This window comes from Camellia sinensis, chromosome 8 (assembly GCF_055761805.1).
Source record: "Camellia sinensis isolate YWXY chromosome 8, ASM5576180v1, whole genome shotgun sequence".
In the NCBI taxonomy this organism is placed as follows: domain Eukaryota; kingdom Viridiplantae; phylum Streptophyta; class Magnoliopsida; order Ericales; family Theaceae; genus Camellia; species Camellia sinensis.
Window position 1 is genome coordinate 25,875,115 of NC_138968.1, and position 58,486 is coordinate 25,933,600.

The window sequence follows — 58,486 nt, forward strand, 5'->3', positions numbered from 1 at the left end:
GGATATCTCCAATCAGTTTGCCATTCAACAATTCAAAAAGTCATGTGGACCCTATTCCTGTTTCCCAGCACATTCCAAGCGCTAAAATATTACCTTCATCTTTTTCCCAGCACCTTCCAAACCCTATTCTTCTTATTTTTATTTTTAAATATTACCTTCATCTTTTCCCTCTCTCTTCGAACTTTTTCTCACAGCCTCCATTTTTTTTTGATAACTCAGATATCCCCAACCCGTTGATTTTAAGGGAAGCCAAGACTAATCCTGAGGGCCCTGAAGTTAACGACCGGGCAAACCTCCAGTGGCCCCAAGGGGTGACTCGAACTCGAGACCTGTGGATTTTATCCTCCAGACTTTACCATTCGGCTACTTGCCTTGGGGTTCTCACAGCCTCCATTATCCAAGCCATTAGGGGTAATACGGACCGATCAATTTGTCAAAATTGACCAACCTGATCTAATCCATTCGTTTTTAAGCAATTTCAATAATATGTATGGATGGATACAGAGTGAAAATTTTCAAATCTATCTATATTCAGACAGATAGAGGATGAGAGGCTACACGACCCAACCCCCTTCAAAAAATGATGTCATATTTTTATGCTTTATATGTTTAAAAAGACATTTTAATTAGTAATAATATTAGCTAATTATGAAATAATTTTTTTTTACCTTTATTTATTTATAAAAAATGAAGAATAAAAAAATTTGGACCCAAATAAGGCTCAAAATAGTGAAAATTACTCTAAAATAGTTCCAAAAAAAAAAAAGAGCATAAAATAATAAAGCTCAAATTGTTAAATCAATCAGCATCCACCCACCAATTCGCTCAATTCTTATTCGCTAACTAAGTAGACGGCTGCGGATTGATTTTTTTCAATATTCTTAAGTTCAGACATATGGTGGATGAGAGGCTACTCGATCCACAAGCACTCCTACTGGCCACCACTCTGCAATCTTTCTCCACCATTTTCAACCCTCTTACCTTTTTATTGTTATGACCACCACAACCACCTTCTAGCGCCTTCACCACTACTATACACCAATAACCACCACAATCACCCTCATTGTTGTTCCTCCCAAACCTTTTCCCATAGCCACCATTACAATAAACCTCCAAAATATTGCTACACAAATCAATACACAGACAGTACTCACTCAACTTAAAATTTTGTTAACCAAACAATTTTTTTTCTTTTTTAATCCAAATCATATTTTAAAAACTAAACCAAACTTAGGCTAAAATTCTCTAAATGCCTTTCCAATTGAAGATTCTTTAGGAAGATAGGGAATAGAGGTGTAGAGAAGTGGAGTGACGGCGAGGGAATAATGGTTAATGAAAAAGAAAGAAGAGAGTGGCAAGTATTGATGAATGATGGATTGAAGAAATCATCAAAGAAAGAAAAGAATAGATAAGTATAGAGTTATCTGGATTTGAGTAAATGGGGTGTAAAATGAACGTTTTATAAAATTATATTGCTAATATCATGATAACAATGGACTAATTACAAAATATAAAACTTAAGGGATATGATGTAATTTTTAAAATTTTAGAGTTAAAAATGTTAGACAAACTTCAAGGATTATAATAGGTAAATTATGCTTTATTCTCATTATATTTGATTATTTTCTCACTTTGACTTTTGAATTTTTTTTTTTTGCTTTAGCCTTTTATATTTAATTTTTTTTTCCCAATTCACTCTTAAGTTTGTGTTTAAAATTAGATAAAAAAATGTCACATTAACTGTCACTAGAGCTGTACAAAATACCGTCCAATCCATCAAAACTGCACCGATTCGCATCAATTCGTACCGTTCCATCCGTTAACCGCAAATTAAACTTTAAAATTTATTTGAGTTGTGAATTTGGTTACAAATTACTAGTCATATATATATATATATATATTATATAAAATTAATTTATGTTATATATATGAAAAATATTATGTAAGTTAGTATTATATATTATGCAAATACTTGATAATTGGTTAAAAATATTCTTTAATCTGCTAATTTGTACAAAACTGTTCAAATCGTAATTTGTCAATCTATAATTTAATTTTTTTCCTCATAAACTGAGTGAACCACACTACGTACACCCTATCTGCCACATACAAACAAATATTATTATATTAGAGTTTCAGTTTGTGTTAGACGTGTAAGATATATACAATAAAATCTTTTTATACCACGTGACTACCAATGTGTTATTTTTAATTTAGGTTTGTTTGGAATGATCTAAATAAATATATTTTATGATTTTTTACAAAAAAAAATATATAAACATATAAAGAAATAAAATAATCCAAAAAAAAAAGATAAAAAAAAATATCATTATTATACCCAAAGTTAGCTTTTGAAGGAAATTAAAAAAAATTTGAGACATAATAAAAGACCAAAATAAGAAAATGACTAAACATAAAACAAACCCGGTTTTCTCTGCAACCTTTTTCTTCACTACCTTCCAATAATATGGTTCTCAGTTGAGAGTGAAGACTAAAGTGAGAGAGAGGGGTGTAGAGAATCAGAGAGTGCATTTGTGAAGAAACCCATCTCATTATCTTCACCCAAAAGGTACTTCTCATCCCCTTTATCTCTCTATCTCAAACATTTTACACCATTTTGCTCTTTTTTTTTTTTTTTTTTTTTTTGGTGGCTTATTTTTCCTGCCTAAATATCTGAAGATCTCTCTCATGCTTTCACTTTGATTGAGTTTTTTATTTTACTTTAATGTCTGCATCAGATTGTGAAACGGGTCAATACCAAGTCTTCTGTTCATATGACCTGACAATTCAATACTAAAAGACCTTAATTTTTAAATATTTATTAAGTTAAATTGTGACTTGGTGGGTTTGTTATTCTGGGTTGCTTCTTGATTTGTGAATTTAGTGATGATAATCCCACTTCATAGTAATTTACATTAAGGTAATTGAAACCAATTGAAAGCCCTTTTTAATTTTTATTTATTTTCTCAAAATATAGAAAGTCTTATGCTTCAGGTAATCAAACGAGAACTTGGTGATGAGAAAATATTTTTTATTTCTATTTTTATAATTTTTTTTGGGTTACCTCTACTGCGTAATATATGTAGAGATATTTTCATAATTTTTTGGGGGGCCTTTTGGCATTTTAAAAAAAATTCAGTTTACTTTAGTGTCAACATCGGTGGAAAATGTGCTGAAATTTCTTCGGTTTACTTATGTGCAATAATAAACAAAGACCCCCAAATTGTCAAGGAAAAGTGCATTTTTTATTGCTCGGGCGGTGATATCTTTCAATAATGCTTAATATCCTTGTTTTTATTGTCTCCAGACTCATGGATGTGCCTGTTTTTTGTGTAGAAGGGAAAAACAATTGATCTTTCTGGATATGTGAAGCGATTACTTTTAATGCTCAAGGTTAGTGCTTGCATTTCATAATTAATCCTTTCTTTTTTAGACAAAAAATTATCACTCATAAATTGTAAGAATAAATCCCTTGAAAGGAAAGAAGATTTGCTAGTGAATTCAGAATGTTCTCTATTTAAGACACTAATTATGTTTACAATGATGAATAATGCTTTTTCCGATATCCTTATGGATCAGATATTATGATCTTTTCACGAGTGTATCGAATTCTTATTCACTTTAGTGTCTGCACAAGTCATTGAGAAAGATAACGGTGACATAAAACTGTTTCTATTTGCTTGGAAGCTAATTCTTGGAAGATTCATTAGGTATTGACATTTTCTAGGCTAATACTTGATTCATGAATTTTAAGTTCCTTCAAATCTTTGTTTGCTTTATTTTAACGCATGATCTTGTGATTGAGTGGTCTGATATTCTAGGGAAGAAATTTTCCTAATCTGGAGAAAGAGAATTTATTTTCCCAATCATGGTGAGGAATGACGACCATTTTCCGGATGGTGCAATCCCAGCTGAAATTGCAGTGAATTTGAATGAGTTTTTGCCTGAATTTGATGATCTTAATTTTGAGGAGCTCCTTAACTACCAGGTACCCATAAATTAAGATTTTCGTTTGGTACCTTCCTCAATCAGCAAAGAGGGATAGACGTGTTAATTTTTTTGTTCAACAATTTTATAATTTTGTTGCAGGAATGTGTTTATCAATCACTTCAAGGATACGGTAGGAGCAACGATAGGAGGCCTTATACTGGCCAAAGCAGTAATTCGAGTCAACTCTCAGGGCATGAAGGTCAATCTTCAACCCATGGAAGTTTAGATTTACAACTGGCTTTGGATGAAGCTTTGGCTAGATCTTTGCAATTGGAGGACAATTTTGATGATTTTAACATATCTCAATCCACTAGTACTGCCACAGGTAAAATTAATGAATCCCTCCTTTCACAAGAATTTTATGCGGTTACTTCTTTTTCCAAGTAGTACTATTTATTGTTCATCACTGCAGTTATTTTTCTTGATGAATATAAACTATTTTCTTGATTGAATTTCATTTTTCAACATTCTATAATAGTTGGTTGAATTACAGATTACTTTATTTCCGTTTACATAATCAATTTTTTTTTTTTTTTGCTCTCACTTTCGGAATACTTGCAATTTCTGAAACCTAGGCTCAATAGGGCACATATTTTCATTGTATTCAACACCCTTTGAAAGCCAAAAGCAATGGAACCCCAAGGGGTTGGCCTATTGGGTGCAGCTTGGGGCTGGGAGTTGTGCTCCCTCTAGGTCTCTGGTTCAACTCTTACTAGGTGCTATCAACTCTTTGGGGTCATGCCTGTGGGCTCTGCCTGATCCATGCAGAGGGGGTGCTTTGCGTGGGTCCCAGGATTAGTTGAGGTGCGCGTAAAACTAGGCCAGACACCTGGTCATCAAAAAAAAAAAAAAAGAGGCCAAAAGCAATGGATCTGCTGATCCCCTAGCCACTGACATGATTATCCAATGTGACATTTATAAAATAAATAAATAAACGATTATCCAATGTGACAACTCAGTTAGTAATTATACATTTCTAAGCCGATGAGAGTAGTGGAAGTTAATAAACTCATAATACAAGATATTTCGTACCAAGTACAAATAGGAGGAAAAAATTTTTGAATGGGAAAAACAGAGAATTTGAAATTAGGTGCGAAAGGAAGAAGCATATTTGTTCAAAACACTTTCGCTAAAACATCACACTTCAGAGTTCACTGTGCTTGTCCTAACACCAAATGGTGTTCGTCATGAATGCACATCATTTTTAGGAAGAAAATAGTAGGGAATCATCAGAATCAACATAAAGCAATCGAATTTGTTATCTTTTGGGCAATGTTGGGGATATATCATTGTGTCTCATGACCCCATAGACTCTAAAACCTATCTTTTTACACATATTTACTTTTTGGATGTATTGGTTTGGTGCCCTTCATTCTACGACATATGTTTTGTCTAACGATGTAGTCTGGCCTTTTACTGCTGGATGATATTGCAGAATATCCTTCTGGCTTTAAATCTGTGTGATGTGCATTTAACTTTATTTTGTGATATTATTAACTCCTACTATGTTTATGATCAATCCTAAATAAGTGGTGCAATGCCATAAACTCATGATGAGCCTAATTGTATAAAAAAAGCTCTATATAATGACCATTAATGTAGTAGCATACTGAAGTTTGTACTCCATTTCAAGACACTCTAATACTAAAAACCATAGAAGATTTTGATTTTGGTTACGTGATTACCCCTTCTATATGAGAAGTGTGGAAGCTAATCTTGATGGTTCCATCCTATGAAGCATGGACACGCCAAAATGGAAGTTGTGGCGGTGTCGGATACGGGGACACGCCGGGGACACAGCATCTGGCGTGTCCCCTTAATTTAATTTATTTTTTTGCAGGGGACACGCGTGTCCAAATCTGGACACGCCATAGACACGGCAAGAAGAGTAAATGAAAGGGAAAACGAGTACAAACCTAGTCGGCGACGATCCAGAGCCCTTCGACTTTGACTTTGACTTCGACGATCCAGAGCCCCATTCGACTTCGACGATCCAGAGCCCCCTTCGACTTCGACGATCCAGAGCCCCCTTCGACTTCGACGAGCTCTCTCTCACCTTTGCCTTCTCAGAGCTCTCTCTCTCTCTCTCTCTCTCTCTCTCTCTCTCCCTCGCGATCGCGATCGCGATCGTCTCCCTCTCTCTTGCTTCTGATCGCGATTGTCTCCCTCTGTCTTGCTTCTGTCTCCCTCTCTCTCGGTTCTCTCCCGTCTTTGCCTTCTTGTCTTGATTCATATATAATATATATTATATAATAACTATTATTATTATATAATAGTTATTATATAACATGAATATACTTATAAGATAATGTATAATACATATTATAAGATAATATATACTTATACATGTTAATAAATAAACACATGTATGTAAAACAAAATAAAAAAATTAATTGGAACATCTTATTTAAAAAATATATTAAATAAATAAATAATTAATATGTATTAAAATAAAATATTTATAAAAAAATTTAAAAAATTTCCGTGTCCCCTGCTGTGTCCGTGTCCGTGTCCGTGCTTCATAGGTTCCATCAAAGGACACATGTAACGATATGAATGACTTTAAACTAGTCAGAGCTTCCTATTTAGCTTATATAGCATTAAGTAATAGCCTTGCATTACATATATTCAATAGCATCAAAAGAGCCATAGGAGATGGATCTAAGTTAATTATGGGCAATATCCAATCCAATGAAGGACAAATCTTCCTGGGTGGTAATGGTTATTGGTTACTATTAAAGTAAGTATTGGCTACAATCTAAGTAGCATAGACACACATACACGACACAAACACATTGACGCGACAATTTAAAAAAAAAAATGAAGGACATGAAGATGCGTTTGTAAAGTGTCTGATATTATGAATCTAAAATTTTGATTAAGACACGTTGAAGATGCTGGACAAGCTTTTAGGAGTGTTTGCAGAGTATTGTGTCTAACATGACATGCAGCCTCCATAGAAGTGTCTGTGCTTTTTAGGCTACAACAATTTAATTCAAGGCATATGTCTCGTACTTTTGCAAGCTAATAGAGCAGCAGATGGCATTGTTTGGGGAGGATGTGTTAAACTTACTTATTAAATACAAATATAAACATGGCAAAGAATATGATCAAATTTAATTCCTGCCTTGTCTCACCAATGGACTCTTGAAGTCTCGAATGCTGTTTATTTTATATGTTGAATTATACATGTGACCATATAGCTATTTGTCTGCATCAATTGTAAAAATAACCCCATTTTTGCACATTTTGCAGGGAACAGAGAAGTTAGTTCTAGAGAAACTCCTGCCACGGTATCTCTACAATTTGTCAACACTTCAATCGACTTTTGTTGCATCACAAGGTTATAGTCCTGATATGATATTTGGTTTATGTGCTGAAATGTAGCCTGTGAATCGAAATGTGACGCAAGATGATATAGATCCAGATAATATGACTTATGAGGCAAGTTTATAGATATACACTACAATCTTTTTCATTTTGTTGTGTGAATTTCGTACTAAATTCAAATTTATCTCTGTTTATTGTAGGTGGCTCATTATGTTGTTTTCACACAATTAGGTCATATGCATTTTAATCTATATTAGTATGACTCTCTGAATGTTTTATTGTTTTAGCAATTGCGATCCTTGGAGGAATCTGTTGGTTCTGAGAGTACTGGACTGTCAAAAGAGCTCATCTCCAGATTACCAAATTTCAAGTACAAAGTGGGGATGTTTTCCAAGAAAAAGGAAAAACAAGAGTAAGATCCATTTAACCTAAGTTTTTTACCCTCTAAATAGTATCATACATACATTTATATGGATGAATGTGTGGACAGTGAGTATAATAAGTCTGATTTTGAAAGTGTGAATAAAACGCACCTCCTGATTGGTTTAGAACAGTGGAGCCTACAACTTTGAGTAGGGTCAATACACTTTTTGGAGGGTCCACTGTTTTGGACCAATCAAATGTTGTGTTTTGTTCACACACTTTGAAAGTGAATGAAACAAATTCATTTTTGAGTAAAATATATATGGAGACTCACACCCATGCGAGTCACAAGCTTGTTCCTCATAGTATTATTCATATATTTAGATGGGTCAATGTGTGGAACGAGAGTAAAATACATGCGGACACACCCACACACATGTGAGTCACAACTCATTCCTCAAGATGAAGTTATATGTTCACTTCTGGATTTTAGCTTAAACACCATTGCCATGGTCATGGATACCTATTCTTACTGTCAAATGATTTGATATTTCAAGAGAAACATTAAGGCCTAAGAAGCATGTACACTAATACAGATGCGGACACGGGACATGGCGATTTCAAAAAAATGAGGACACGGAAAACATATTTTTATTTGCTATCTAGATTAATATTACATTTACAAACAATCAATATTAACAAAAACTAACTATAATTCTATTTTTTTTAAAGTACTTTTAAATTAACACTTACAGTTTATATATATATATATATTTATTTATTTTTTATGAATATTCTATTAAGTATTTAAATCTAAGAAAAAAATAATAAACATTCAACATTCATCAAAAGCACTAAATAAAATGGGGGAAAGACAACTTGGCATGCCCCTAGTGCTATGAAGCACAAACACGGATACAGATATGTGATACGACACGGACACGCGGATACGCAAATTTTCAAAAAATGTAGGACACGACGTGTTGGGGACACGTTTAATATATATAATTAAATTTATTTATTATATATCATAAAATTATAAAAAAAAAAAATCATTGAAAGGTAATAAAAAATACAAAATAACACTACTAAAATTATTTTAAAATTTTTTTTTTCATTAATTTAACATTATATATATCATTCACAAATAACATAAAAATTGCATTCCATCAATACATGACTTGTCATTCCAAGCTATTCATGAAAACCAAGCCACAAAATATAAAATTATCCAATATACTAGCAACCATCATCTATTACAAAATCCTTAAACATCAGAAAATGTAAACATAAGTAGAGGAAACAAGTACAACATCTTCACCATCGCCTCCATCTTCTCCTTCATCTGTAAATAGGACTGCCTCCATAGTCGGTTCATCAAGTGAGAGGTTAGCTATCCCAAGCATTCCAATATCATCAAGTGAGTCAAAGTTATCTCCTGCAATGTCTCTCATTTTTGTCTCTCCTTGCAAGTATTGGGAGCTCCTCCTTGATAAAAGACGAAGATTGCTATGAATGAATACCAAGTCTTCCGCTCGTTGAGGGACCATTTTGTTCCTTCTCACTGAGTGAATAAAGGAGTAAGTACTCCAATTTCTCTCACATCAAGATGAAGAGGCGGGTTGCACAAGTAGTCTCAAAACTAGTTTTTGAAGAGTTGGTGTATATGCACCATATGCACACCACCAAGTATAAGGATCCATATGCCACCTATTATGAATGGAATCACATTTGGAGAATGCTTCAACATAATCCGAAAATTTTCCAAACTCTATTATCACCTTGGTTCGCTCCGTTATATGTTCAAAATACCTCTTAAAACACTTGTTCCTCTCACGTGTCACCTCTTCATCCCCATGTGGAGGAACTCTATTTTGATCCTCATGGAGCCACTCATCACTATAGTACCTACAATACAAAATAGGAAAAATAATTATTTCAAAAAAAACTAGATAAGTCCATTAAAATAAAATATCTAAAACAAATTTAGATGCGGTACTTTGGATTCAATGAATGTGCCATACAATGGAGAGGAATATTGTTCTTATTCCAACGATCCACGAGAATTTGATGCACCATATTGTAAAATGTAGATTCCTCATCTAGTCTTTTCCCTTTATACCAACATAATGTCATCTTCACTTTCTCTATCATTGTGTCCCACATATCATATACTAAGTGAAGACAAGGCTTGTCCGTATCACAAGCCGGAAGCATGTCATATATAGGACCTGTGAAGGGAAGAATATAATCAATGTAGTCCCACCATACATCATTCAAACTCTTTTCTTTTACAAATTTTGCCTTCCCAACATCATCCTTTTTGTAACAATTCCACTTGTCACTAATCACCATTGCTTGAAGACCACATTTTATAAGCTTCAACCTCTTGAGCACAACAATTGTAGAGGCAAATCGTGTTTCGGCAACTGAAAACAACTTCAACAGTACAAATTCATTGTTTATAGCCAATTGCATTGAGTGATTAGAGATAAAATTCTTAATCATCAAACTATCTCTGGCAATATCACTAATACAACTATACGCTTCATATGTGACTTCATTCCTCTCAGTATTCTTTGCAACAAAAATATTTTTCAAAGCTAGATTTAATATGTGCACCACACAAGGAGTCCATAGAATATGAGGGAATTGAGCTTCAATGAGTTGTTTGGCTGCCTTACAATTAGGAGCATTATTCGTGATGATTTGAACCACATTACTTGCCCTAATCTCACTAATCACTTCTTTCATCAAATTTGCAATGAAATACTTGTCTTTAGTTTCTCCACAACAATCAACTGCCTTAATGAACATAGGCCCGTTTTCACTCGTTGCCATAAAATTAATCAAAGGCCTCCTTTGAGAATCATTCCAACCATCACTAACAATGCTCACCCCTTTTTCCTTCCATGTGCCCCTAATTGGTTGCAACAATCTATCAATATTTGCCCTCGCCTTTTGAAGTAATGTGGTTCTTAACAAATTATAACTGGGAGGCAAATATCTAGAAATATTGTGATTTGCAGCAAATGAGTAAGAGCTAACATAGTTAAGGTTCCTTGCAAGATTAAATGGTACCCCCCTCCCCCCTCCCGCCTGAGTAGAACATCCTAGCAATTTCAAAATACAATTGTTCTCTATCCTTCATGTTGAATGCTTTCTCAACAACAATCCCACTTCTAGTTCTAGGCCCACTCCGACTCCCACTCCCACATGTTCTCCTCTTATTTGATTCATAAGCATAACTACTTCCCACTAACACACTAGGAGGAAATGGTACATTTTTTGGATGAACATTTTTAATTCTTAGTTCAGCAGCATCATTCTCATTTTGCATTTGTGAAAGTTTTTGACTTGTAACTTTCTTACGAGCACCAATTCCCTTTTCTGAGAGTTTTAACAGGTGTGCCCTTACTCTTGTATATGAACCTTTAAAAGTATTATTACAAAAATTACATTGTAAATGGTAATTTCCTCCTCTTTTCCCAAGTTTTGCTAATTTAGTTATATACCTCCACAATGGTCTGTTCTCTTCAAAATCATCATTAGGTATGTCATTAGAACTACCACCCCGTAGTTGCCATTGTTTCAGACAGTGTTTTGAAAAGCGCGTGCCTAAGCTCAAGGCGAGGTGAGGCACAGGTTTGTGTTTCATGCATAGCAAGACGAGGCGACATGGGTAAGGCGCAATTAAGGCACTGAGGCGAGCGCCTTATTATGAGGCAAGAGGCGAGCGCCTTGTGCGCTTCACTTCTATTCCACTCCAACGGCTCATATGGTTTTCTGTGTGGATACCCATATGGAATAAAGTCTCTCTTACATTATAAAATGACGAAAACGTGGTCCAAAAGAACAAAAAGGATTAAAAAAATCCCTAGTGGGTGGAGAAGAAGATGACAACACGACTGGAAAAGAAGACGACACAGTTCTTTGGCTTTCGACACACAGGTTCTCTTCTCTTCTTCTGTGGTTCTCCTGTTCTTCTCTCTCTTCTCCTCTTCTTCTTTGCCTTTGTTTCTTTTTTGCTTTATTTTTATGGTCTTCTTCTCTGCTTCTCTTCTCTCTCTTCTTTGGTCTTCTTCTCTAGCTCTCTATTTTTTTCTTCATACAATGCAACCATAGGATTTTTTTTTTTTAATTTCTTTTTTGAATCACAAGCTAGAAGCTTAGTTGTTTTGAACTTTATGTGGATGATCTTAATACTTAAGGTTTTTGGTGGATGTGAATGTGATACTTTATACCTTTTGTTAGATATTATATTTTTAATATACGTCATATATTTATTTTGTTAAAAAGTTTGCCTATTTTATAATTTTGCTTTTCTTCTACTACGTTCGCCTCGCGCTCAGGCTGTAGGAGCCCTTAACGCCTCGGTGCGCCTGAAGTCTTTTAAAACACTGGTTTCAGAATTAAAAATTGGTTCCTATAATAGAATTAATAAACACATATCATTAAAATTAACAAGACTAATTAGCAAAAAAAATAAATAGAAAAAGAATGTAATTAAATAACAGAGGCAGAGAGAAAGAAAAGAAAAAATAAATCGAAGAAAAAAAATAGAAGAGAGAGAGAGAGAGGGAGGTGTTATAATCAGCATATAAAAGAAAAAAAAGAAAGGAAAGTAAAGTCGAAGAGCAGAATAGAAGAGAGAGCGATTGAGAGAGAAGATCGAAGAAGAAGAAGAAGAAGAAGAAGAAGAAGAAGATCGAAGTTGTACCTTGGATAACAGCAAATGCAGCGAGCAGCAAACAGCGATGAGCAATGACTGACCAGCAACGACCGACCCGGTGTGCCTGATGAGCCTTTCTCTCAGTCTCTTCCCTTCTCTCTATTCAATATCTAGGTTAGAACTTGATCTGTTTGCTTTAATTACAAATTGACCCCCACTTGACGTTTCATAAATTATGATTTTCACCCTGCGGTGTCCCAAACGTGTCCATTACGTGTTCGGCTGCCAAAAAAAAAAAGAAAAAAGAAAAAAAAGACACCTTCTACAGCATGTCGGACACATGTCCACCGGGTGCCTGACACGTGTCTGACATTGATACGCAGCCCTTGGAGAGGTGTCTATGCTTCAGCCCTAGTGTGTCCCCAAAGTGTCCTCGGCGTGTCCCCTGAAAATAAATTAATTAAATAAGGGGACATGTCATGTGGTGTGTCTCATACGTGTCCCCGAAGTGTTCGTGTGTTCAACACGGATATGACACTTGTTTTGAAGTGTCGGTGCTTCATAGTTGCACCGATGTACTATATTAGGTTAAAAGGATTGCTACTTTGGTTGCTACCAATGCTATATCTTTGTCTTCTAAAATAAAATAAAATTATATGTTGAGTATATGAATAATTTATACCCTCTCTAATAATTGATGCTGACATCGTAGTTGAGAATTGAGGCTTTGTTAGCTTGGTTCGCCCAAGATCATAAATAAAGACATAGATAGATGGGTGTCCGGATTTTAGTATTGAGAAAAGGAGGTCCCTTCCTTGATTTCGACGTTGCGAGATGGTACCCACACTTTTGCTTTTGTGTGCTTGCTCGCCATTTCCTCTATGGATAGATTTCTTGCTGTCTTTGGATCCCAAAGTAAGGGGTTGTGTCACCATTCATGTTGTCTGGTAATAGGTGATTCCACCTTACTATTCTATGGATTTCTTTGATGTTCAAAATCCTCTACCTCTATCCCTTGAATCAGACAAATTTTAGATGAAGAGGTAGATGATCTAGTGACAAAATTCATAACTTAACCTTCCACCGAGTCAAATTTTTTATTGACTTAACCATGTGAATTCATAATGTTAGAATTTACCTTCACCTACACCACTACCACCTCACCTACTCCACTAAACCTAACCCACTACACCACTACCACCTCCACTTCACCTACACCACTACCACCTCCACTTCACCTACTACACCTATATCTCCTATATAAGGAGCCTCTCACATTTGTACTAAACACAACAATCAGATATCAATCAATAAGAATACATCAATTTTAACATGGCTTCTCTAATATTGGGCAATGTGGGCTTTACTAACTCACAGTTTTAGTGAATTCAATGAACTGCATTAACCCACCAAGTAGTAGATCAGTGATTCAACATTCATAACTTGATTCCATAGCATATAAGAAAAATAAGAAATACTACCGAGTCAAAGTTTGATTTGATTTGATTTGATCCCATAGCATATAATTCAATTAATACAGCTAATTTAGATGTTTCCTTTGACTAATAGAGGGGACAATATACTATTTTCCAACACACACACAAAAAAAAAAAAAAAAAGAATAGAGAGGGAATTTTAATAAAAGGTTAATGTGAATTTATTGTTGTATTATTTGCAAAATTCGTGTTCTTTTCTTGATTATTGCTCGATATGTCTATATCTAGATGTGTGATATGCTGCATGATGTACAAAAATGGCGAAAAATTGATTGCTTTGCCTTGTGCACACCAGTATCATTCAAAATGTATTACTAGCTGGTTGAAGCTCCGCAAAGTAAGTTTTATTTTCCTTTGTAATAATTGTTGTTCTAATCACAGTACAAAGTTCTCTACCCCGCAAATTATTTGGTTTACATTTTGTGATTCAGTAAGAACATTTGGAATTTGTTTTCATTATCAGCCAAAATAAAGATTAATGCCACTGTTGCTGTCTAAAATCTTAAATTACACGTGTGTCCTTATGCTAAGCATATACATGTTGGCCTTGCAAGGATTAAAGATTATGTTGACCTGTAACGAAGGTCAAATAGCCTTGAGCCTTAAAACATGCTATGATTTAGGTCCTACCAATTGGGCTACATCTAATATTCAGTGCAGCCAGCCACTTGAGGCACGCACTTAAGGCGCAAGGTGCACAAGGCGCACGCTTCATTTAAGATTCTTCTTTTATTTTTCCTTTAATACTAGCTGTTTGAGGGTAAATTACACTGACCTCAAGCCGTTTGTACTATGATGGACTTATATACTGCCACATGGGCAAGGATGGATCTAGGGGGGTGAGGTAGGGGCGGTCTCACTCCCAAAATTTTTAAAAACTATGTATATTATACTAGTAATTAGTAAGATAATTTTAAACTGGAGTATTTCGCGCCTCCAAAATTTCAGTAGTTTGCACCCTCCAAATTATTTACATTCCAAAATTTTAAAAATACTTTTAAAATTGAGTTTCATCAAATATTGATTTATTCTATATGTTATCTGTATTATTTGTTATATTTCTATATTGTTTAAAGTTACTTGTATTATTTTATTTGCTTCTATTTATTACTGTTCTTGTTTTCTGTTCATATGTCATTTATATTTATATTTTATATTTTATTTTTTATTTTTTTATTAATCACACTTTAATTTGCTTATGTATCTTATTTTGCATTCATTCTTGTTTGTTCATTCTCAAGAAATAGGAATATTGTCTACTTCGACATAACATTCTTAAAATAAATTAATAAAATTTAATGCCGCTTATTGAAATGAATTATTATTATACTCATAAAAACATACATTTTCAATTATAAATTTCTTTCAAAACTAAAACTGCATAATAAGATGGAAGATGATTTTGTAGCAAGTTATTTGATCATATTTATTGAGAAAGATATTAATTAAGGTTATGATGTTGAGTTTATCATAGATGTTTTTATATATATTATAAAAGTGGCAATTATAATATTTTCAAATAGTTAACTTTACTAGATAGAGACATAGTAATAGTTCATATTTTGTTAAGTTGATGCAGACAAGAAATATGTCTAATTATATTTTTGTTCTCAATTATGTTGACAAAGAATATTCGATTAATAGTAATATTATTCATTTTTTTTTGTTGTATAAATCAATTTTTTTGATGAAAAATTACGTATATTTTTGCCCTCCCAAAATTCTAATCCTAGATCTGTCCGTCCCTGCACATGGGATTAAAATGCCCAAATTAAAAAAAAAAAAATTCTGATTGAGCTTCAATTTCTTCGATCAAATCATTAAACAAGTCTTCAATGAAGAAAGGATAACAAAACTCTAGTCCTCCTCGGCCCTTCGGTATCCAAATTCCACCCATCCAGTTGTTAGGATCGTACGATCAAGTTTAACAAGAGCCCACAAGAGCCCAAGACAAGCTTTTCATATGCCTACTCCTCATATGCTTATGTGCCGAAGGCATACAAGGTGCACTTGAGGTGCACGCCATAGATTATGATGTGCGAGCCTTTGGGGAGTGTTCCCTAAAAATCAAATGCCTTGAAGCTTTTGTCCTAGCCTCACCTCGAAATGAGCATTGAGGCGAGCCTCTGTAAAGCTTTTTAAAACTTTGATTAGAATTGTTTATCCTCCATAAAGTATACATGACTCTCTCTCTCTCTGTGTCTCTCTGTCTCTCTCTCAGCTCTGCCCTGTTTGCCAAGAGGAGGTGTGTGAAGACTAATCCAAGGAAGCTGGCATTGGAATGATCACAGCCACTGGTTCTTAATAAGCTTTATACATATTGGTTTTTTATATTTTTGTAAGTAGTCTGAAGTTATCACTCCTTGTGGGAGTACTGAACTTTTGTTGAAGTTATTTACATGCAAAGAAGTTTCTTATATTCGTTTTTGGAATAGAAAAAGTATAATTTGACTGTCCCCTTCCTCATGAATTATCTTCTTTGGCTGTGTTGTTGTCGCTTTTTTATTTTATTCTATTATTATTGTTTTTATAGCTCCTCATGGTTGTTTAAGAACTATGGACTTTCATATTAGAGGTAATAGAAATATTCTCCCTTATCTATTTAAAGCTACTCATTCTTTGCTTGCTTGTTTGGAATTCATCATAGACGCTTTGGTCTCAATTAGTGCGGTTGATTCTTTCCTTCATAGAGACTTGCCCCCGGCCTTGTCAGCTCATCCATGAGGGGTCTTTCTTTTTGTTTGATGGTAATGTGAATCTCTTGCAATTGGTCTGTGGCAAAAGGTCGTCTGTTTAATAATAAGTCGGAATCAATCCATGAATAACTTCTTTTCTTAAAATTTAAATTTAAATTTAAATGGATGGCTTTCTTGCTTTTCTTTCTTTTGTCAGTTAGTTCTGAACCACACTTATGACAGTTACCATCACCAAGAAGCATGGACCTGAAACAATACACTTGAATTGATTACTCTCTCTTTCTTGAAGGTCTTCTATTTTCTGTTTTCAAATCTCTGGTTGTTTGTCTCAATACATTTTGACTATTAGATCATGTAAAAAATTTGAGGTGCATAGATCTCAGAAAATTTGAGGACAAAGAATTTGTGCTCACTTTGATCCAACTTATTGTTGCTTGTACGATGATGATTGGATGAAGAAAGTGTTGGATATTCTTCCGATTATATGAGGCATATGTGTGTGTGTGTGTGTATATATGTATATTCTTAATAATGTTACAGTAATCATATTTTTATACCACATTTGATGTGTCATTGTCACTATTACATTGATCTAGTGGGTTTTTATCACTTATATTTGTTTCTAATGCAATTGTAACATCTCACTTGATAAATTACATGCTATATTTAATTTCGATCATTATAGCATTATTATTATTATTATTTTACGGACGGTGTCACCCTTCATCTATGAGTTACATAAGGTGATAATTTTTAATTTGGTTTCATTACAATCTATTGACTAGAGATTCTTTGAAAAGTGTCCCAAATATCATGTATGTTTTGAGCTTCTAAACCTTCAACTACAAACTATCAATTAGGGGTGCCATTTTGTAAAAACACATTTGTTTTTGATAAAAATAAATAATATTTTTGATATGCACATGTTCTAAATTTATTTCAAAAGCAATAATCAGAGGTTGTTGGAGAGGTGGTTGCTTGTCGTCATAGGTAAGGGACTTGCTAGAGGTGGGGGAACTTGTCCGCCATGATGGGAGGTTGTTGCCAACTAGAAATAAAAATTGACGACAAATGAAATTTTTGTTTTTAAATTTTCATAAAAATTTAAAAATGTATATAAAAAAATTATGAATATAAACTCTAGGACAGGATGCCAAGAATCTTTTATCATTCTTAAAACAATTGCTTTGGGTTTTTTTAAATTTTTATAATAATAATACAACCAAACAAGTTATTGATTTTTTTTATTTAATATATATATATATATATATTAATTAATCAGCATTGCACAAAATCTAATTGTCCCAAGAAAGATATGAGAAGCCCAATAGAATCATATTGCCAGAATTCAATCACAGAATCAATTCTAACGATTTGAAATCTTAATTCAATCACAGAATCAATTCTAACAATTTGAAATCTTCGAACAATTTGTCGATAGCTACCATCAATGTTTTGGGCTCCGATTTTTTGCCAAAAATGATTAGATTCTTGGATTCGAGTCTCTCGCTACATGGGGCCACGTAGACCTTGCCCCGAGATTCTATGCCCTTGTGTCGGGCTCAAGTGTGAAAACGCTCACACAATATTACTGGAAACGCCACCTTTCTTCAGCATTTTTAATGTACCCAACAGAAGTAAGAAAAAAAAAACCATTCTTTTGCTTAAACATTGTAAAATGCCTGTTGTTGAATGAATTCTTATAGTTTCAATCTATTGTAGACAAACAAATCAGAAGGGATATTTCAAAAGGCAAATTTCATAAGGAATCACGATTGGATCGTTGTGCTCGGGGGGACTTCAAATGAAGTGCTTTAAGCAATGTATCCAAAATAGAGTATCGAATACCATCCACCAGCATAAAGATCATAAGGCAAAATAATAATAGTAATTAAGCAACAAACTCGTCAACATCAGAATCATTGTCATCTATTACCACTCCACTCCCGAGTAATGTGTTCAGAATCATTTACGCTGCCCCTGGGTAGTACTTCAACGTGCATCTTCCCATGGGATCATGAATGTCGACATCAAATCCCAAGGAGAGTGGTCGTCCGACAGCTTGAACATGCGAGATGCTGCAAAATGGCAATAAACAAAGATCAACATAACCAAGAAATTACCAAATTCAGGCAAAGCAGGTGTACACGGGATCAGAAATTACTGAAATTTAACCTTTGTTTTGATTTAAATGCTTAGACTAAATACTTCGAGAATCTAATAACAATTTGTAAACTCATAGGAACTTCCCATTTTCATGTTCAATCCACACCAGTCGTGGCTATTTCATAAAATGCTGCAGAAGAGATGGGGTTTTAGTCATTCAAAGATCATTTAGGGCTCGCTTGTTCAACTGACTACTTGTACATTACCATACTATTATACCTTTAACATATACTTGAATTCAGAAAATTTATAGCAAAAGAGTCATTTTAGAGGGGTCACAATGTCTGTCTTGCATAAACATGATGTGAATATCCCCACACACACACACACACAAAAAAAAAAAAAAAAAAAAATTTCTCCTCGGCAAACATCATATCTTCTCTAATCTTTCGGACACATGAATAACAAAATGAAATCACAAAACGCGTATACTGAGACTTGATCCTTGTTATTTATGAGAGTCCACAACATTGACACAGAAGACAAGAGTGTGTCTAATGAAATATGTAGATTCCTAGATTCGAAAGGCAAAAAATGCAGGTGTGAAGCCGAAGGCAAATAGTCTTTCCTTTTCCTAGTGTAGATTACAATTAACTAGCAAAAGGGAGACATGTTAGATAATAGTACAAAAATTGCACCCAAAAAAAAGCGAGGGGGGGGGGGGGGGGAAGCTATGTACAATATGAATAAGTGAAAAAGAAAATATAAATCTATAATAAATTTATGAATTTCATAGGTCAACCTCATGGTGCTTCTCACAAGCTCGCCTTTTAATTGGTCCACCACGTAAGCCAATACACATATTATCATTTTTTCAGAAACTAAGATTGTTTCTACCAGCAGAAAATCAAAAGAAAATACCCAGAGATAGGGTCACACAAGCTGATTGAACGTCCCATATCAAAAAAGAACCAATTGGGTCAAATGAAAGAGAATGATGATCTTTAACCATGCTAGTTGATCTGATCTGATCTGATTGAATTTTGAGGTGACAATTCGACCATAGGATGATTATGTAGTGCCTAATTTGACGGTAGGTCATTTATTGTTTTTTGTGGCTCATAGATACATGAAGTCAACCTCAAATAGCTTTTTCCTTCATATGAAGAAACTAATTTGCCATCAATTGCTTTAACAATCTTAAATTCTACTTTTTTTTAAAATTTTTTTGATTGGCAAAGAAATTTATTAATGTGAAGAACAGAGTACAAGAGGAAGAAACACCCAAAAGTCGAGGGCCAACCACCGGATCATTGCTGAGAAGACAATGTCCCAACTAGGTTGGCACAAAAGCCTCCAGCCAATCAAGTGGGAGGACCTGGCATGAACTAAGGAAAGGGAAAAAAATCCCCCAACAAAAACTGCCTACAGCAATCCACCTACAGTAATCCACAGCCAGGAAGGAAAGCACAAGCCACACAAAGGGTGCTACCCTACTAAATCTGAAGCAAGAATCTGTTTTACAGTAATCCACGGCCAACAAGAAGTTGGAAGGAAATCACAAGCCACACAAAGGGTGCTACCCTACTAAATCTGAAGCAAGAATCTGTTTGACAAAAAAATGAAGTCACTGACAGAGAGTCAACTTTTTACTTTTTCTTACTCTTACAGCAACCATAAAGTGACAAAGATCCTAAAACTGCCAAATACAAGAGACAGAAAAAAGACTCAACAAGAAGAAAAAAGTCCAGCAAATAATGATGTCAAAACGCAAGAAGTTTAGGCCAAACTTTTAGTAGCCAAGTGTCATGGACCCGGACCTCTCAAAAGGGTCATGCTACTTGCGTATGAGATCCCTGGGTTGGGTAGTCTCTTGTGGGTTGACTCTTTTGACAGGTCTGGATTTGTGGTAGTAGTACCAAAGCAGGCTCAAGTGCATCACAAGACTCACATTGCAATCTTATCAACTGTGTGGAAACCACCATGTTGGTAGGGGCTCACCCCAGGGTTTGTGACAGCATGACATGGCGTCCCATGTGTTCTCACTGTGTCTCTGTCCCATATGTGTCCGACACTGCTATGGCCGTATTTTGAATTATCGGCGCTTCATAGATTTCTTCTTAAGATGAGCCTAAAGGTTGTTGCGTCACAAAAAGAATAAATAAAGCATAGACAATTTGACCAAAACCATTACCTTAGGTAAGTCATCCTGCACCAGATATGCTATTCATACAGACCATAAATTTTACAGTTTCCTTGACTTTATTCTTTAGACGAACCCGAAGATAAAGCTCCACAGCATCACATGAACACATTCAAACTTAGAAATTATGACTCACAACATCACATGGACACTTTCAAATGCTAAAATTATCTAACATGACTCACAATTCAGTCCATAAAGAAATAACTCAGAGTAACAGTAATAGGAGATAGGACTGCAATGCAAGGAACTAACCATATATAATATTGTAAAAAATAAATGTATTATTGATTGATGTATTTGATATATTGATTGATATTCTGTCTATTACAAATGGTTCCTTATATAGATGTAGGTGTAGTGGATGGTGGTAGTGGTGTAGTGTGTTAGGTTTAGTGGAGTAGGTGAGGTGGTAGTGGTGTAGTGGGTTAGGTTTAGTGGAGTAGGTGAGGTGGTAGTGGTGGTAGGTGATGGTAAATTCTAACAGCCCCCCGCAAACTCAAGGAGGATAGAAACTAACCAACTTGAGTTTGAAGAGAGGAACAAAACAAGAAAATACATAAAAATAAAAAAGGATAGGAGACACTGTATGGTCGTGTCAGACCATTGGTGAAGACACTGAATGGTGGTGTCATAACGTTGTAGAGGACACTGTATTGTGGTGTCATAACGTTGGAGAAGACACTGTATGGTGGTGTCATAACGGTGTAGAGGACACTGGATGGCGGTGTCAGACCGATGTAGAAGACAGTTTATGGGGTCATGGCGGTGTCAGAGTCTTGCTGGACCCTTGTAGAAACTAACCGGAATCAATGTCGGGACAGTTTACAGAGTCTTGTCGGACCCATAAAGGAGCTAACCGGGATCAATGTCGGGACAGTTTACAGAGTCTTGTCGGACCCTTGTAAAAGTCGCACCCTCAAAAGGTGTGCCCATTTTTTCAAAAGGCGTGCCATCAAAAGGCGTGCCATCAAAAGGCGCGCCCACTTCATCAAAAGACGTGCCCGACAGAAAGCGTCGAGCCATCAAAAGGGGCGCCTGACACGCGGCGATGCACGTGATTGACAGAGCGCGTGTCGGCCTCGTCGTCTCTGTCTTTATAAACCAAAGCGAAGTCTGAGGCTTGGAAGCATAACAAACCAGTTGAAACCTCTTCGTTCTCTGTAACATTCTGTAACCAACCCTGCTCTGAAACACTCAGCAACCCAAAAAACATGGCTTCTTCTTCCCGTTCAGCTACCCAGAACATAGCCTCTTCTTCTCGTGGTCTGCTCACTCTCTTTCCCGACCTCAACGAGTCAACAAGAGAGACAACTGGTGCGGTGGCACTGGAACCTCAACCAAGCGCCCTGGAGTTTACTCCGTTAAACTTTCCGATGCGGTCTGTGGAGCAAAGAATGGCAGTGCAGTCAGATGTGGAGGCCAATCAGTATACTTTGAAGGCATGTGTGGAAAGCATGACGGCGGTCACAAACTTGTCGCACCGGCTGCAGAGCAGGACAAATGAGGTGCAACAGTTAAACTCCCAGCTGGCTCTGCTCCAACGCATGTATAAGGATGCGCGAGCAGAGATAAGTGTGCTAAAGGCAGAAAACAAGGAGCTGAAGCGGAAGGCCACCGTGATGTTCCGATTTGGAGGGCCGCCATATGCTGCAGTGGAGGAGCAGAGAGTAGTGATCGTGCCCAGTGGAGTGGGAAACACGGAGGTAACACCGGCAAGGGCCGTCCAGGACGGAGGCAAGAAGAAGAGACTGGCGGAATAGGCGAAGAAGTGAGGTCGGTGGGTGGCCGCCTGCAGAAAAGAAAACAAATCTTTGGTTGTTGTATTTTTGGTTTTTTTTTTTTTTGTAAAATTGTGATCGGGGTTGAGCCCTGAGATGAATAAAATTTAGTTTGGTGTGCAAAGCTATATGGTATGAAAGGAATTTGAAAAAAGATTAAAAATAATATGAAAGAAAAAGAAAGAAAGAAATAATAAGAATATAATTGAAAGCCGCAACGGTGTGCGGTATATAAAAATAGATATATATATATTTTTTATTTTTTATTTTTATTTATTTTTTATTTTTTTTGGTTTTATAATAATAATAATAATATATTAAGGAGGAAAGCATGTGCGCGGGTGAGAGTTGTAGAGAAAAGAGATAAAGATAGGTGAATGGTGGTGGATATGATTAAAGTGGCTCTGATATGAGAGAGGGTTTTATGTTTAAAGAAAAGAAGAGTGGGTGTCCTTGAGTGGAGAGAGAGAGAGAGCCTGAGGCTAGGGGGTGTCCTTGAGTGGAGAGAGAGAGAGAGTGCCTGAGGCTATCCACAGAACAAGGAGAGAGAGAACAATAATCATCGCATTCTATCAAAGAAAAGTGAGACGGAAAAAAGAAGAGAAACAAGAAGATCCAGCTGAGGTGAGCTTAAACACAGGACTAAAGAGGAGCAGTAGATCGCTTCTTTGAACCGTTTTGTTTCTTATCAGCAGCTGCATCTGCAGCCTTTCTCTTGTCCTTCCTCTCCCTCTTCTTCAACTTAACCTCTCTGTCTTCATATACTTTTCTTTCATTTTGGGCAAGTTTTGAAGGCCACCAAACAGCAGGCTCAAATGTTAAAGGAAACTTTTCAAGCATGACTCCAAGTAAGGGAAGTGGGTATGCTTGGTCAAGTGCCAAAACCTTCTCCATTGCCTCATTCACTTTGCTTAAACAACCGGGCAGCGCTGCGCTGTTCTTCAGCAAGTTGTGATGGTTGGAGCTTGTTCATCACCATCAACATCCCTGTGGCTGCACAAAACAAGAGTGTTGATGACAATTTAAAAGCAAAAAGTGGCACTCCAATGGCAGCAATAGTATTGCTTGCTGCAAGTCCTGCCATGGTCGCGGCAGAGAGAGTGATTGTGTTGATAGAGCTCAGAAGAAGGGCGTTCCAGTTGACATTGAAGAGGGAGAGATTGACGAGACTGGGGTGGAGCCACGTGACATTGATTTGGTGATGACACAGGCAGGTGTATCAAGGGGTAAAGCTGTCAAGGCTCTCAAGACTCACAATGGAGACATAGTCTGAAAGTATTTGGACAATGATGGGAAGGTATGTGAAGAAAATAAATGGAATAGGTTGAGGTCCGGAATGAAGATATGTGTAGAGGTCCGGCGGGCGGCCAAGGCGAGGCTGCCGCCCGCCGGTGAAGCAGAATTACTAGCTTCTCAACCTTGCTCTGATACCATGTAAAAAATAAATGTATTATTGATTGATGTATTTGATATATTGATTGATATTCTGTCTATTACAAATGGTTCCTTATATAGATGTAGGTGTAGTGGATGGTGGTAGTGGTGTAGTGTGTTAGGTTTAGTGGAGTAGGTGAGGTGGTAGTGGTGTAGTGGGTTAGGTTTAGTGGAGTAGGTGAGGTGGTAGTGGTGGTAGGTGATGGTAAATTCTAACAAATATAAACCATCAATTTCTTCTCTCTGTGCTCTACCCAAAAGCTCTATTTGCAGGATTCCACCAATGCAAAGAACAGGTTCTGGTAGCTTGAATTTCTGCAAGCGATTCTCCTAATATCCATGAAGAAATCATCTAAACATTTTAGATTTTGAGATAATGCACTAAAAATGGTTAAAATATAGAAAAAGAGGGCTAAATAGGACTTCAAATTGCATCTTGATGATTTGCTTGAGGTTACCATATCTTAAGAATTCCATGCAATCATTTATACTCGTTTCCCCATAATTTAATATACTTGCAAAATGGTAGACATGTTTTGTTATTTTTCCTTCTTGAAACATATCCTATAAGGAGACAACGCCATAAAAATTGATATCTGTTCAAAGCTTCATAGTTTTTACTTAGCTTTTGCCAAGAATCTAAGAATAAGGGTCCTCAATACAAAAAACAACACGACGAATCTTCTTTGCCACACTGAATAGAAAAACTCATGCTTTGTTTGGTAGGAGGGGACAGAAAACTAAGATGAAGGACAAGATAAAAGGGATGGCTAATAGACTTTTCCTCTGCTACCTTCGTTGAGCAGAGAGGAGTTATTTTAGTTTACCATTATCCTTCAAAATATTTACATGCGGTCTCCTTCGAAGGGCAAAGATTTGAAAGTAAAAATTGCACTTGATATTTTCCCCTGATTTTCACCCATTTTTGGAGTGATTGGTTTTGGTGGACCCAAAGAGATTACACATGACTTTTCCTTCCTCCTATCATTCGCTTCCTACAAAGAAAGAAAAATGTCTCCACCTCTCCCTCTTCTCCCCTTTCACTTCTTCCCAGTCATTGGTCCTACCAAAAAAAAAAAGAGTAAATCACACACATTAATTGTAAACTTACCTGAGCCATTGGAAATTCGGGTGACGTATATGTCCATTCAAATAAGTTGTCAGCGGATTCATGGACAGCATCAGACTCATCTGAGGAGTCACTTCCTATTTCCGTCAGGGATCTGGGACATCCCATTCGAAAACGCACGGCCTTTGCTGAATATATAGGAAATCCTAACTCAAAATACACTGATAAGAAAACATAGTTTTTGTCAATAAAAAAAAAAAAATCAGAGTCTGAAACAAGTATACAACACGAGTGTAAAAGCCACCCGAGGGTGATGGCCTGCTGGTCAGGGACACCCTCTCAAGTGGTTTGGTGGATAGCAGGCCATGGGTTTGAGTCCCATCAACGGTCACTAGGGGGCATGAGACTCATGCCCACTATAGCTTGGCCCATCTCGAGGGAGCACCTGTGAATCCGAATTGAAAGAATTTCTGTATTATTGATTAATTTGTATTGATTGGTGTGTGTATTGTGTATATTACAAGGAGTTATATAGGAGAGGATTTTAGAGTAGGTGAAGGTGGTAGTGGAGGTGGTAGGTGGAGTGGGTGGTAGTGGAGGTGGTAGGTGGAGTGGGTGGTGTGGTAATTTACACAATTTACATTTTACATTAACAGCCCCCCTCAAACTCAAGGAGGATAGGAACTAACCAACTTGAGTTTGAAGAGAGTAATAAAACAGAAAAATAAACTGATAAATAAAATAAAACAGGATAGGAGACACGGTATGGTCGTGTCAGACCGTTGTAGAAGACACGGTATGGTCGTGTCGGACCATTGTAGCAGACAGTTTACGGGGTCATGTCGGACCGTTGTAGCAGGACAGTTTATGGGGTCATGTCGGACCGTTGTAGAAGACAGTTTACGGGGTCATGTCGGACCGTTGTAGAAGCTGACCGGAATCAAATGTCGGGACAGTTTACGGGGTCATGTCGGACCGATGTAGAAGCTTGTGGTGGTGCACCAAGGGGGCGACTTAGGGAGTGCGCCATGAGCGACTTATACATGATACTGTGTATAACCCCCCCTCAAACTCAAATAGGTGTAAAGATAGAAACCTATTTGAGGTTGAAACAAAGGGATTGATAAAGCTGACCGGTGTAGAAGACACTGTATGAGTGTGTAGATAGGCTGCCCAAAAAATATACATGTAGATATATATCGAGCCCTCAAAAGTCGTGCCCTCAAAAGGTGTGCCATCAAAAGGCGTGCCCGAGCCATGAAAAGGCGTGCCATGAAAAGGCGTGCCAGGTTGTCGGTGTCAAGAGGCGCGCGATGCGCGTGGCTGTCTGGGTTATTTAATCAAGACGAAGGCTGAGGCTGAGGCAGAAGACAAACAACTTGCGAAGAAAAACTTCTGAAAAACGCTTCGTTGTGCTGAGAGAGATAGTCTGTAACACTCTGTTGCGAGAGATGGCTTCGTCGTCCCGTGGTCTGCTGACTCTCTTTCCCGACCTCAACGAGTCAACAAGAGAGATAACGGGTGCGGTGTCCCGTGAACCTCAACCAAACACCACTGGGTTTGCTCCGTTGAACTTTCCGATGCAGTCGGTGGAGCAAAAAATGGCAGTGCAAACGGATGTGGAGGCGAATCAGTATACTTTGAAGGCATGTGTGGAGTCCATGACGGCGGTCACAAACTTGTCGCACCGGCTGCAGAGTAGGACAAATGAGGTGCAGCAATTAAACTCCCAGCTGGCTCTGCTCCAACGCATGTATAAGGATGCGCGAGCAGAGATAAGCGTGCTAAGGGCAGAAAACAAGGAGCTGAAGCGGAAGGCCACCGTGATGTTCCGATTTGGAGGGCCGCCATATGCTGCAGTGGAGGAGCAAGGAGTAGTGATCATGCCCAGTGGAGTGGGAAACACGGAGGCAACACCGGCAAGGGACACCCAAGAGAAAAGCAAGAAGAAGAGACCTGCAGCAGAGTAGAGAAGAAAAAAAAAGCCCGCTGTGGGTGTGGTTGTTTTGTTTTGTTTTTGTTTTTGTTTTTTTTTTTTGTTTTTTTTTTTTGTTTTTTTTTTTTTTTGTTTTTTTTTTTTTTTGGTGTAAAATGATGAGCGGGGCGAGCCCCGACATGAATAAAATGAGTTTGGTGTGCAATTCTTCTTCTTCTGCTCTTTTTTTTTTTTTTTTTTTTTTGTTTTGTTTTTACTCATATCCATGTGCTGCGCAGAGAAGGCTATGTAGCGCACTGACATAAACAGAGAGGAAGGGGGAAGAAAATAAAGTATAAAAGAAAATAAAAAAGAAGAGAAGTGTGTGAAGGGTAAAGTAATAAAAAATAAAAAAGAAATGAGAGAGTCAAATGTAGTGGGGCGGGTCCGACCACTAATGGAAAAGGAAGATGATGGGTTTGCTTGGTGTGTCGTGGGCTTGTCAAAAGATGGAGTAAAGTAAATATAAAAAAAAAAAGAAAAGAAATAGGAAAGTAGATGAAAAATAAAAAAGAAATGAGAGAGTCAAATGTAGTGGGGCGGGTCCGACCACTAATGGAAAAGGAAGATGATGGGTTTGCTTGGTGTGTCGTGGGCTTGTCAAAAGATGGAGTAAAGTAAATATAAAAAAAAAAAGAAAAGAAATAGGAAAGTAGATGGTGGTTGGAAAGTAGAAATAGGAGAGAGAGAGAGAGAGTGGGTATGCAATTTTCAATTCTGCCAAAAGGAAGAGAAAAGTAGAAATAGGAGAGAGAGAGAGAGTGGGTATTCAATTTTCAATTCTGCCAAAAGGAAGAGGGAGACAGAGAGAATTTATCCTCCTCCATGCCGAGCTTGTTAATCATATATTCTATGATGTTCTTGGTGCATTCTGTCTCATCTTGTCGCCCAAAACTATTAGATAAAAAATTAGCAGAATGAGTGGAAGGCGAGCTTGAATCAGAAGCAACTTCGTCTTCAACTTCCCCTGATTCCCTTCCCGAATCGGCTCCCACTCCACCGACGAGTCGAGCCGGCCAGCCGGTGAGCTCTGAACGACCTTGTGACCGGTCATGGCGAGGAGGAATGGCTGGTTCGAGGCGGTGAGGTACTTTCCGAAGCAGGATTTGAGGCGGAGGAAGTTGGCTCTGCCGCTGTCGTCGTCGACGAATTCGACGGTCCAGCGGGCGTTCTTGGCGGAGCCGTTGCGGTCTTGAGTGACGAAGTCTTCGTCGTCGTCGGCGAGGAGGTACTTGTCGTGGTGGCTGCGGAGGCGCACCGCCTTGGCGTTGCGGAAGAGATCCATGCTGGTCTGAAAGGAAAGCCAAAAATAATGGGGAATTAGGTGTGGATTTTTTTTTTTTTTTTTTTTTTTTTTTTGGAGGTTTTTACAGAGGGAGTTGGGAAGTTCGAATTAGTTGAGCTCCGGCGGGCGGGAGTAGGGCGTGGGCTGCGACGGCGACGGCGATGGCGGAGCCAGTGATGGGAGGGTGGGGTGGATCGTTGCTGATCTCTGTGATGCGACTAGGGCCATTCGATGTGAGTTTCGAGCTAGAAGAGCCATGGAGGTTGGTAATGGAGTTGATGGAGGTTTCAATAAGCATGGTTGGGGTCCGGCGGGCGGTGAAGGCAAGGTTGCCGCCCGCCGGAAGGTGAAGATCACCAAGAGCTAACCTATAGCTCTGATACCATGAAAGAATTTCTGTATTATTGATTAATTTGTATTGATTGGTGTGTGTATTGTGTATATTACAAGGAGTTATATAGGAGAGGATTTTAGAGTAGGTGAAGGTGGTAGTGGAGGTGGTAGGTGGAGTGGGTGGTGTGGTAATTTACACAATTTACATTTTACATTAACACGAATGTTTGCTGGACCTGCCTATGTCTCCTATTTGGCTCCCCAAGAGACGGGCTCCTATAGCTATGTTCAACAAGGGTTGCCATGCTTTGGTCACCCCTTCGTATCCTTTTGATAGTAAAAGACAAAAAACACATGACAGTTAAAGGAGTTTTGAAATTAACCTTGGAATGGCTGTATATGGATTTCAGAGATAATACACAACTTTGAAATCAACTCATAAAGCAACATCTCAGGAACCGCGGGATCACTTTCACCTACACTTGACCAGTACGAAGCTCTATCTTCAACCATATCACTTGGTTCCAAAGTATTATGAATGCTTTCTTCAGGGTAATGATCAGTGCTAGATGCACCAAAGGCCTCTGAAATGCAATCTTTTCTCAAGGAAGTGGTAAGACCTCGAGCTAAAAATGAATAGACCCTATGATCCCTCTCCAGGCATTCCCATTCCATAGAATTGTCAGGCTTGACTTTTACAGGTTCTATCATGTTTTCCACTTCAATAATCCGGGCAACACTTGATATTTCAGGAAACATTCTTAAACAAAGCTGCTTCGAGAGGTGATTTTTAATCACTGCATAACATTTAAACCCATGCCAGAAACAATCAATAAAACCGATAAACAACTTCTGTTGTATTTTCATTTTTTATTAATCAATGAAAATTAGTTATCCCGGTAAAAGAGGGAAGAACTTGTTCTGTAACTAAAAAGTGAGGTAGTGTTTGGATTAGAAGAATGAAGGTCGGAATGGAATGGTCATTTCATCCAAATACAGATTCCCATGTTCGGTTTGTTAAAAAGAGAGAAATTGTGCATCCCAAAGAAAACCACCATTCATCAACTTAAGAGAATGGCCATTCCATTGGAAAGCCAAAGAATAGTCATTCCATTCCTACCCAAAATCATTCTAGTGAACCAAACACTACATCTAAGTGATATTTTGGGAAACATTCTTAAACAAAGCTGCTTCGTGAAGCTTTCTGCAATCATTGCATCAGATTTAAACCCAAATTAAAACAATAAATAAAACAGATAAACAACTTTTGTTGTATTCTCTCTTTTTATCAACCACCGAAAAACAGTTGTCCAGGTAAAATAGGAAAGAACTTGTTACGTGAACTGAGGTAGTGTTTGGTTCATTAGAATAAATGTAGTGGCTTGGGTAAAAAACCCGACCCTTTAGCCTTTCTGGTGGGAGCACGTGTTGTTTTAGTTAACTTTTGTCTTACCTTGTTGAGTTGTGGTCTTAGAATTGTGAGAATATTATGTTACTTATGGAAATCTTAGATTGATTGTGTAGATTAATTGTATTTCCTATTTCAGATTAGGGTTAGGATTAAGTTTAGTATTGCTATATATATTGGCTGTAGTCTTTGTATTTGTCATTTTTGAATATACAAACTTTATTCAGAAATCTTACATGGTATCAAAGTCGTGTGTGAAATCCTAGCGCCATCGTTGTCGCCTTCGGTTCTAACCTCTTCGGTTGAAGTTCTCTTCCGATTCTTGTATCGAAATCACAGTTCGTGACTCACCCATCTGGACCCATCTGCTTTGTAATAAGCACCTCTGTGTTCGACTCGCCTCGCGTGATTGAAACTTTGGAATCTTGTGTCTCGCAAGTCTCAGCCCTTCTTCCTCTGTGCATCGACGACCTGGTCTTCTGAGTAGTTGCTGAAGTTGTTGATTTGAACTGCCTCTTTCTGGACTCGCGATCCTCGTCTCCGTCTGCACACGTGATCATGAGTCTCGACAACACATCTGGGTTCGACTTCTGGAGCACACACAACATCTCTCTCGCTTTGGTTCACGAAGACTGTCTCTCGTGAAGGTCCCCTAATGAGTCGAAAGTCTAGTTCTCTCTCTTGCTGGTATTGAGTTCGTAAAACCTTCCTCTCAGTGGATCGAGTTTCGAGAAATACATCTCCTTCCCTGACTTGTTTACTGGTGCTGTATCTCTCTCTCTCTCGGGGTTAGGTTGGACCCACAGGGTAATTGACCCATCTAGTATTGTTTTTTGGATTTATTACGTTTAGATCCTTGCTTGTCTATTTTACTCTATTTTGGGTTTATTACACTTGAACCCCTTAGTTTTCTAGTTATTATAATGTCTCTGGTTTCAGATGAGTATGTCTTCTACCATCAGAGGAGCTATTGGAAATATCACTGTCCCAAGAAGGGATGTCTGTCTTGCTTGTCTTCTCCCCAGTTTCCGATCAAGTTCTGCGCTCCTCTTTTGAGTACCGTTCGGCCTCTCACCGGTTCTACTGCATCTGTTCCGGCTCCTGATCGTGACTTGGCTTTCTTGACTGCTCAGATTAGTCAACGTTAACATACACTGATTAGTCAACTTCAGCATATATTGTCTCCCTCCCCTTCTACTTCGGTTGTTTCCTCACTTCATTCAAGTTTGCTTGGGTCTTCTTTAGGTATCTCTTCGTCTGTCTGGATTTTTGACTCTGGTGCTTCTCATTGTATGACTCTTCATTTCTCCTTACTTCAAAATTATATTTCCCCCCCTCTTACCTATTACTCTTAATGCTGCTAATGGGTCTAGTATATCTATTATATTTGTTGGGGTCTGTCCTACCGTCTGCTGTCTTTATTCCATCTGTCATTTATGTTCTTCAATTATCTGTCAGTTTATTATCTATCAGTCAGCTTGATACCTTTGGTTTTGATGTTATCTTTTCTTCTTTTATCAGTTCTGTGCAGGATCAGATATCTAAGCAGCAGATTGGGACCAACTGTAGAGTTGGAGACTTCTATGTGGTGGAGAGCTTGCATCTGCCTATAGCAACCTTTCCGATTACCTTTTCTTCTTTTCAGTTAGATTCTCTGTCTAATCCTTTTTGCTTGTGGCATTCTAGATTAAAGCATTTGTCTGCTAATTGCTTATAGTCTTTAGCTAAGTATGGTATTTTAGGTAAAGTTTCTCCTAGTGAACTTACTAAATGTCGAGGGTGCAAACTTGCCAAAATGGCAGCCTTACCTTTTCATGAAAGTACTTCCATATCTGATACACCATTTTCTTTAGTTCATACTGATGTTTGGGGCCTTTCTCCTGTTCTCACCAAAGGAGGTTCTGCATACTATTTGTCATTTGTTGATGACTACACCCGTTACACTTGGGTTTATCTTATAACTCATAAGTCCGATTTCTATCAGATATACCGTACCTTTTAGTCTATGATTATTATTCAATTTGGGTCTACAATTAAAGTGTTACGGTCTGACTTGGGTAGGGAATATTTTAAAAATGAGTTCTGTGAGTATTTGGCTAATTTGGGACCATTCACCAAACTTCCTGTACAGGTACACCTGTCCAAAATGGTCGAGCCGAGCGTGAACACTATCATCTCCTTGAGACAGCTAGGTCTCTTCTTCTCTCTGCCTCAGTTCCGGCTCTATTCTGGGGGAGGTAGTTCTTACTGCTGCTTTACCTCTCAACCGCATGCTTACTCCCTTTTTTCTGGTCGGTCTCCTTATCAAGCTTTGTTCTCCCAAATTCCTAACTACTCCCTCCTTTGTGTGTTTGGTTCTGCCTGTTTTGTCCTTCTTCCCCGCAAAGATAAGACCAAACTTAGTGTTTGATCTGTCCTCTGTGTCTTTTTGGGTTATAGTCTTACTCAGAAAGACTATCGGTGTTACGACCCTGTTTTCCGTCGTCTTTATGTATCCCGTCATGTTTCTTTTCTCGAACGTCTACCTTAATTTTAACTTCCTCCTCTCACCACTCTAGTTTCCGAAGATGATTTAGTTCATATTGATCTGTTTTCTTCTGAGGTCCCGTCTGATGAGTACATCTCCACAATTCTTCCTGAGCTTGTTTCATCTTCTCCTCCTACTTCACCTCTAGATGCTTCTCCTCCTTTGGTTTCTTCTCCTCCTCTGTTGTTAGTTTATTCTTGTCGCAAGGCTCCTCCTCCACCGGTTGTCTCCGCCCCTGCTGCTAATCCCCCTGCCTCTGACGACTCTGATCCTATTGAACATCGATATCCTATTCGAGCGCGTCATCCTCCAAATAGGTTGGGTTGGTCTAATATATGTTTTTCTGCTTCCTATCGTACTTTTTTATATACTATTCATTCTTTTTTAGAACCTTAGTCTTACAAGGAGACCTGTCAGGATCCTCATTGGGTTCAAGCTATGGAGAATGAGTTGTCTGCTTTACAAAAAACTAGTACTTGTGAGTTGGTTCCTTTGCCTGCTGGTAAGAATCCGGTTAGTTGCAAATGGGTCTACAAAGTCAATACTCATTCTGATGGTTCTCTTGAGCGCTATAAAGCTCGTCTGGTTGCCAAAGGTTTCTCACAAGAGTATGGTATTGATTATGAGGAGACCTTTGCTCCTGTTGCCAAGATGACTATTATCCGTACTTTGATCTCTGTCGCTACTGTTCGTTCTTGGCCTCTTTATTAGATGGATGTTAAGAATGCTTTTCTTAATGGCCATCTCACTGAAGAGGTTTACATACTTTCCCTCCCTGGCCTTTACCATTCCTCTGAACAAGTTTGTCGCCTTCAGCATGCTCTATATGGTCTAAAGCAGTCTCCTCATGCATGGTATGATCACTTTCAAACTACTGTTACTGAGCTTGGGTTTCATCCTTGTGCCTAGGACTCTGCTTTATTTCTTCTCCACACCTCTGCTGGATTTGTTGCGTTATTACTGTATGTGGATGATATGGTCATCACTGGTTTTAACTCTCCTCCTATATCTGCGGTCAAGCAGCATTTTTTTCACACCTTTGAAATGAAAGATCTGGGTCCATTGCGGTATTTTCTTGGTATTGAAGTCGCTTCTTCTCCCAAGGGCTACTTTCTCTCAGGCCAAGTATGCCAATGAGGTTATTCATCGTACCGGTCTTACTGACACTAAGATTTCTGATACCCCCATTGAGGTTAATGTAAAGCTCAACACTACTGATGGTATTCTTCTGGATGATTCTACTTTATACCGAGAGCTCGTGGGTTGCTTAGTCTATCTGATGGTAAATCGTCCTGATCTTGCCTATGTTGTTCATGTGGTTAGCCAGTTTGTCTCTACTCCTCACTCTATCGATTAGGCTGCTTTGGTTTGGATTCTTCGCTATCTTCAGGGCACTATATTTCAGGATTTACTATTGTCTTCTACTTCCTCTTTGAACTTGGTGGCTTATGCTGATTCTGATTGGAATGGTGATGTCACTGATGGCAAGTCCATTTCTGGCTTCTATATGTTTCTTGATGATTTTTTGATTTCTTGGAAGGGCAAGAAACATATTGTTGTTGCACGTTCCACTGCTGAGGCTGAGTACCGTGCTATGGCTCATGCCATTGCTGAGATTGTTTGGCTTCGTTGTCTCTTGACTAATTTGGGTATTCCTCAGTCTTCTCCGACCTCCCTTTACTGTGACAATCGTAGTGCTATTCAGATTGCACATAACACTGTTTTTCATGAGCGGACAAAACACATTGAGATTGATTGTCATTTTGTCCGTCAACATCTGCAGTCTGGCTCCATCTCACTTCCTTTCGTCTCTTCGGCCTTACAACTTGCTGATTTCTTTATGAAGACTCACACCACTGCTTGCTTTCAGTTTCTTCTTGGCAAACTCTCAGTGTTTTCTGCTAAAACACCTTGAGTTTGAGCAGGGGTACGAGAATATTATGTTGCTTATGGAAATCTTAGATTGATTGTGTAGATTAATTGTATTTCCTATTTCAGATTCAATTGATTGTGTAGATTAATTGTATTTCCTATTTTAGGTTTGGGTTAGGATTAGGGTTAGTATTGCAATATATATTGATTGTAATCTTTGTATTCGTCATTTTTGAATATATATACAAACTTTATTCAGAAATCTTACAGGAACACCTTGGTTTTGTCCCTGAAACACTTGGATCAATCAGCATTGTTGGTTATTGAGGGTCGCACCCACAATAGGCCGCAACCAAAAACCACCTTCTGATATTTTGGTCCAAGGAATTGCATGGCCCGCAATGGGCCACGATGATAGCCTGCGACCAGCTTGGTCGTGTCCGCGGTCATTAGGTCGCGCTTGCGACTATGACAGTCGCTCCCATGGTGGTCAATCTATATAAGTCAGCAATGAGCATGAAAGTGACTTTTTCAGCTTTTTTTCTTCTCTTCTCTCTTTTGTTCGCCATTTCCAAAGCTCTAAGCTTCTTAACCCTTGGTTTCATCTATTTCTAGCCTAGATCTCACCCTAGTTCCTTATACCACAACATAGAGCACAGCGAGGGCTTTCTTTTAATCTGGGCAAATCGTATTTTCGTCGTTGTTGGATTTTCGGGATTTCTCCTCTTCGCTTCGAGAGATAGTGATTTCTTTGATTCTTTTCAATATCTCGCTATAGATAAATAAGTGGTAGTTTTTATTGCATTCAAAACATGATGTTATTATGAGTTTTCTAAAAGTATATGATGAGAGTTAGGGTTTCGATATTTGGAGTTAAATTTCGTGTTTCGTTGTGGATTTATGAGAGTGTATGCTAGTGGGACATGTTTAGGGAGATTAGAGCAAAACGCCCTAAATGTTTATTTAATGTTCATGAGAAAGTGAAGATTTGATGATTTGAAATTTATTGAACCATGTTGAACATTGTATATTAAAAATGTGAAAATGGTTTATGTTGGGTCATGTTTGAATATCAACAAATTGGGATTTTGGATAATAAAAAGGATATTGGCGAATGTTGTGTGCATAGGAGATTTTGGAATGACTGGATGGCTTTTGAAGTCAAAGTGGTGTTTGTAAAACTCTTTTGTAAAATTGAGAAATGAAAATAGGACGTGAGAAGAGTTGATGGTTTTAAAATTAATGAGTAATTGTATGCTTTGTGAGTTGGAAATGTACCATAGAAGATAAAGAAATAATGGTTGTCTTGGATTATGTTAAATTGATAATGTTGGTGATTTGAAATCATGGAATCGGTTATGGGATTTAATTATAAAAATTGTGTATTTATTGCTTAGAGGTTTTGTCATTAGCCATCAATGGAGGATGGTATTGATATTGTTAAATAGATTATGCGTATTATATGTTGTTGAATTACGTGTGTAATTTAGAGTAATGTGGTAATGTGATGTGTTGGATGATGAATGTGTTATATGAGGGTCTATTTCCTTTCAGCGTTGGTCCGGTAAAGCATGACGCATTGATATAGATTTTGTTCCCTTTCAGTATGCGCCCAGTAAGGCGTGGATTTGAGGTTCCGTTCCCTTCCGGCTTTGGTCCGGTAAAGCGTGACGCTTTGAGACAGGTTCGCTCTCTTCCGGCTCATGCCCAGTAAAGCGTGTTGTGGTGGTTATGGCTTGACGAAGTCGGATAGTTTTATGTGATAGAGTTGTTTACTTTGTTTCGTATATGTGTGGATTAGGGGTGTGCCTTTAGCCTTCCGTGCCAGTGGTCGGTAAAACATGGGAGTGTGTTGATATTATTGTTGTTTCTTTTAGTGTATTAATTGTGGCGGGTGTTCCATTTGCCCTTGTGTTGATATTAAAAGTCACATTATTTAGATACTATGATCCTATCTATCTATATGATGTTATTGTTTAGACTCATTAGAATCCCTACTGGACCTTTGTGTTCAACCCACGTTAATAATTTTTCAGGTACATAGCTAGAAGGATTATTCGGGACTTGAAGTCATCCTTATCTGTAGGCCTCAGGGCCATTATTTGTTTGGCGGAATGCCCATGTTATGTGCCGAGGGTTAAGCCCTTTCGTTTATTTTCTTAATGTAAACTTAAGGGCACTGTAACTGATTATAATAGTATTTCATCATTATTCATACGAGAGATGATATTACTATTCAATTATTATTTATGTTACTTCCGCATGTATGCATGAGAAAATGGACTTAAATCAGATATTTGATAATGTTATTCGGGTAATAAAAGTTGGGGCATTACAATAAAGGCTGGAATGGAATGGTCATTCCGTCAAAATACCCATTCCCATGTTGGGTTCTGTAAAAGGGGAAAAATTGTACATTCCAAATAGAATCACCATTCACCAATTTAAGAGAATGACTATTCCATTGAGAAGCCAAATAGTAGCCATTCTAGTTGTGTCCAAAATCATTCTGACAAACTGAACAGTATTTGGAGACCAGAAACTCCATTCAAAGGAACAACACCCAAGTAAAAAAAAAAAAAAAAAAAACCTCCAATTGAGGTAATTGATCATATCTCCTTATGAATCTTATAAGCCAGTATTCAAAAGAGTCATAAAACCTAGAATTTGAACATGGAGCACACAATTGTCTAGATTGAAAACATCTTTGACATTAGAATTCATACATCAATGCATGAAGTCCAAAGAAAGCTATGATATGCAAGTACATGGCAAAAATATAGTGGAATCAAAGCTTAACATAATAAAAATTAAAGCAAGCCCTATAATTTGCACATGTGAGCTCACCAAACTGACGCCAAGAACTTGAAACTGAACAGACACGGACGAGATCAGATGGGTCCTCCAAACACATGAGAATCTTTATAGACAAATCAGGTCCAAGACTTTGAAGGAGATCTCCACAACCCTCCATTTCAAGATAAACTATTGCAATTATACCAAACAAATTGTTGATGATCACAGCCTTCTACTTCCTTTTAAAAATATATAAATATATATATATATATATATATAACAATAACCTATTAATACTACAAAAGTACAATAAAATGAATATTATGAGGAAGTGCTAATGACATACGGTGGTCGTTAGTTTTGATGTATGTGTAAAAAATAATAGTGTAAAATTATTTGAAAAATATATTGAGATTATAACTATTTTGTATTAATTCCACATTAATGACAATCAGGATGGTTGTTAGCATAACACTTAGTAAATTAAGGATAAATTACACTTACACCTCCTAAGATTTGAGTTTAATAGATGTTTGGAAAATTACACTAAACTCCTGTCATTGTATTATTTAGATGGATTGAAAATATTGAACTCATGCACTTTTTCTTTTCGTACTTTGCGTTACTTCCTCTATTTGTTTGTTTGTTTTTTTATTATTATTATTTTTAATGTAATTTCTTCTATTTTTCTACTAAGAGTAGCTTTTTGTATAAGCAGCGGGTTTGTGAAATGAGACTATTAATCACAAAGGTGGCAATGTAATTTCCAGAACGTCAAGAAATGAGATGTAATTGGATCAAACCTCAGGAGGTATCAGCGTAATTTACTAGTAAATTAAACATTTAAAGAACAATGACAAATAAAATTTCAAAAAGATATTAAAAATAAAAGGGTAAATTAGACTAACGAATTATTGATCACAATGCACTAAATTATTGATGACAATGCCACTAAGTGTTATGTGATTTTATTTTATTTTTTTTAAAATTCAGTATAATTATGTCAAAATTGTAGAGCTTCTATATTTTCTTGAAATCTAAAAGGAGGAAAGTGTAAGTTACTAAATAAATAAATAAACACCTAATAACATTGCAAAAGCACAATAAACTGAATATTAGTAAATTAAACATGTAAAGAAAATGAAACACAAAATTCCTCAAAAAAAAAAAAAATATATATATATATATATCAATCCTTTCATTGGTATTAGTTCAATATACTAGCGATAATTCAGACAGATCAAAAAAAAATAACAGGATGGTGATTCAAAACCCAGATATTAGAAGTACATGCTATACATAGGAGAAGAAGAGGGGAGACAAATCTAATGAAATATAGAAAATGAGTGAGAGCACTAATTAGTGCTATCACTAATGATGTGGCAGTGGGTCCCACCAGGAATGATTTGATGTTTTGGCCTTTGTGTTGTATTTTTTTTCTTTTTTTATTGAGTGTCATGTCATTAGTGGTCTTTTAGAGCTCCAAAATTAGTGGTCTCTATCATTATTGATGAAATATACCTGAAGAGAGAGAAACTGTAAGAGAGAGAGAGATGGGCATCATCAACAGCTACAGAGCTCACTTTACTGTTGACTCAAAACTGAGGCTTCATTTGGGAAGTAAGTTGACTTTTTAATTTTTTTTTGACTATTTTAGCCTGAGCTAAAAAATTTGGTTTAGGAAGGACTTTTTGACTTTTTGATTTTTTGACTTTTTTTGTGAGAGAAGAGTGTAATCATTATGAATTAAATGTAATGTTTTGTTTGTTATAACTAAAATAACCTATTTTATTTTTTATGACTAAAATAACCAAAAAAGTCGCAAACTCATCTTCCCAAACGGTGCTTTAAATTTGAGTATAAAAACATGGCTAAATTACACTTTGGCCACTTTTTTACTTCGTTCTTCAAGTTTATTTTTTCTCATTTTGATAATTCATATTTTACTTTTTTTTCACTTTATTATTAAAATTAATATTTTTTTTAAAATTAAATAGAAAATGACACATGTCAAATACGTAGTATAAAAATATTTTATTACATATGATTTACATTTTTTAACTCCGCCGGAGTTGTTAACAACTCCGCCGGTCCCAAGCCCGGTTTAAGGAGGAGGGTTGTGTGTTAGGCAGTCGACAACCAACACGTAAAAAAGCCACTCGGATCCCTTATGAAAATGAATCCTACTTTGAATCGTTTAAATGCTAGGTCGTTCCCCTCAAGTGACGCGTTGCACCTGCCTCTGGGTGTTTCGAAAAGTGAGCAAGGGGCGCCGCATCGACGCCTGGGTGCGGTGAAAAATGGGCAAAGGTTTCCGCGCTTTTCTGGACGAGCGCGTGTAAAGAAGCTAGTCCAAGACTATAGGTTTAGGGTAGCCACTTGGAACATAGGAACCTTAACTGGTAAAACGATAGAATTGGTAGATGTTATGATTAGGAGGAGAGTTAGTATAGCTTGCATACAAGAAACTAAGTGGACCGGAGAGAAAGTTAGGGAAATTGAGGATACCGGTTTTAAACTATATTATAGTGGTAAGGATAGATGCAGGAATGGGGTAGGAATCATAATTGCCAAGGGACTTGTGGAAAGTGTAGTGGCGGTCACTAGGAAAGGAGATAGGATTATACTAGTTAAATTAGTTATTGGAGGAAATATAGTGAACATTATTAGCGCATACACCCCTCAAGTAGGGTTAGATGATCAGACTAAGAGGGATTTTTGGAAGCAAATGGATGAGATTTTACAGGAGATACCCGTAGGAGAGAACCTGGTTATAGGTAGAGATTTTAATGGCCATGTGGGCATAGATAAACTAGGTTATGAAAGGGCGCATGGTGGATATGGTTTTGGTGACAGAAATGGGGCTGGAGAGAGTATCTTAGATGTTGCGTTGGCTTCTGACCTGGTGGTGGCCAATACTATGTATAAGAAGAGGGATGAGCATTTGATAACCTTTAAGAGTGGATTAGTTAAGAGTCAAATAGATTACTTCTTAGTAAAAAAAGTGGACCGCCTAAAATGCAATGATTGTAAGGTGATTCCTGGAGAGAGTCTGGTCTCTCAACATAGGATTTTGGTAGTAGATTTATGTTTTAGAGGGCAATACCAAGCTAAGAAGGATGGTGGGCGTCGTAGGACGAGATGGTAGAACCTAAAAGGGGATAAACTAGAAATATTTAAGAATCGAATGGATAAGGAAGGTACTTGAAACTTAAAAGGTGATGCTAACACTATGTGGAACTCGATGGCCAATTGTATGAGGAGAATCTCAAAGGAAGTGCTTGGAGAGTCGAAATGAACGAGACCCAGCTCTAGGGAAACTTGGTAGTGGAGGAAAGAGATTCAAGCGGTAGTTAAGGCAAAAAAAGAGTGCTTTAAAAAGTGACAAAAGGATAGAACTAAGGAAAACCTTAAGAGTTATAGATTGGCTAATAAGGAGGTCAAGAAAGTAGTGAGAGAGACCAAGTTGAAAGTATATGATAACCTATACACTAGACTAGATAGTAAGGAGGGAGAGAAGAGGGTATACAAACTTGCTAAGATACGGGAGAGGAAAATAAGAGATTTTAATCAAGTAAAGTGCATTAAGAGTGAGGATTCTAAGGTATTGGTGGAGGATGATGAGATTAAGGAAAGATGGAAGAATTATTTTGAGAAACTATTAAATGAGGAACATGGAAGTACGACAATAAGGGAAGAAATAGCCAGTAATATGATAAACCAAGACTATAGGTTCTATCGTAGGATTAGGAACTTTGAAGTGGAAATTGCACTTAAGAAGATGAAATCAAATAAGGCTTTAGGACCTGATGATATCCCTATTGAAGCTTGGAAGTGTTTGGGTAAAAAGGGAGTTGGTTGGTTGACTAGATTATTTAGCAAAATTTTGTTGACTAGGAACATGCCAGATGAGTGGAGGAAGAGTATTTTAGTGCCAATTTATAAGAATAAAGGTGATGTCCAGAATTGTAACAACTATAAAGGAATCAAGCTAATGTGTCATAAAATGAAAGTATGGGAGAGGGTGATGGAACGCCGATTGCGAGATATAACAGAGGTGTCAGAGAATCAATTTGGGTTTATGCTTGGCAGGTTAACAATGGAAGCGATCTATCTTTTGAAGAGAGTAATTGAAAAGTATAAAGAAAAGAAAAGAGACATTCATATGGCGTTTATCGACCTTGAGAAAGCATATGACAGAGTGTCCCGGGATATAATATGGTGAGTGTTAGAGAAGAAATGGGTGACAAAAGGTTACATTGACGTGATTAGGGATATGTATGAAGGGGTGGTGACCACTATTAGATCGCCAGCTGGAGAGACAAATGAATTTCCTATCACGGTAGGGTTACACCAAGGATCTACCTTAAGTCCTTATCTTTTTGCTTTAGTTATGGACGAGTTAACGATAAATATTCAGGATGACGTGCCATGGTGCATGCTTTTTGCAGACGATATTATGGTAGTGGATGAGACTAGAGAAGGAGTTAACACAAAGTTAGAGATTTGGAGAAAAATTCTTGAATCTAAAGGATTCCGAATAAGCAGAACTAAGACAGAATACATTGAGTGTAAATTTAGTAGCAGTAACAATGAAAGCAGAGGAGAAGTGAAGATTGAGAACCAAGAATTGCCTAAGAGTGAACATTTTCGTTATTTAGGGTCGATTATCACAACAGCGGGAGAGATTGATGCAGATGTGGCCCATAAGATTAAGGCGGGATGGTGTAAGTGGAGAAGTTTGTCTGGGGTATTGTGCGATAAATGAATACCCACTGGACTAAAAGGTGAGTTTTATAGAACGGCTATTAGACCAGCTATGTTGTATGAGACGGAGTGTTGGGCAACCAAGAAACAACACGTAGATAAGATGAGTGTGGCTGAGATGAGGATGCTAAGGTGGATGTGTGGTAAGACTAGACAAGACAGGATTAGGAATAAGTGTATTCGGAAATGGGTAGGAGTAGCACCGATAGAAGATAAATTAAGAGAAAATCGTTTGAGATGGTTTGGTCATATTCAACGGAGATCAACAGAAGTAGTAGTGAAGAGATGCGATACTGTAATGGTAGATGGAAGTGTTAGGGGACGGGGTAGGCCTAGATTAACGTTGACTAGCGTTTTAAATAGAGATATGAATCTACTTAATTTGACTAATGAAATGGCCTTTGATAGGGCCGCGTGGAGAAGAAGGATTCATGTAGCCGACCCCATTTGATGAGACTTAAGGCTTGGTTTGGTTTAATTTGGTTTGGTTTATATGATTTACATTTTTAATGTAAACTTATATTCTAATAATATACTTTATATGTTATATGACAGTAATTGTGATATTTTCTATTAAATTTTGAATAAAAATTAATTTTAAAAATAAAGTAAAAAAAATTAAAATATGAAGGGTAAAAAAAAAAAAAAAAAAAAACTTAAAAAGTAAAAGTAAAAAAATGACTAAACATAAAAAGAATAAAGTATAACTTACCCTAAAAACATCCCCCAAACTCTTCTCGACTTTCTACGTTCTAACACAAACTCGAATTTTACTCCATGAATTACTCAAATGAAGAAAGACTTTTAAATTTTCAGTATAATTGTCAGAAAGCTATTAAATTTTCATTATTTTTTTTTTAGATTTGTTAAATTTCGAATTTTACTCCATTACTCAAATGAAGAAAGACTTTTAAATTTTGACTATAAATGTCAAAAAGCTATTAAGATGATGAAAATGTTTAGAAAAGATTGATGATTGATGACAAATTCAAGATGGGAAGCACATAGGGCACTAATCAGAACTGTAGAGGTTAAAAGGAGGTGCTTCTCTTTTATTTTATTTTCGGGTAAGTTACAATGACACCCTTGAAATTTTTATTTAATATAAATTTTTCTTCATATTTGAAAATTTATATTCTTCTCCTTGAGATTTATAATCTTATTACAAATTGTTTCTTAGATTATTGATGTCAAATTTTAAAATTTTTTAAATGACCATCTTATTTTTCTTCTACCATTTCTTCTTCCCATAATCATAATTACATTCTATAATTTTTCATTATTAAATTTTACTTGAACATTTTCTTATTGAGTGATGATATATTAACATAAATTTTGTATAGAATTTTCAAATACAATGATATAGCTTAGAGTAATTCTACTTACACCATTATTTAACCTCTTTACACCCTTTAACTCATTACACCACTAAAAAAAATATAATTCTCATTACACCCCAATATATTACCAAAACTAACCATAAATTAACTATTTCATCTCTTTACACCACTAATTTTGGTAACATGGTGCTAAACAATTTATATTATTCCGGTGTTATACTGCCGAAAAATAGATCTCTCTAGCATTTTGTTGCTATATATTTGCAGAAACATTTTCTTCCAAACAATGATTTTTTAATTTGTGGTAAGCTTGTTCGGTAATACAACGCTAATTAATTTAAATTACTCCAGTGCCATGTTACGAGACAATATTTTTTTTCCTAGCATTATGTTGCCGTCCAATTAGATGATAACAAGAAATTAATTTGGGCCACCTGTTAAGTGTATGTTCAGTGATACATTGTTATACAAATGGAATTACTCTAATGTCATATTGCCAAACTACAACAAAATTGTCCAGGCCCCGTCGCTGTACATTGAAAGATTTACTTTTTCCTTGAAACATCCATAAAAAAATTTATAAATCAAGCACGCATCCATAAAATCATACATAAAAAATATCTATAAAATTATTCATAAAAATATCAAGTATACGAATATCCATAAAGTATCCATAAAATCTATCATTGTTTGCATCCATCAATCAAGCATGTTATCACAATTCGTCTTGGCAATTTGTAGGTAATTTTTCCTCTCTTAATAGAAATAGACATCCACACTTTTTAAAACCTGTCAACTTCGATCGTTTCCCCTTAATCTTCATGTTGTCTCTATAGTAACCACTTCTTTTACAAGCAAGTATAAGTTTTGGTTTTCTGTCATTGCCTCCTGTATCTGACGTCTTTATAATAATGACAAATTTAGTCTTCTTCCCAATGTCAGAAGCCCATTTAATTAATGCTTCACAACTACAAAAAATTTAAAGATAATAAATACATTTATACGTCAAATTATTAATAAAACTCAATACAAATTAAAAATAAGAAAAAATCGTATTCATAAAAATAAAATAAAAAAACTTAACAAATCTCGTCTATAATGAATTCATGACTAGAATCCACTAATATTGCAGTACTTGAGCTGTTACAATAAGTATAAGTATAATCCTTCCATGCAAAAAAATGAAAAATATAAAAAAATGAAACTGAAAATACATGATAATGAGAAGCCGAACAAATTAAAAAAATTCGGTTTAGAGTTACCAAAAATTTATATTTTATTCAGTAGTTTGTTATCAGACTTATATTTTTTGTTCAGTAATGTGATGCCGAATTATTTTATTTTGTTTGATTTCGAACCACCGAAAGAAAGTCGAACACTAGTATAAAAAAACGAACCAAAAACCCACCAAATAAATAAATAAAACTCACAATTTCACTTTTTTTATGATTTTTTACCACCGTTTTTTCATTTATTGCTTTCTTTAATAATCAAAATGCTATGATTCTCACTTTTTGAAAAGAGATGTGTAAGAGAGAAGAAAAATTAATAAAGAAAAAAGAAGAATAGGGATTGAAGACTAAGGGTTATAAGGAGATAACAAAATATATTTAATTTTAGTGTTTTGTCCTTAAAAATAATTTCATACATGGATAAAATTTTGAGGGGGGGGGGGGGAGGAACTCATATAGATGGTATAAAAAGATAAATCAGTGGTGTAAGTAGAATCACCATATAGCTTAATGATAACCTTTCACTTTAAAACAAAATATCCATAAACATGATTTATATTTACAATAATATCACTATTACAACATTTTTATGATATTTTTTATATAAATTTTTATATATGAATATAATTTTTCATTTTTATTTTCACCATTATATCTAGATTAGATCAATTTAATTTAAATTTAAATATATTTAAAAAGTATAAAATTTGTACAATTTTTTTTTTAAAAAAAATCCATTGAATACAACAAAATAAGATAATATATTGATTTTTTAAATTTATTTATATATATTTTTATATTTTTTAAGAAAATCACAAAATATTATATTTTTTAAGTATATAATATCTAGATTGGGTGCATCTAAAAAATTTCTTAAAATATTCAAAAAATTCAGTAAAAATTAAAAAAATACGAAAAAATAAAAAAATTTAATTTTTTGTGTGAGTTAAACCAAAGAAAATAATTGTTATTTCTCTTGAAATGATATGAATAATATATATATATATATATTATTTTATATATATAAAGGCTAAGGGGCAAATATGTTCTTTTAATCTAACAAGGAGTAAGTGTAATTTTTCAAATATAAGGGGGATCTGTATTAAGCAAAAATCTTAGGAGGTGTCAGTTTAATTTATCCTTTATTTTATTTTTTTGTATTTATTGAAAATGATATTTGTAACAATTTTACTGTTATAATTTTTTGTTTTTCTCTATTTTCAAACCCTACTGCTTAATGCCAACTATGGACACTAGCTATCAAAAAATTTGTCGGTAATGGCCAACAACAACAGACAAATAGGTGACACATAGACATATATGTAAATAAAGGTAATATTATATAAATATAAATTTTATATAAAATTTTTATAACATTTATTTGTGATGTTTTCATTTTTAATCAAAAACATATCTTATAATTACAAATATATTATGGTCACACCATTCTAAATGCACTTTACGTATAAGAATTATGCTTGAACAAAACCGAACTCATTTCCACAACCATTAACTGTTGACTATGAATTATTCGTGAACAATATATGGATTTGAATCTCATTTGTGTTTATCTATCTATATGACATAAGAAAATATAAATCGATACATAACCAATTTATAAAAAATTATGTAGTGATCTTGGGATAAATTCACATAGTGCCTCAACATGATATTTATTGGATAAATTAAAGTTATGAGACTTAATACCTTTTATTAGAATTTTGAGAGATAACTTGACAAATGTCAAATAATAAATGGTGTAGAATAATATTTCAAGATTACTAAATAATTACTATCAAGAAAAATATTTGAGACACAATTAAAAATTATCCCTAATGACGTGTTTGACAAGTGTCAAATTTTGATTTATCAAACATTCCATTATGTGAGGTCTAATTTTAATGTCACATCATTAAAAAAAATTTAAAAGTGATAAGTTATAGAGATGTAGACTTCATTTGGCATTGGCTTTTTAGGCTAAATTAATCATAAAAATACAAAATAGATTAAAAAATTAATAAGACAAAATCCCATATTCAAACTTGAGAGGGAGATTTCATAAATTGGCATTAGGCCGAGATAATGACCGAGCTAAGTTGGGCCAAACAAGTGGGGTGCGATTGGTTAAGGCCCCGGTCTGGTTTAGCCGGAGTAACATCGGACTGTCAACCCGGTTAACTTTATTTGCTCGTTGAGTTAGACGGGTTAGGTCTTCTGCAGATCAATCCAACCGAGCAAGTGCTAGGTCATAATTGAGGACAGCTAAGCCGCAATGAGATTCTTTAATGAAACCAGACAATTAGCACGGTCGTGGTGTGACGATGTGGCACCGTGCTAGGCGTAGCTCGGTTTAGAGCATTGCACGCCTCATAAGTAACACGGTCGTAGAGTGATGGAGTGGCGCCGTGCTGTCCGTTCGCGCCAATGTCGTTTGGCGGTTTTGTTAGGTGGTGTTTAGCTGTATTTGTGCTGACACGTAGGAAAATAGGAGAAGAGAGCGGGTCCACGCGTCCAAAGGTGAATGGACGCAGAGGCATGTGCAGAAGGTATATAAACGGTGTTGCGCCCCCATACTTAGGTCTGGAACATCTTATGATCACAACTCACCTACCATTTTGCCTTCTCTCTCTTTCCCTGTGTGCTAACTTGATTGTCAAAGGGTTTTCTGACAGTGCACTGCCGGGTAGCTCACCATCATTGTGTTCTTAGGTTGATCGGAGCGAAGTGCAGCTTGGACATAAGTAGTACAGACAGCAACGAATATTTACACCCCGTACAATTGGCGCCGTCTGTGGGAAAACTTTGACAGACAACCTTGTCCTCCAAGCTCGTCCGATCATCCTTTATGGTGAACAACGACAACATTTCGCTGTCCGCCATCGACGACATCACTCCGGAGTCCGTTTGGAGAATAGATGGTCTTCCCGCCATCCCCACCATGGCTGGTCTAAAGACCTCTCCTGGAGAGCACCCCAGAGATATGCGAGACAACCGCGCAAGGAGCACTGACCACTCGCGAAGCCCTGACGGGCACCGGTGGCGAAATGAGTCACACGCTCAACGCTTGGAGCATAAGCTGAGGGATCAAGACACCATCATTCGAAGGATGGCAGCAGAGATGGAGACACTGAAGCGACAGGTCAAAGGGAAGGGTATTGCTGAGTGCACCCAACCCCGTCGTTCAGGTAGCTAGAACCAGCGGCACACGCCCTCTCTCTCCATCACCAAAAGTTATGGGGGTGGAGACTATGACCCACCAGCAGAGAAGTCTTGCTCACAAGATAGTAGTTATTGTCTCTCACGTCCGCCGATGATGTCGAGGTATTCCTACTCCACTCATTCAGAGGACTTGAAGGACGTCTTGGAAGAGCGAGCATGCCAACGGGAGGTGCAAAGGGTGCCGGCACTGCAGCGGTTATCCTACGGAGGTTGCGCTAGTGAAGAAGTTGTAATGTCGCCACCCCGTCTGGTTGTATATGTCCCTTTGGACAAAGATTTGGCAAGGCTAAGCGCCACCCCCTTCTCCCTTGAGATAGAGACCACACCGCTCCCTACGGGCTTTCACCGGCCCAAGTTTACTCTCTATGATGGAAAAATTGATCCATACATGCATGTGAGTCACTTTCGGCAGGTTATGGAAGAGGTATTCATACTCCACTCATTCAGAGGACTTGAAGGACGTCTTGGAAGAGCGAGCATGCCAACGGGAGGTGCAAAGGGTGCCGGCACTGCAGTGGTTATCCTACGGAGGTTGCGCTAGTGAAGAAGTTGTAATGTCGCCACCCCGTCTGGTTGTACATGTCCCTTTGGACAAAGATTTGGCAAGGCTGAGCGCCACCCCCTTCTCTCTTGAGATAGAGACCACACCGCTCCCTACGGGCTTTCACCAGCCCAAATTTACTCTCTATGATGGAAAAATCGATCCATACATGCATGTGAGTCACTTCCGGCAGGTTATGGCTGGACACATGCGTAACGATGCTCTTATGTGTCTTTTTTTTCCGTCCAGTTTGGGTGAGTTGGGCCTGAAATAGTTCGAGAGGTTGCCAGAGAAAAGTATCGAAAGGTGGCAACAGTTGGAGGAAGCGTTCATAACCTGATTCAAAACCAACACTAAAACGCCGAAGGAAGTCGATCACCTTCTAAATATCAAGATGGAACCGAGTGACTCCCTTAATGCATACAACGCCAAATATTGGAAAACCTTCAACGAAATTCTTGATTGCTCGACCAACCTGGTAATCACTCAATACAAGCGCGGTCTCCTGATCGGGCATAGACTAAGGGACTCGCTCACTATGAACCAACCAACGACCATGGAGCTATTGATGCAACGCATTAACGAGTACATCTGAGTAGAGGATGATTCCACTACGGTCACCGCGAAGGAGAATCTGGTGGCCATAGACAAGAGAATTGCTGGAAAAGTTCATGCGGTCGGACAGGAGGAAAATCGTCTGAGTAACCGCGCGAGGGGATCAGATCGCGATTCGGGCCGTGGCAACTGGGGTAAGGGTCGTTGCAACGACTGAGCTGATTACCCACGTGACGCCGCAAAGGATACAAAGAGAAGGTTGAACACCTGAACCGGCATCACCACGATTTTTAAGATCCCAATCTATCGCATCCTTAGCGAAATCCGTGACGAGGTGTATGTTCGGTTTCCAGCTAAGTTGGGTGACGCATAGAGGGGCTTCAATCAACGGTATCGGTGCACTTTCCATAACAAGTGAGGGAATCGTACAGAGGACTGTTTGCCTTTGAAACAACATTTGGAGGAGTTAATGGTTACCGATCATCTCGACCGCTACATTGATGGGGGCGTAAAGGCCGCATATTATGATCTGGCCGAGCCAAATTGTTTGGCCGCCCTAGAAGCGCCACCACAAGGAGTGATCAATGTGATCCATGGTCTCATTGAGCCAGCTCAGGTATGCGAGCTTTGAGGGATGATCAAGAAGGCTAAGCATATGAGGGAAGTCTTGTCAGCCCAAATCGTAGTCAAAAAGGGCAAAACCGAGATGAAAGACGTGCTCAGTTTTTCCAATCGGGATCTTGAACGAATTCAGATGCCGCACAACGATGCGTTGGTGGTTACCCTATGCGTCAAGGACTTTGATATTCAGCGAATTTTGATTGACCAGGGTAGCTCGGTCAAAATAATGTACTACGACGCGTTCAAGCAACTCAGGCTGAGTGATAAAGACTTGGCCCCAGCAACCTTGCCATTGGTCAGCTTCAACTCATAACCGGAATGGCCCCTAAGAAGGATCATCTTGCCGGCCAAAGTGGGGTCCGTGGTCAAACAAGTGGAGTTTTGGGTGTTGAATGTGTCTTCCACGTACAATATGATCTTAGGCCGGGGATGGTTTCATGCCATGCAAGTTGTGGCATCGATTTATCACCAAGTCATGAAGTTTTCCTCGGCCACAGGGTCATGAGGAGATCTGGGGCGATCAAGTCATGGCCAAGCAGTGTTTCATGGCCATAAATGGGAGCCATGTAGCCAAAGGTTTCGTGCAAATGATTGAAGGTCCGAAAGATCAAAGTGTCCTCGATGATGTGGGCACCAAGGCCAAAGAAAAGGCTGTTGAAGATTTAGTAGAGGTACGGATCAGCGATGATAATCCTGACAAGTTCTTTTTGTTAGGATCCAGCCTGACCGCCCAAGAACGGATGAAGATGGTGGAGTTCTTGGTGGCGAATATCGAAGTGTTTGCATGGACACCTTACGATATGCCTGGCCTCGATCCTAACTTTATTTGCCACCAACTTAATGCTTTTCTGGATGCTCGGCCAGTCATTCAAAAAATGCGAAGATCGGCACTTCATCATGTCGAGGTAGTGGCTGAGGAGGTCAAAAACTTGCTCGAAGCAAAGGCAATACTGGAAGTGCACTACCCTCGGTGGGTTTCCAACATGGTCGTGGTATCGAAGAAGAATGGGAAATGGCGAGTCTGTGTTGACTATAAGACGGTCAATCGAGCTTGCCCCAAGGGCAATTTTTCCTTGCCCAAAATTGACCAACTAGTAGACTTAACGGCCGGACATAATCGATTCAATTTCTTGGACGCATACCGCAGTTATCACCAGATTGCCATGTATGAGCTTGACCAGGAGATTACCTCTTTCACAACGCTGAGGGGACTATTTTGCTACAGAGTCATGCTTTTTGGCTTGAAAAACGCCGGGGCAACCTTTTAGAGAATGGTGACCAAGATGTTCGCCCCATTGCTCGGCCGCACGATAGAGGCTTACATCGACGACATGGTGGTCAAAAGCAAATTTGAGGCCAACCACTTGGCCGACTTGGTAGAGATGTTCGCCATTCTTAAACAACATAAGTTGCGTTTGAATGCATCTAATTGTTCCTTCGGTGTGGGGTCAGGAAAATTCCTGAGCTTTCTGGTCACCAACTGCGGCATTGAGGCAGACCCCACCGAAATCAAAGCCATACAGGAATTGAAGCAGCCCAACTCGGCAAAGGACGTGTAACATCTTACTGGTATAGCAGCCATGCTTAACCGATTTATAAGCCGGTCATCAGATCGTTGCCGCCCTTTCTTCCAAGCCTTGAAGTCTAAGTTTTCCTGGGATGAAGACTATGACAAAGCCTTGGCCGAACTAAAGACATATCTATCTTCCGCTCCACTCTTGGTCACGCCGAAGCATGGCGAGGACCTCTACCTTTATCTGGTTTTTTCTCAACATGCTGGAAGCGCGGTACTGGTTCGGGCGGAAGGCATCTAACATCTCCCAATCTTCTACGTGAGCAAAACCTTGCTACCGGCAGAGTCGAGATACTTGTCGCTGGAAAAACTTGCTTTGGCACTAATGATAGCCTCTAGGAAATTGGCACACTACTTTCATGCTCACATAATTGTGGTGTTGACCGAATTCCCTTTAAAAGCTTTATTTGAGCGGACGAATTTCTTTGGCCAAATTCTGAAGAGGGCAGTCGAGTTGGAGCACTTCGACGTCAAGTTTCAACCCCGAACCGCCATCAAAGCCCAAGCATTGGCTGACTTTGTTGTCGAATTCTCGCTTGGAATTCACCCGGTATGCTCGATGGATCTTACCGAGGCAGTCAAGTTGAAAGGGGTAAGCACTGTGGAGATTGCACAATCGAATGATGATGGCGACATGGAAGTTGCATGCCTATCTACAAACCCATCACTTGAAGGTTTACTTTAGCCTGGCAACACGACGTTGGATTTGGGAATAATAGGTCAACCTGTTAGATCCAACGCCGCATCGCTGAGGGGGGATGAATGCACGTCTGTTGCAATCATCAATGGCAAGCTTGTAACAGAAATAGCCGAGCAGCCGAGCAACCATGATCACCTCGACCTTCAAGCATCCCAAGATCCCTCAAAATGCTAGAAACTTTTCATTGGCAAAATATGAAAACTTTTTGTAGATGGCGCCTCAAACTGGCATGGAGCCGGGCTAGGCGTAGTTTTGATCTCGCCAGACAGACTAACCATCGAACATTCTATCACGCTTGGGTTCCTAGCATCAAACAATGAGGCCGAGTACGAAGCACTGTTAGCCGAACTAAAAACCGCGCTCCACTTGCGGGCATCTAAGATAATGGTCTACAGCAACTCCCAACTTGTTGTAAACTAAGTATCTAGAGAATATGAAGCCAAAGACGACAAAATGGTGAAATACCAAACTCTGGTGAGAGAGCAGATCAAGAAGTTCCAAACCATAAGAATCTAACAAATCAACCGAGAAGATAACAATCAGGCAGATGAGTTGGCTGGTTTCGCTTGTTTTTTTGGACAAATCTTCCCCTAACCCTCTCCTGATTGAATTTCTTCCCAGACCTAGCATTGAAGACTCGGAGTAGATGGAATTTTTCTGCACCAAGCAAGGTCCTTCCTAGATGGACCTTATCATCATCTTCCTTAAAGAAAGGATCCTGCCGACCGACAAGAAAGCGACACACAAAATCTGGGTGAAGTCTAAGCAGTTTTGGCTCTCACCATCCGGCGCTTTGTATAAGAAGTCATTTACCGATCCATACCTTAAGTGCGTTCACCTAAGTAGAGTCGATGTTTTGCTTTACGAGGCATACAAGGGCATGTGTGGGAGCCACGTCGGTGGAAGATCTTTAGCCTACCACGCTATTTCGCAAGGATACTGGTGGCTGTGCATGCATGCAGATGCACAAAAATATGTGAGGAAGTGTGAGAAGTGCCAGAATTTCGCCCACCAAATCCATTAGCCAGCCAGAGAACTCCCTCATCTCATAAGCCCTTGGCCTTTCGCAATATGGGGGCTTTACATAGTTAGACCACTCCCAACCGCGCCAGGCAGCCGCAAGTTTTTCATAGCAGTGACAGACTACTTCACCAAATGGGTTGAAGCCAAGCCCTTGGCGACAATCAAAGAAAAGGATGTCAAGAAGTTTGTTTGGCAGAACATGATAACATGGTTTGGCGTCCCCAAGACTTTGATCCCTGATAATGGCAAACAATTTGACGGACGGTTGTTCAGAGGATTTTGTGAGGAATTGAAGATAGAATTTTACAATTCCACCTTGGCCTACCCTTAGTCCAACGGCCATGCCGAAGCATCGAACAAGACCATTCTACTTGGATTTAAAAAAAGGCTAGAGAAAGCCAAAGGCAAGTGGGCCAAGAAACTTCCTAGTGTCCTCTGGGCTTACCGGACAACTCCAAGACGCTCGACCGGGAATACTCCTTTTGCCTTGGCATATGGCATGGAGGCAGTCATCCTATTGGAGATCGGCATGCCCACCATCCTCAAAAAAAATTTTGAGCCCTACTCGAATGCTAACGCCATCGCCCTGGAATTGGACCTAGCTGACAAGCGCCGAGAAAAGGCATTAATCTACGTGGCTGCATATCAATAAGAATTGTCCAGAAAGTATAACAAAATAGTGCACCCCAGGCCGTTTAAAGTCGGGGACTGGGTTTTAATGAAGGTGATGGGCAACACTCTAGTACCGGGTGAAGAAAAACTAGAGGCAAACTGGGAAGGGCTTTACAGGATAATCGGTTTGGCGGGTAAGGAGGAATACCACCTAGAGGACTTGGACGACAAAGTTGTACCCCAGCCATGAAACGCGGCCAATATCAAGCTGTACTATTTTTAGTCTCTATCTTTTAAATGTAATTTTTTGTAAAGGGACAAGTTTTTCCCTTCATTTACCAATGTAATCCTCTCAGTCATTCTGTGAATTCATGAATGCAATATGTAATAAAAATGAATTATTTTACATAGGAAGTTTGTTGTGGTTGAAGCACTGTGGAGCACGAGGGGCAACCGCCTCTAAAGCCGAGATGTTTCACCTCAGCTAGAAGAGTTGATGATTTGTTCAACTCTAGGATTTTAGTCGAGATGCCTTACCTCGGCTAGAAGAGTTCATGAATTGTTCAAGTCTTAGATTTTAGCCGAGATGTTTTATCCTGGCTAAAAGGGTTGATGGATTGCTCAACTCTGGGACTTTAGCCGAGATGTTTTATCCAGGCTAGAAGAGTTGATGGATTGTTCAACTCTGAGATTTTAGGCGAGATATTTTATCCCGGTTAAAAGGGTTGATGGATTGCTCAACTTGGGGATTTTAGTCGAGATGTTTTATCCCGGCTAAAAAAGTTGAAGGATTGTTCAACTCTGAGATTTTAGCCAAGATGTTTTATCCCGGGTAAAAGAGTTAATGGATTGTTCAACTCTGGGATTCTAGTCGCGATGTTTTATCCCGGCTAAAAGTATGATGAATTATTCACCTCTAGGATTTTATCTGAGATGATTTTCCTCGGTTACAAGTCGGTGCACAGTTTGCCCTAGATAAAAATGTGGATGTTTTGTTCCACCCTATTAAAACCAAGACATTTTTTTCCCGGTCCAATCCGTGGTCTACATTGAAAAAATACAAGAAATAAGTTGCTAAAAAACTTTCATTCATTAAACATTTAAGTACATGAGGAGGGGTTTGTTGCCCGGTTACAACATCTCGACACAAAAAGTTGGGGAATTCATAGCTAAGCTAAGGGAGAGAGGTCGACAAACTCATCCCCAGTCCCCTCTGGCGCAGCATCTAGGTCGACCACGGCTGCCCTTTCTTTGTCATTGGGCTCCTTCTCTCCGGACTCTCCCTCGGCTTCTTCCTCAGCCTCAGCTTGTAGAGAGTTGAAGACTCCATTGGCATAGGGTATTAGGTAGACCGGTAGGAAGACAGGGGGAGGAGAGATAAACACCTCGATTTCAGATCCTTGGCCAAGTTTTTCACAAACAGCCTTCTAACCGGACTTGAAGTAGATGTCCTTGGTTGCCTCAACTTGTTTGATATAGTTGTCTTCAGCCTCTTTGAAACCGAGATTATTGGCCTCATCCATGGCGTTCTGTTGTGCTTGCTTTTCAACTTCTGGCTGAGCCTTCAGAGCGTCTCTCTTTTGCTCGGCCCTGCTTAGCTGGCCAAAAAGTCTGGCATTGTCAGCGTTGGTGATCTCAAGAGAGGCCTTAGCTCAGCCTAGCTCAACCGAGATATTTTTACTGGCGTTGTTCAGCTCGGTGACTTTGTGGTGCAAATTGACAATGCGATCCATGACTAGGTGTTGTTTTTAGATGGCCTACAAGAAGTAAGAAGGGGGTTAGCCGAAGCAAGAAGATTAATCGAGCAGGGACTTGATAAAATTCTTAATCATACCCTAATCATGGACTTGACCGTTGATTTCAGGAGCCGGGTGTCAAGAACATGATCGCTCCCGCTCACATCGCTCGGCAGTAACAGTGCCTTCGATAAGTCAAAGGCCAGGAGGTGTCCTTGTCCCCCTTGACAGACGCGATGGCCGGGATCTCTTTGCCCCGGTGTTTGAGCTCCGGCTTCCATGGTGGAGTTAGCTCGGCTTCCTGCGCTATTTGTTCAGTGCTTAGCTTGACCACAAGCTCGGCAGAGAGGTTGGCTGACCAGGCTTGCTTGCCAGCGTGGCGGGACTCAAGAGGGATAGCTGTGGAAGCCAGGACGATCACGGTTCCCGAGCTTTGGTTGACGGAGGGAACAGGAGGTGGCATGCTCGGAAGCTTGGTGGAAGTAGCGGTAATCAGGTTCTTAATCCTACTCCTCTTCGCCATTTCTTCTTCCTCGATTAGTCGTATAAGTGGCACGTTTGGCAGACTTGGGTCAGGCGGGGGAGAAAGAGCCCGGAGAAAGTCTGTAACCTTACTCCTGCTCAGAGCTGAATAGCGATAGGTCGGGACGTAGCCGAGAAGCTTATGGCAATCCTGGTGCCGATATCTCAGCGTGGCCCTGATTGTCTCTTCGTCTGGATTTTGGTAGTTGGCTTGCAATTCTTCAATGGCTGCAAAAAGAAAGTAATTAGCTTGGCACAAACTATATTGACAAAATAAATCGGTCAGAAAGATGGGTTTACAAGAAGAACCGAAGTGCTTACTGATGTACCAACCGGGCACATCAGTTGTTTCATAATTACCGGACACCCAAAAGAAATCATCATCATGCATATCTTTGTTCAGCGTGCCGGTCACTAATCGTTCTCTTCCTAGTCGAATTTTTAAATAATAGTTGAAACTGTCTTTCGTTCGACTGAGTGTGTATTGACGCAAAATCTCGGCCAGACCCAAGTTCAAACCAAGCCGGTGGTTCAGCTCGGCCACGCCATTTATGATTCTGAATGTATTGGTGGACACTTGTGTTGAGGTGAGCCCGGTGTATCTTAGGAACTCGCAAATCAAGGGTTGCACAAGGAAACGCAACCCTCCTTTGACTATACTTAGCAAAGTGAAGGGGCAGGACTCCAGCCTGCTCCATGGGTTTATCCCCTCCTCACCGAGCTCCAGATACACATCAGCTGGAATGCCATAGTCCTCTCGAAACGCAGCCATCACGCCCAGCGTATTAATAAGGAAGCGTTAGTGCCCCATTGGAAGGCTGGCTAGTTTAGCACGACAACGTTAAGTTAGCAAAATTTTGCACGGCGGTTGCTTGGTCTTTGAGAGCCCTTGTGTTGGTGTCTAGTCCCCTAGGACTCTGCAGTTAAAAGCCAAGTATAAGTGATAGCGCGGTCGCGCAAACAAGCTTGACTTCAGCCCGATCACTTTAGGCGCAATAGTACCTTGGCCTAATTGGGTGAACTCAACAGCTCGGTCGCTTGAAGCGGACCAGATATTAGCTCGATCGAGTGGCCCAACGCTTTCTTAACTCGGTTTTCACCTAAGATCTATAAACTAGGAACTTGCTTGGTTCACTTATGATTTTGGATCAAAAGATGATTCATAGCTCGGTCAGTCCCAAATCGTCACATGTTTATCACAAAAGATGATGAACAGTGTCGAGGGTGCAGGGGCAAAATCAGCTTTTTATGATCACACTCTAGACTAACTACATTCGAAGCCCTAAAACCTACTATTATCATGCCCTAGACTCACCTATAGCAGTCACAGTTCAAGCACACAAGAAAAGCATGAATAATAGATGAAGAACAGTGAAGGGTTGAAGACTTACAGGTTAAGGCACGGATTATGGTTCGAATCCGTGAGATGGAACCCCAGCGACGGCGACGGAGCAGAATAGGCTTGCAGGAATGCTCTAATCTCAGTAGAGTGAGTGAGAGACGAAGGCTGGGTGCTATGGATCGCTGGATCGCTCGAGAAGAAGATGAACAATAGGAAAAGAAACACGAAGGGGCGAGCGACATACTTATAAAGGAAGAAGAGGCGCCAAAAATTTGAATTCGAGGCGACGGCATGTGATGGCTGGGTTGGTTGCACAAAGCCAATGAGCAGAGGACACGTGTCTGTGACAAGACCGGTCTTAGTACTGAAGAGACAGGCAGAAAAGTCAAAATATTGACCGAGTAAATGATGTAGCCGAGCAAGGGAGTCAGCACGACGAATAAGTTGAAGATAACAACTGAGATAATCCCAGTCACGCTGGCACAGATGGAATTAAGGGAAATTGAGAAGGAGATTTCATAAATTGGCATTGGGTCGAGATAATGACCGAGCTGAGTTAGGCCAAGCAAGTGGGGTGCACTCGGTCAAGGCCCTGGTTCGGTTTAGCCGGGGTAACATCGGACTGTCAGCCCGGTTAACTTTATTCACTCATTGAGTTAGACGGGTTAGGTCTTCTGCAGATCAGTCCAACCGAGCAAGAGCTAGGTCATAATTAAGGATGACTAAGCCGCAGTGAGATTCTTTAATGAAATCGGACAATTAGCACGGTTGTGGTGTGACGATGTGGCGCCGTGCTAGACATAGCTCGGTTTAGAGCATTACACGTCTCAAAAGTAACATGGTCGTGGAGTGATGGAGTGACTCCGTGCTGTCTGTTCGCACCAATGTCGTTTGGCGGTTTTGTTAGGTGGTGTTTAGCTGTATTTGCACTGACATGTGGAAAAATGGGAGAAGAGAGCAGGTCCACGCGTCCAAAGGTGAATGGACGCAGAGGCACGCGCAGAAGGTATATAAATGGTGCTGCGCCCCCATACTCAGGTCTGGAACATCTTATGATCACAACTCACCTACCACTTTGCCTTCTCTCTCTTTTCCTGTGTGCTAACTTGATCGTCAGAGGGTTTTCCGACAATGCACCATCAAGTAGCTCACCATCATTGTGTTCTCAGGTCGATCGGAGAGAAGCGCAGCTTGAACACAAGGAGTACGAATAGCGATGGATATTTGCACACTGTACAAAACTATTATCATTTCATTTTTCTTCTCATAAAAATTAAAAAAAAAAATCAGCATAAACAAACTTTTTAGCTGAAATTAAAGAGTCAAAAAATTAATTTAAGAAAATCACATGTGAAACAGGGCATAGT

The 58,486-nt window shown here is 38.4% G+C and overlaps 2 protein-coding genes across 18 annotated transcripts; one reads left to right on the forward strand and one right to left on the reverse strand.

Annotated features, from left to right (window-relative positions):
• Positions 1-2,363: 2,363 nt before the first annotated feature.
• LOC114319425 (uncharacterized) lies at positions 2,364-16,321 on the forward strand. 17 transcript variants are annotated; one of them, XM_082882346.1, is made up of 10 exons: positions 2,364-2,569; positions 3,337-3,393; positions 3,580-3,710; positions 3,806-3,988; positions 4,090-4,315; positions 7,246-7,283; positions 7,378-7,434; positions 7,608-7,732; positions 14,080-14,188; positions 16,073-16,321. In XM_082882346.1, the coding sequence occupies exons 4-10, from the start codon at positions 3,869-3,871 to the stop codon at positions 16,109-16,111; spliced, it is 714 nt and encodes a 237-aa protein (XP_082738472.1). In that variant the 5' UTR covers positions 2,364-2,569; positions 3,337-3,393; positions 3,580-3,710; positions 3,806-3,868; the 3' UTR covers positions 16,112-16,321. The 17 variants fall into 17 exon arrangements, with proteins under 17 accessions (XP_082738472.1, XP_028122237.2, XP_082738473.1 ...); XM_028266436.2 differs by having other exon boundaries at positions 2,365-2,569; positions 3,822-3,988; XM_082882348.1 differs by having other exon boundaries at positions 2,393-2,569; positions 3,626-3,710; positions 3,822-3,988.
• Positions 16,322-18,286: 1,965 nt separating this feature from the next.
• Positions 18,287-37,583, reverse strand: LOC114319423 (F-box protein At4g00755). The gene is made up of 6 exons (XM_082885030.1): positions 37,388-37,583; positions 29,117-29,530; positions 25,183-25,361; positions 24,057-24,401; positions 23,281-23,576; positions 18,287-18,625 (listed from the first exon to the last, which is right to left on the reverse strand). Exons 1-6 carry the CDS (start codon positions 37,512-37,514, stop codon positions 18,517-18,519), a joined length of 1,470 nt encoding a protein of 489 aa, XP_082741156.1. The 5' UTR covers positions 37,515-37,583; the 3' UTR covers positions 18,287-18,516.
• Between the last annotated feature and the right edge of the window lie 20,903 nt (positions 37,584-58,486).

What these genes read in the sequence shown, in the direction of transcription:
- LOC114319423 (XM_082885030.1), bottom strand. Translation starts at nt 37,514, where the DNA reads ATGGAGGGTTGTGGAGATCTCCTTCAAAGTCTTGGACCTGATTTGTCT. An exon ending in AAGTTCTTGGCGTCAGTTTG is followed by an intron (nt 29,531 to 37,387) that starts GTGAGCTCACAT and finishes AATGTTATGCAG; the next exon opens with TGATTAAAAATCACCTCTCG. An exon ending in CCGAATTTCCAATGGCTCAG is followed by an intron (nt 24,402 to 25,182) that starts GTAAGTTTACAA and finishes CATGGATATTAG; the next exon opens with GAGAATCGCTTGCAGAAATT.
- LOC114319425 (XM_082882346.1), top strand. Translation starts at nt 3,869, where the DNA reads ATGGTGAGGAATGACGACCATTTTCCGGATGGTGCAATCCCAGCTGAA. An exon ending in AGGAGCTCCTTAACTACCAG is followed by an intron (nt 3,989 to 4,089) that starts GTACCCATAAAT and finishes ATTTTGTTGCAG; the next exon opens with GAATGTGTTTATCAATCACT. An exon ending in CAGATAATATGACTTATGAG is followed by an intron (nt 7,435 to 7,607) that starts GCAAGTTTATAG and finishes TTATTGTTTTAG; the next exon opens with CAATTGCGATCCTTGGAGGA.